Source organism: Gossypium hirsutum, chromosome D01, assembly GCF_007990345.1.
Source record: "Gossypium hirsutum isolate 1008001.06 chromosome D01, Gossypium_hirsutum_v2.1, whole genome shotgun sequence".
In the NCBI taxonomy this organism is placed as follows: Eukaryota; Viridiplantae; Streptophyta; class Magnoliopsida; order Malvales; family Malvaceae; genus Gossypium; species Gossypium hirsutum.
Window position 1 is genome coordinate 11,529,199 of NC_053437.1, and position 72,089 is coordinate 11,601,287.

The 72,089-nt window shown below is 31.6% G+C and overlaps 3 protein-coding genes and 3 long non-coding RNA genes across 16 annotated transcripts; 2 read left to right on the forward strand and 4 right to left on the reverse strand.

Annotated features, from left to right (window-relative positions):
• Positions 1 to 9,379: 9,379 nt before the first annotated feature.
• Positions 9,380 to 11,908, reverse strand: LOC107921913 (uncharacterized). Its single transcript, XR_001691140.2, has 3 exons — positions 11,812 to 11,908; positions 11,262 to 11,347; positions 9,380 to 9,618 (listed from the first exon to the last, which is right to left on the reverse strand). It is a non-coding gene; the product is annotated as an uncharacterized lncRNA (long non-coding RNA).
• Positions 11,909 to 14,488: 2,580 nt separating this feature from the next.
• Positions 14,489 to 15,761, forward strand: LOC107921264 (uncharacterized). The gene is made up of 2 exons (XR_001691000.2): positions 14,489 to 15,169; positions 15,460 to 15,761. It is a non-coding gene; the product is annotated as an uncharacterized lncRNA (long non-coding RNA).
• A 1,359-nt stretch (positions 15,762 to 17,120) lies between these two features.
• On the reverse strand, positions 17,121 to 19,300 carry LOC107920982 (desmethyl-deoxy-podophyllotoxin synthase). Its single transcript, XM_016850828.2, has 2 exons — positions 18,140 to 19,300; positions 17,121 to 18,015 (listed from the first exon to the last, which is right to left on the reverse strand). Exons 1-2 carry the CDS (start codon positions 19,025 to 19,027, stop codon positions 17,395 to 17,397), a joined length of 1,509 nt encoding a protein of 502 aa, XP_016706317.2. The 5' UTR covers positions 19,028 to 19,300; the 3' UTR covers positions 17,121 to 17,394.
• Positions 19,301 to 26,651: 7,351 nt separating this feature from the next.
• Positions 26,652 to 38,570, reverse strand: LOC107921933 (uncharacterized). 2 transcript variants are annotated; one of them, XR_005909293.1, is made up of 5 exons: positions 38,291 to 38,570; positions 30,488 to 30,587; positions 30,333 to 30,405; positions 30,208 to 30,248; positions 26,652 to 29,087 (listed from the first exon to the last, which is right to left on the reverse strand). It is a non-coding gene; the product is annotated as an uncharacterized lncRNA (long non-coding RNA). The 2 variants fall into 2 exon arrangements; XR_005909292.1 differs by having other exon boundaries at positions 28,011 to 29,087; positions 30,500 to 30,587.
• A 2,540-nt stretch (positions 38,571 to 41,110) lies between these two features.
• On the reverse strand, positions 41,111 to 43,097 carry LOC107921099 (desmethyl-deoxy-podophyllotoxin synthase). 2 transcript variants are annotated; one of them, XM_016850968.2, is made up of 3 exons: positions 42,847 to 43,097; positions 42,179 to 42,744; positions 41,111 to 41,957 (listed from the first exon to the last, which is right to left on the reverse strand). In XM_016850968.2, the coding sequence occupies exons 1-3, from the start codon at positions 43,067 to 43,069 to the stop codon at positions 41,319 to 41,321; spliced, it is 1,428 nt and encodes a 475-aa protein (XP_016706457.1). In that variant the 5' UTR covers positions 43,070 to 43,097; the 3' UTR covers positions 41,111 to 41,318. The 2 variants fall into 2 exon arrangements, with proteins under 2 accessions (XP_016706457.1, XP_016706456.1); XM_016850967.2 differs by having other exon boundaries at positions 42,179 to 43,097.
• A 16,903-nt stretch (positions 43,098 to 60,000) lies between these two features.
• On the forward strand, positions 60,001 to 64,048 carry LOC107920985 (uncharacterized). 9 transcript variants are annotated; one of them, XR_005909299.1, is made up of 7 exons: positions 60,001 to 60,311; positions 60,691 to 60,809; positions 61,134 to 61,269; positions 61,645 to 61,734; positions 61,806 to 61,963; positions 63,265 to 63,293; positions 63,857 to 64,048. XR_005909299.1 is itself a non-coding variant. In XM_016850833.2 (5 exons), the coding sequence occupies exons 1-4, from the start codon at positions 60,287 to 60,289 to the stop codon at positions 63,270 to 63,272; spliced, it is 288 nt and encodes a 95-aa protein (XP_016706322.1). In that variant the 5' UTR covers positions 60,029 to 60,286; the 3' UTR covers positions 63,273 to 63,293; positions 63,857 to 64,048. The 9 variants fall into 9 exon arrangements, 2 of the variants coding, with proteins under 2 accessions (XP_016706322.1, XP_040942975.1); XR_005909300.1 differs by having other exon boundaries at positions 60,004 to 60,311; positions 60,736 to 60,809; XR_005909297.1 differs by having other exon boundaries at positions 61,134 to 61,734.
• Positions 64,049 to 72,089: the final 8,041 nt, after the last annotated feature.

A 72,089-nucleotide genomic window follows, 5' to 3' on the forward strand; every position in this document is an offset into this window, starting at 1 on the left:
TCATTCTGACCTTGTCTCACAAAATCTATTATATCTCATGATTTACAATTCCATTGCTCACATCATTTCTTTTATAAGAAACTAGACTCAATAAGCTTTAGTTTCATATTTTATTCATCCTCTAATTCAATCTCTACAATTTTTGGTGATTTTTCAAAGTTACACTACCTACTGCTGCTGTCCAAAACTGCTTTAGTGCAAAATGTTGATTTCCATTTTGCCCCAAATTTCACAGTTTATACAATTCGGTCCTTTCTCAATTAACCCCTCAATTAATCTAATTTTCTCAATTAGTACTTTACTAGACATTATAAGTTGTTACACAACTATTGAAATTCAGAATTTCCACATATAACTCTATCTTCAAACTCTTTTACTATTAGGTCCCAAACATTCACTTTCTATTCAATTCTTTCAATAAAATCAGCATATGAACAATTTAAAGCTCTAATTTCATGCTAAATCATCATATACTTCCAGCACATATTCATATCAACTTTCAACTTCTTTCATAAAATCAAAAACTAATGGATTTAACAAATGGGCCTAGTTGTAAAAGTCATAAAAATACAAAAATTTCAAGAAATAGTCAAGAATTGAACTTACTTGTAATAAAAATATGAAGAACCAGCTTGAAGAAGCCCTTCCATGGTGTTTTAGCTGATGAGAATTCAGAAAAATGAAGAGAAATCTGGATAATTCCACTTGGGTCCTAACTTTATTAAGCAAAATTTGCAATTTTCCAATTTTGCCCTTAATTCTCCTTACTTTCTTACTGATTTCATGCCTCTGCCGTCCAGCCCAAATAGACCTTGGGTCTATTTGCCTTTTAAGCCCTCTTCCTTTTATCATTTAAGCTATTTAATCATTTCCCAAAATTTTGCATTTGTTACAATTTAGTCCTTTTTGTTCAATTAATTATCGGAACTTTAAAATTTCTTAACGAAACTTTAATACTAACTTTTTAACACTCCATAAATATTTATAAAAATATTTATGGCTCAGTTTAAAATCCCCGAGGTCTTGATACCTCATTTCGATTCTAATTATTTTAATATTTATTTCTAGTGCACTATTCACTATTTCAAAAATTTTCCTAACTTCATATTTAACTTATACTTACTAAATTAATAATATTTTCTACCCATTTGTCGAATTTAGTGATCTCGAATCACCGTTTCGACACCTCTGAAAATTCAAGCCATTACATTTTTTTTCGTCGGATTTGTGGTCCCGAAACCACTGTTCCGACTAAGCCTAAAATCGGGCTATTACAGCTACCACCTTCTTCTTCACCACCAACTACATCAATATCGGGTGTAATATTCAGATTGATACCGATCCCACCTATAGTCGATTCACTATCAACGTACGATATTGGAGCCACCATCCACAGTTCTTGAGCTCCGTGTTCTTCACCATATGCATTGACATCTTCATTTTGCTCTATACCGGCTAACTCAGCAAATAAGTGAATCGGTGCATTCTTGTCACTCCCATTCCCACAGTAAAGAGCGACTATTGTCTCCACGTCTTCGTCGTCTACAAGTTCCATTTTGGTGAATTTGATCGGATTTGTCGAAACTGGAAACTTGTAGAAAATTTTTGATATCTTTTTCCTACAACATCTAACAATTTTTGCATTAATCCTTTCCTTCATATCGTCCAATGAGACATTTCTATTAAATCTCATTGTTATTTGTTACCGACAATTCAAATATACATCCAACACTTGTTGTCAAGATGACTCCATCGAAATAAACGCATACAAAAAACTTATCATCCATATTCAATATTCAATCTGTCAAAAAATAAACAAAATCTCAAAAAACAATCTCGACGGTAAATAAATTACTTAAATAAAAAAATTAATGTTTTAATATGCAATTTTTTCATCCTTAAGCTCATACTTTTTCAGTTATCATTTTGTACATGAACAACGTTTAACCACTAATCCTAATAACTAACACAATAACAATAATAATAGTTTTATACTCAAAATTATACTAACTAACAATAATAATTAGGGTTTTACTAAAAATAATAACTAACAATAATATAATGTAAAAACTAACAATCATACTAGCTAAAATAATAATTAGGGTTTTTACTAATCCTAATAACTAACCATAATAATGATATTAGTTTTTTACTAACAATAATACTAAGTAACAATAATTATTAATAACTAAACCCTAAAAACTAACAATAATAATACTAACTAAAACCATCAATTTGAGTTTTTATTAATCTTAATAACTAACAATAATAACTAAACTAACAACAAAAAATAATAAAAATTATACAAAAAAAATAACAAGATAATCCATTATTTTAAAAAAACCTTATTTTTTTCTTCTCTTTCTCTCTTTTTCCGGCACCACCTCCTCCTCCTCCTCCTTCTTCTTCTTCTCCTTCAGCTGGACGGATGGTGGACTTATAATACAAGTGGTGCCACCCGTGGCAGTGGCACCTTTGGTGCTGCCTGTGGCATCCCATTTTCTACTGTTTTGTTTTGTTTTTTTGTAATATTTTGGTAAATAAAAAAAGTAATATTATTTTGTTTTTTTTTTGTAATATTTTTGTAAAAGACCCAAATACTTCATATGTATTACTCTTTGCTCAGCTGTGATCAGGGACGAATCTATGATTTTACTTTTAGGGGCCAAAAATTTTAAATCCGAACAACTTTTTTTAAAGTAAAAATGTATTAATTCTTCTCGAATACTTTTTTTTTCTTATCAAACAAATCAATTTAATGTTTTTTTGAAAAACAGAAACATAAACATAAACAATCAAGTTGAAAATGCTCCAATTGAATCTTCATGTGTAGCTTTTCTTGCTCTGTAAAATCGTCCGGATAAAAATCGTTCATAAGCTTGCAGATATCTTCCACTGAAAATGCTTGAAGACTGTAATAATATATTAAACAACAATATATTAGGGAAAAAATAATAAGTCAAATAAATAAAGAACATAATTTATGCAAAAATATTTACTGAGAGATTTTTCGCGTAAAGAGCCGAGAGGAAGACAATTTCTATCTTTTTACTCTGTGCCCTTAGTCTTGGCGTCAAACTTCTTTCTTTTTCTCTCAGCAGTATCGACACTTTACTAGAGAAAGATAATTCATTAGCAAGACATACAAATTAAAATACAATAAAGTCACTAACTTTTGGAATTTGTATGAGTGTGGGTCAAATCAATTAATTTTGAACTTTGTCTTTAAAGTTCATATTGGACCTCTAAATTTAGTCTTTCAAGACCCATCATACATTAATATTTGATTATTATTAAAGTTATATAATTAAAAACTTAAAAAAAATACTTTGTTGGTATAAAATATAACCTTATGACTTATGGGGGCGAATTATATGAAATTCACTTTGGCCAAAAGGGGCGATATTATACAATGTGAACACCCAATTTAAAATGCATGATAATTTATATATATAATTCAAAAATCTAAATTTTCCTAATGGGGCGATTGCCCTTAGATCTATCCCTACCTATGATATACGTAAATCATTTGATATATGGTTATTGTTAATAAAATATATTTTTATAAAAGACTAAATAATATTTATGAAAAGTAAACCATTTTTGTAACTCCCCAAATTTTGAGCTTTTACTTGTTAAATTCTATCAAGAATTAGGTATCTGCTTCAATGGGTTAGAGCCCTAATTGTGTTTGAGATCTGGGGTTTAAATTCCATTTCTAGAAAATTTTGTTAATTGTTTTGAATCAACTCTTACTCTGAATTCTTAAGTTAAATTCTATCTAATTTTATATCAAGAATAAGCTTGCTGGTTCAATGATAATGGTTAAACTTTTGTATATCTTTTGATTTTGTGTCTGAATCTCTACATAAGCAATGGTGACATATTTTTGCACTGTGTGATAATTAGTTACTTTTTATTAATTAAACATTTATTTTATTTATTTTAAAAAAACTTCATTCTCTTTTGTTATTGTTTTTTTTCTTCTTCTTTACATTATTGTCTTTTTGTCTATGATTCTCGTGGTCTTCTTTCTACTCTATTGTGTCGTTAATTGTTGGATTGTACCATACTGTGGTCGTTGTAGTCATCAAATGTGAGATTCAGTTGTTTTAATTCGTTCATTGTTGATTGATTCGTTGTGAATCGGGGTTTTTCTTCAAAATTCGAAATTGTGGTTTTAATCTATTTTGTTGTTGTTGTTACTTCGGTACGCTGTAGGGGAAGACCGAGAGACGTCTATCGTTCCTCCAATGATCTAAGTTCGAGTAATTGTGGTGGTTCGTTGGTAAGCGTTAGTTTCATTATTAGAGTAAGGATTATATGAAATAGAGATATTATCTCTTTATTATACTTTAATATCATATTAATATTTTTATCCTGAATTTTAAGATTTTTTTCAAAATGAAAATATGATTAAACTAATCCCTTCCAACTCATTCTTCTTCATGTTCTTTTCTTCTCTGAATACCCGTTCCTGCCTCCTTATTTTTTCCAGTGTGTGAAACTAATGCCTAATAATTTAGGCCAAACTTGGGGAAAAAAATATAGACCAAGTAATAACATCACTGCTAGATTACGTAAGTCCAACTATTTTTTTTTTCACATTGTTATGATCAAATTTTTTAAAAGTGACACATCTCTACCAAATTCATTGATTTTTGTTTTTTTTAGAAAAATCAATTCTTGTTTGCCATTGTCCAAAAAAAAAAATCATTTTTTAAATAATGAGTGGCGGTGATGTTACTTCATGCACTTTTTTCTAAACTAACTTAAACAACATGCAATAGAATAACAAGAAAAAAAAATTCCCAATATCTTCAACTTCACATTGGATTTATTATTTATTTTAATAAATTATAAAGTAAAAATTAAAATTTTAAAATATATTATATGTTCTTATACGCTTCATAAATTTAAAAATTTTTTACCACTTGTAAAATTTTTCTGTTAAATTAATAGGTGTGACATTTTAAATTTCTTTAAAAATTTACTTGGTACCACCATAACAAAAAAGTAATGTTGAAAATGGAAAATGTTGATATGATTTTTTTAAAAAGCACCATTCAAACTCACCATGATAATATTTTTTGTTGAAATAATATTCTTAAGAAAAAATGACATCAACATTGTAATTGAAATATTTAACAATATTAATTATATATTAATTATTTAGGCTAACTAAAGACAATATAAAAGTACAGGGACCATTATGTTAAAACTTAAACTATATGGATTCAATTCAACTTTCAACATAGTATAGTGTTCAAAATTAAAATTTAACCATTGTCTTATAATGTCAACAAAGGCAAACCCAAATATGACCTGCAGAGCATTCAAATTATATATAACCTTGTAATATTATAATAGACAAGTTAATAATATTAACTATTTGGTATAACTAATAACATTATAAAATATAAAACTAAATTACGTTAGAAATGAAATTATAAAAATTAAATCTCAATTTATGCATAAGAGACTGAAATTAAAATTCAACATTTCCTTGTAAAAGAAAAGTATCCTGCATCCAAAGGAGCTTTCTTTTATATATAGTTTTAAATTATTAAATTAATAACTTGTTTTTCAATTATTATCATTCTATATAATTAATAAATTGTATTCAAATATAACATTTTATTATAATGAGTAAATATAACTTATTTTAGTCTAAATTTCTCCCCATGGCAATACCCGTCGATAATAATCAATTTTATTGAGAGGTTTTTTTAGGAGAAATCTTCAAAATATTGTTTATTTGAAGTCGAGAAACTCTCAACATGTTTAAATTTTAGATTTAGGGTGTTTATGTTCGATTTCGTCCTCGGATTTTGTTTTTCCACTTTACCAAGAGCTCGAGTGGATTCACAAAGTAATTTTATCAAGAGTCTAAAGAGAAAATGAGTTCTTAAAGCGAGAGTGCCTCCATCCAACAAAGAGATCTCAATGTTTGCTTTTGGTCAAAGGAGAAACTAGAAAATTCTTTGTGAGGGCCGAAATTAAATTGTATATTAATTTTACAATAGTAAAAATACAATTTTACCATTTTAATTGCTTATATCTTTATAATTTTTAAATAATTAAATCAAATTTTTATCATTTTGAAGGGGTGAAAATGTAATTTTACCATTATTAATTTAAAATTTTATAAACTATAAAGAGACCTAAATAAAAAAAATCCATTTTAGAGGATTTGATCACACCCTTACACGACACAATGCACGATATTTTGGAGATCCTTTGAGTCTTGTCAAGATTCGATTCCAAATCCCTGTACATTTTTGTTAGTGCATTGTCGTGAAGGGACATTGAGTTAATGTTTTCGGATGCTTAAGTCAATAGGTGGCCAAAATAGATATGAAACTGTGATTCCGCGTCATTCTTATCCCTTTCTAATATGAGAATGACAAATTAATTTTTTCTCCTGACTTTTAGCATTTTTAGTTAGATTTGAATTTTTTCTAGAGGACAAGGTTGAAAATTAGGAGGAAAAATCTTGTAACGCCCCAATATTTGTAATGCGTGGTTTGTGCAAGTGTACATAATCGTTATCAAGTAATAAGTAAGCATAAGAGTTATTGCCTCCACAGGGACTGTATATGTTAATCAATATTTTGTAAAATTAATATTAACAATTTGGCAAGAAAAACACAATAATTTTGAGTGTTGGAAAAAATAAATGACTAGATGCAAAGTGATCCCTAATGCAAGTTAACCTAAATGCAAATGAAATGAATGGTTAAAATGGATGAGATGAATTTAGCACCAGAATTCACAAGATTATAACAATGATAACATGCATAGGCTAGAATAATTACATTATTTAACTTGGTTCATTTTCATCATGCTTACAATGTTCCAAAAAAATAATCTAAGACAACTTGATCTTTCATGAGTTTGAAACCAAAATTAAGTCCTTTCGGAATCTTTTACTTAGAAAAAACATTTATTTTACTCGTCATATTCAACTAAGGGTTTCTTAGAATTCATGTGAAGTAAGAGGGACGGGTTAGGTTTGAAACAATTTAATCACATCAACCAAAAAACTATGCAAGATAATAGAGCTCTTCCAAGTTATTATGGACCTTTAATTTAATCGGGTCTAAATTAAGCATGCACTTTTCAATTATTGTGTCCATTAGTCGTCATCTGGTTACGATCTCTCAACTAATTCTAATGCATTCAATCACGTATGAATGAAATACATACTTGAGTTTAATTGAAAACATGAATGATTGAGGCACAGGACATCATGAACATAACTCAATGAACTTTATTAAATAAATGTAATCATTCTAGCTAAACAAAATTAAGCTATTATCATCAATGAAAAAACAACAAAACAACTTGCAAACATAATGAATAATTAAGGAGGAGCAAAAAGGAAGAAAAAACTCTTTGATAGTGTGATCACTAATCATGGAGGCTTCCTCCAATTCTCACAGTTGCTCCTTAAGGTGGCTATCCAAGAGAAAGTTTTTTTTCTCTAGGAATTACTTAGCTAAATAGGGAAATGGGATGGGTGGAAAAGAATGAAAGTTAGAGAGAAATGATAGGATGAACGAATGTGAGTTAAAGGGTGAAATGAAGAATGATTAAGGGATGATTGTTGAGGGGTGTAGAAGGTAGTAATTATAGTGGATGGATGGCTATTATGTTTGCTAAAAATAGCTTAAAATCATTCATCTTTGCGCATTGTGATGGAGCAATTGGAACATATATGCATATACAAAAATGTAAAGATGAGAAATATTTAGCTCTTGATCAAAAACCAATTGTAATGAAGAGTATTTATAATTTATTAGCTTGATGTGTACAACACGCAAATCAATATAATCTCATGTTGAAATAGGAAATTTAGTTCTCATAAGTAATGGTTTAAATATTAATCAGAGGCATTCAATCAATAATTTCTCTAAACCTTTATGCACATAAATAAAAAAATTTTACAAAAATTTTTCAAACTCAATCAATAAAAGACCGAGATATAAACTCATCAGTATTAGCAAGATGAATTGTCTTAATTGCATGATCTAGAATTTATTATTTAAATAAGTATTCTTGCAAACGACAAGTTAAGTTGATAACACATATGTGATTATTTTGTAGATGCATCTACCAAAATCATATAATATCAAAACCATATACATGGTGGATGAATGGACCCATATTCATTTCATAAATGCAAGACATTAAATCTCAACTTTAGCTAGCGAGTTTCTAACAATCAATTTTCATTGAAAACAAACAACAAATGAGAAATTTTTAAATTAAATAATCTTCTGGTTCTTTAATGAATGTCCATATGAATTCTCAATTAATTTTCACATGATATATGATCTAGGATGGTCTAACTGATCATGTCATGTAATAAATGCATTTGTATCAGTAAACTTCTGGTTTACTTTAACATGAGTTTTGTACTAAATTGTAACAAATTGATAATTTTACTATTATTCCTTTTACTTTTTATACACATATAAGTACTATCGTGACATTTACTACTGGAAATGTCTAAATCAATGTGAAGTTTATAATGACACTGAGTCAATAAATATAATTTCTAAATAATTATATGCAATATTTGCTTTAGGGAATATGTGAAAATCTTCAAATGCGGGGCATTTGGTCTAGTGGTATGATTCTCGCTTCGGATACGAGAAGTTTTGAGTTTGATTCAAAATACTTTTAAAACCCTTTTAGCAAGAGTTTTGCATAATCAGTTAGCTACCAAGAATAACTTCCTATGCTATGTATAGAAACAAGCCTATACTAAATATATCAATAAACGTCACATCTCAAACATAAAAATATGACATAATGAAAAACTAGCAATTTTTTTCATAACCATCATCATAAACATGAATGAAATTTAATTCAAAATCTAACCATTCAAGCTCATAGAATTTTTCATTTAAAATTGCTTATGTCATTTCTCTAAATAATTAACAAATAGAATAATATAAAACATATGAACTACTACCTTTAACAATTCTTTAAACTAAATCAAATTTTAATAACCATAAAATTCATTTGCTTGTTAACATAAATTTGCATACTAGATATGTTTTAATCAAATATATAATTTAATTATAAAACATATTATAGCGACATAAATAAATCAGTTAATATTCATTTTCATGAACAAATGAGATGCTTAAAATAATATGTAATACATGTAATCAAAACTTAAAAAGAAGACCATCTCTGTAACACCCTTAACTCGTATCCGTTGTCGAATTAGGGTTAGGAGGCGTTCCTAAGCAAAACACAACTTAGAAAAGACATTCATTAAAGTTCAATAATTTTAACAGTTACATATGATAATTTGAACCTAATATTAAACATGCAAATTTTAATTTTTATATATTTAAATTTTTTTTCCTTATAACCATTTAATATAAACAAGGATATTACAAACTAATAAGTCCACAAGAAAATAAACCATTTTCATATATATATTATAATCACTTACTCTATTACAAAATACGACCCACAACTCATTTATCTAGTTTGTACATGCCATAGTTAGAATTTTAACATTTTAAATACCGAAACAACATATAGGGTGATGAACTTGCTGACGGTCCCCGAGCTTGAAGCTTGATTTTTTTTAAACTATAAAACAGAAAGACATAAACAAATAAAGTAAGTTTTTATAGCTTAGTAAGTCTATAGCATACCCAAAAATATAATAATTAAATATTACATAAATATTAAATAATTTCCTGATTCCATAAATATACATTTCAACCTTCACATATCTTATTATGTAATACTTAGAATCAAATATACATACACATCAATTGTGTATAACCGAATGCTTATTTATATACGTATATATATTCAATAACTATTAAAATCGAATATACATATGTATTTATACATATACATTTAAATATCAATCTAATATAACAGAATACATCTTTACTTGTCAAATTATAAATCACTGGACTCATAGAAACTAATAATTATATATATACAAAATGCATATATATATATTCATATGCTTAACAAATATAAAGATTGAATAGGTACAGGTATTTATCATAAACATATAACTAAAGGTATATGTGTACTTACCCTGTACATATACTCAAATATAAATATGAATATATTAATCACATTTCATAACCCATCACACATATTTGTATATTAATCATAGATTTTAACCTAACTCATACTTAAACATAAATAACCGAATGCTTTATTGATCAACAATTACTTGCAAATAAATAACCAAACATATTTATGTTCCCACATGCGCATAAGTATATTTCTTCAATTTTTTATGCCAAAAACACATATATTAACATGTGTATACCTTTCAATTGCATTTAACAATTGCATAGATATATACATAAAATTGTCAACTACTTAGGTTAAATAAAAGTGCAAACTCCTTCAAATACTTGAGTCTGTACAACTCACACATTTTAGACATATTCACCGGCAACTAGCCTGCTAGGTTTTTTTTTTTTATAAAAAAAATCTGATTCAATTCACCGGCAATTAGCCTGCTAGACTTAAAGTCCGAATTATTTCACCGGCACAAAGCCTGCTAGACATAAAGTCCGAATAACTTCACCGGCCTTAAGCCTACTAGGTTTTAAACCTGAAAATTTTAATTTCACATATACGAAATACTCCTCAAGTAATTCTTTAAAGTAATCACATAATTGTAAAAGATCATATTCAAACATAAGAGAGTTTATAAAATCCTATCTTCAATTCAATTCAAGCATTTGTAAATTATTATATATTAATATATATTAAACTTAACATTGAATTATATTAAATACCTATTCGAATGTAAACATATATGCATCAATTCATATAGAAACACCCATTCGAAATTTCTTATGCATATACAATATACATACCTTTAATCAAACTTAAAAATTATACATAATTGTACATATACTTATTTTCGAAACTTATTTTGCATTTATAATCCCCATATCACCAACTATTTTCAAATAAGTCATAAACATATAATATATATATATTGAAATATTTAAACAATGTATATACATATATCTATGTACTATTCTTAATTATATTTATTATTAAAACTTATATAAACATATATCCTTATAGCCGAATATAGCTTACACACAAATACTATCCATATTTCAAGTCTATTCAACCAAAGTATACTTGATTATAAATCAACAATAAATCAACATAGATTCATACACATATATATATATATATATATATATACTAATTTAGTTCCATTTAGTAGCTAGTAGACTTACCTTGGACGAAGAAAAATCGAAGTCGGACGATTATTCGACTACTTTGGCTTTTCCCCGATCTAACTCTGATTTCTTTGGTTCTCGATCTAAATATATTCAAAATGAGCTAATTTAATTATTAACACATTCAATTGAGTCCAAAAATACATAAATGGGCAAATTACCATTTTGTCCCTGATATTTACATTTTTTTTCAATTTAGTCTCTATTGCATAAAACACAAAATTTGCCCGTGCCACAAAAGAGCTGAATATTCATAGTTCTCATACAAGTCCACACATTTCATTTATTTCACATTTTAGTCCTCCATAAATTTAAATTTCACAATTTAACCCTAAATATTCGATTTCACCAAAAATTCAAATACAAATCATATTAATCTTTCACCTATCTTTCATATTTCATCAACAACTAACAAAAGCTCAAGCATTCATCAATGGTAAAACTCAAAATCACCAGCAAATTCTAAAATTAAAACATGGGCTAAATAATACACGAAACAACGATCACAAAAACATAAAAATCATCAAAAACCGGGACCAAAATATACCTCAATTAAACCAAGCAATTGCCGAAACCCTAAAGGCCATGGTTGAATTCTTCTTAGCTTAGTTTCGGCTTCGGAGAAGATGAATGACACAAATTTTAACTTTATTTTAATTATAAACCTTAATTTGTTAATTGACCAAATTAACCTTATTATTATTAATTTATAAAACATATACACTAAGGTTAGTAATGTAATATGCCACCCACTAACTAGTTTATGTACTAATTACTATTCAACTCCCTCCACTTTAAAAGACAACCTCATTTGAGTACTTTTAAAATTTTAACCTCTAAACTTTTATTTTACGCGATTAAGCCATTTTTATCAAATTGAGCCTTCAAACTATCAAATTTTCACACGAAATTTTCACACATATAACTTAAACTGCAATAGACATTAAAAACATTATAAAAATATTTTTTTGACTCGAATTCATGGTCCCGAAACCACTCTGTCCGATTAGGGTCAAAATTGGGTTGTTACAATCTCAAAATATTTAAATCATATATCAAGTTGATTTAAAAGATGTACCATTAATAACAAACTTTGAGAGTGGATCTTATTTTCCAAGTGTACAATAGGTATAAAACCGATGACTCTTTATAAATAAATTGTCTCTCTTCTTAAAAAATTCTTGGAAATTCTAGTTTTTCTTGCTTTCTTCATTTTTCCACTTCTGGTTGTGAGAAAATTTATTACGACCATTCCCCATGACTATTATTATAGTCCAATTTACTACATCCACATTAAAGATTATGTTTTTCAAATTTATTACATATTGTTACATTCTTTTTAGGGAATGGTTAAGATTTGTGGTTAAAAACTTTTGCTCAATCATAAGTAAAAAATTTTTCATGATATTGCTACCGTAGGAGAACATTTGAATCATTAAAAGTAGAATAAGTTCTCTCATGCAAGGTTTTTATCAGTAATATTTTTCCACGTAATTTTAATTAAGAACTTATTCTGAATACTGTAGAGTTATACTCAAGTTTTAAAAAAGAACTTGCAACTTCAGTGGCATCTAACCATAACGAGCTTTAGGTAAAATTACCATACTCTATTGCTCATAAGTAGATCTTTCACAGTCAAATTTTTTGCTTTCAACCCCTTAACTGGGATGATGACAAAAGAAGATCACAAAGATAGTCACGATCAATTCAATTTATAACAAAAGTAATAAATATAAATCAATAACCCAATCCTCTTTTGATTCATATGAAATATAATTCCTTATTTACGATATTAATATTGTCAAAACCATTTTTTGAAAAAAAGGGGTCAACTTGAATTTTGAAAGTGAAAACAAAATAATGGGAGTCGCCAACAATCCTTTTTTTTTATGAGGTGTGATCGGGTCACCTCGTAATTTAGTCATTTTAATGAAAGTTCAAGTTTACTAAAATGATCATTTTTTGGTCTACAAAATCTAGAAAAATAGGTTCAGGAGTCGGTTACGCACGAGGAAGGGTTAGCACCCCCCGATGCGCCCAAAAATTGTTACCGAGTTGATTACTTAATGTCTTAGTGTCGAAAGCTGGAAATTTGAAGGGAAATTTAAAATACGATCCCTTTTTATTGATGTTATTAAAACTTGAATAAATTGAAAAAAGAGTTAAAGACTCTCTCGTCTAGATTTAGAGAAATGTCATATCCCCTAAGTTAGGACACGACACTTTGAACCCTCGAGAATAAGCTTGTCTTTAAATTGTATATCAAAATTCCATGCATTTGAAATTTTAAAAGGATGTTCAGCTATTTAGGTTGGACGAGAAAATCGAAACTCCGTAAGTTAGGATACGTTTTCTCGCATTTTCTAAAACGCGAAACATTTCCCCCTTTTTTTTTAAAAATTCTTTTTAAAAAGTCGTGAGTACAACACTTAAAAGGCGTACATTTATTTTGGGAGCAAAATGAAGTGGATTATATCGAACAAAAACATTGAAACATCCACGATGCAATGACATGAAATAACATATAGTATACACGAATACAATATTATGCAAGTGAATGCCAATGATATGAGAGCGAATAAATGAATTAAATTACACGCAATGACAATAATCTCACAACATTCATCGTTCAAATACAAACATCGATAAATAAAGACCCATGAATTAAACAATAATTTAAAAAAAGTAAAAAGCAAATTACAATTAGATAAAATGTAAAAAAAAACAATTTTAAAATGATAAAACAATTTTAACTAAATAATACATAAAATGAGTTCAAAATCAAAATAAAAAAGGCAATTTAAAGGAAATAGAATAAAACAGTTTATAATAATTAACACATATGATACATCTTAACATAAAATAAAATAAAATAAATAATAATAAATAATTTATGAAAGCAAGTCAATATACCATATAAAAAGTTGGAATGTAATATAGAAAAGGGAATTTAAGATAATATATACAAACTAAAATGGTTTAATATAAATAATATTTAAAAAACTAATAATAATAAAACTGTTTACATGTAGTAATATATAAAAAGAAAAAAACTAAACAGTTTAAAAAGCAAATAAAAAACGAAATCAAAACAAACAAGAAAACTAATAATAAACAAAAGCAATTTAAAAGAAAAATAAAAAAAAAAAGAACTAAGGATGATACTGGATCGAACCAGAATCTGGGGGCTGAAACTGTAAATAAATAAGAATGATGATACCGGAATCGAACCAAAATTTAGGGGCTGAAACTATAAATAAATAAGAGTCATTAAGGGCCGATATAAAACGTGCTTTAACAGTGAGGGACTGACTGGGAAAATATTCCCAAGCCCTATACGCAGCATTCCATTGCGGACCAGATTTGAGCAAACAGAAAATTACACCGTGAAATTAAAAAAAGAGAAAAAATGACGAGCGAGGACTAAATTGCAAAGATTCACGAAAGCGGAAGCATCAAAGCGGTGAAAAGCCCCTTTTGTCTCAGAACGCGCAGACCCTTAGCGGGTCAAACTCGGGCGCGCGGGTCGGCCACCCCCGAAACGAAGCCGTTTTGGCATCTAGGGGGCCGAAATGAAACTGCGTCGTTTTAGTCCAGTCATTTAAACCCCAAAAATGAAAATCTGTCACTAGCAGCCCATTTTTTTTACCCTAAAAAGTAAACCCCCATTCTCTCTACTCCCTCTTCCCCTTCTGGCCATAGCCAACGCCGGTGAATGGCCACGTCGCCGCTACGGTCAACGGGCAGTGACGAAAGGTTAGGCTTTTCATCCCCTTTTTAAGCTCGGTGGTCAGTGACCGGTGATGAGAGGCCAAATGAGGAAAAGAAAAAATCTAGCCCCCTTTTAAGTCCGACTCCGATGACGGCGAAGGGACCTCCGTCGATGAGATCGCGAGGCGATTCCAGTAAGATTTTGCTTTCCTTTCCTTTTTATTCTTTCTTAGATAAAATAAATAAATAAATAAAAATACAGCAGAAAAAAAGATCGAATATCACATTCAAAAAATCAGTTCTTTTCTTTTTTTTTTTTGTATTAAATTTCGAAGAAGTTACAATGGTTTCGTTTTCAGCCTTTATAGGGTCGTTTGTCGTTATTCTTTTTTGTCTTTTTCATTTGTTTTTTTTGCTTTTGTTTGTTTATTTTTTTCTCTACCATTTTTTTCTTTTTTAGTTATCTTCTTCTTGGGTGTTGTAGATGGTAGCAGACACGTGGGTAGCAGCGATAGGCGAACGGCGGCGGTGGCTAGGCGACGTTCGAGGAGGCTGGCGGCTATGGGCAGACCTAGGTGCGGGGCACCTAGGGTTTCCTTCGGCTGAATTTTTTTTAGTTTTGGGCTAGGGTTTAGTTTGGGCTGAGGGTTAATTTGTATTTGGGCCTAGCATAATTGGGTTTGTTGTAATTTTGGGATTGTATTTGTCTGATTTGAGTGTGTTGGGCCCGGACTAAATTTGGGCTGTATAAATATGAGATCTATTAAAAATATCTTTTAAAATCAATTGATTAATCATCACAAGATATTAATATATTAACTCTTTTGGAGTTTTCAACTAATTTTGTACTACTAAATATTAAAATAATATTGATTTTATTTTATTTTATGTTTGCATTCAGTTCGGGGAATGCAATAGATTTGCTAGGACGAACTTATAAACATCCTAATAGTTTTTTTTATTTCATAATCACCATCACAAACATGCGTGGGTTTCAAATTAAAATTTATCTACTCATGTTGTTATAATTAGTCTCTAATTATAATAAGCATGATATAATAAATAAATCATAGTAAAATATACCTGAAGATCTTTAACATCATTGTCATCACCCCGAGTGGTTAAAGGTTGTAATGATTACCTATAGTGTGCAGGCCTCAATTGAAATAGTAGAGTTTTAGGAGGCAATTGACAACAGTAAATTTTGGGATATTTTTGTGACTTATGAAGAAAAACAATTAAAAGAGAATCGTGCTGATAACGTGTTATAAAATAAAAGGACAGAAAGTAAAGAACGAAGAGAATGGGGGAGCAAAGAGAGAACATATTTTATTGATCAATCGGGATATTTACAAAGCTTCTTCAAAGTCTCTATTTATAGGCATAATAAGTATAAATGAAGTAAAGATCTACTAATTACTATTAGAATTTAAAGTATATCAAAACTTACCTTGATCTTGATGGATATCCACTTAATAAGATATTCATAACAAGATGAAGTTTTTGGATAATTTATGAAATATAAGTTTAAAAATCGCGGTTACTTAAAGTTGAATTGAATTTTATTTTTTATTTTTTATTTTTATTTATATAATTAATTTTTAATTTTTATTATATAAAATTAAATATTGTATATTTAAACTAACCAAAATAATTTAGAAGTTATTAAAAAATTATTATTTTTTAGAAATATATATATGAAAAAACTTTAAAAATTCTCAAATGATATTTAAAAATCATAAAACAAAACTTATTTTATTATAATAAATCTAAAAATTCAAAATTAAAAATTAATGTGAAAAAAACCAAGAATTGAACATTATCAAATTATTATGAGCGATTCAAAACCTCTATAAAAACTTAACCAAACCGAACCGATATCTATATCCGTGCTTTACTGTTCATTTGACTGAGTTGGGAGACATTGGGTAGAAACTTCTTCCATTGTGAGAAAGAAGATTGAATGATGGCATGTGGTGTACTTATTCAAGCATTTCAGCTTGCCGGGCTAAAGATGGGTGGAAAGCATTGTGCTTTATCCAAACTTGTCCTCCCTTGCCTTTGACAGATTGAAAATGGAAAAGCAACGAATCCAGTTATTAAATTGAACATAACAATGCATAAAATAAATTAAAAATCAGAAGATGCCAAAACCCATTTCACGAGATATTTGCATGATGCTTTGATTTACACGGCTTATTTTATATGTCGTCTCTTTGCTAAAATACATCCAAAATTCACATGCTTCACTGGCCCAGAGATTTTGGAGCCAGCTCACCTTTATTCTATTAAACCATATAGATTATACAAGGTAACTAAAGGATGGCGATAGGGGATGAAATCAATTGGTGATAAAGCGGCAATCCAGGATCCAACCAATGTAGAAATTAACTCTCTCCAGCATTCCTTGACTCAGTTGTTAGGACTTAGGGGAAGAATAAGGTGTTGGAACCAAACACAGATCATTTTTTCTTCTAACAACAGCCCCAAAAACCTCATCCATGTCAAGATCTTCCATCTTTACCCCACCAGCAAGTTTCCAGTTAAAATGATACAGCAAGTGTGCAAGAGGTAACTCTACATTCGCCATTCCATACAACATACCAGGACACATCCTTCTTCCAGCACCAAATGGGATAAGTTCAAAATTAGCTCCTTTGTAGTCGATTGGACTGTTGACAAATCTCTCTGGATAAAATGTCTCAGCTTCACTCCAGTACTCCGTGTTCCTTGCAATAGCCCATGCATTAATGATGACTCTGGACTTCACTGGAATATCATATCCATTGATTTTGCATCCCCGTGAGCACTCTCTTGGAAGTAGCAATGGAAGCGGAGGGTGCAATCTCAAAGTTTCACTGATGACAAGTTTCAGATACTCTAATTCATGCAGCCCTTCACTATCAACATTCCCTTTCCTATTGAAAACTTGCCTTACCTCTGCTTGAGCCTTCTTCATAACTCTTGGGTTTTTCAGCATTTCTGACATTGCCCATTCTAGCGTGGTGAATGATGTATCACTCCCGGCAATGAAAAGATCCTGAAATGGATCAACCATCAATAATTAAATGGGATTTAACTTACGCATGTGAAGATCATTACTACATAGACCAATTTTTACAATTCAACATGTAAAAAGGCATATGACAAATGGACTTACTAACCAAGATTACTGCTTTGATGTTGTCAGTTGTTAAAGGAAATTCAAGGTCTCCATTCTCCTGAAGATTCAAAAGAACATCTACAAGATCATCCGCTTCGCCCTCAACGCCCTTGCTAGCCTTATGTTCATTGATGACACTTGCAAAAATCTTATCTAGTTTTTGGTGCAGTCTCTCAAGTTTAGGCCTTAATCCAGTGAGGTACTCAAAAAATTTGAGTGAAGGGAATAAATCTGCAACATTGAAACCTTCACCTAACCGTAAAACATCCCTGAAAAGTACCGTGAATTCATCTCTCTCTTTACATTTCCCACCAAAAGCTGTCTTTAAAACAATTTCGAATGTGAGGAAATATAGCATCTGACTAAGGTTGATTGGTGATCCTGCTTTTGAAGAGATTGCTCTAACCAGCTTTGATACCTCTTCTTCCCTGATTGGAGTGAACGATTGCACCCGTTTTAGACTTAACATCTCCAGCACACAAATTTTGCGAAGCTGTCTCCAATAGTCTCCGTAGGGTGCAAATGCAACATCTGTTGCATTGTACGTTAAAATGGTTGAAGTAAGTAGAGAAGGCCTACTCGCGAAAATGATGTCATGGGTTCTCATCACTTCTGCAGCAGTTTGTGGGCAAGAAACTACGATGGTTGGAAGTTCTCCAAGCTGAAGATACGTCAAGGAGCCATATCTCTTGGCCATGTCTCTTAATGTTTGATGAGGTAGAGGGCCAGCAGCAAGGTGGTGCAAGCTCCCTATGACAGGCAACTTCCATGGCCCTGGTGGTAGATTTAGAGTCTTATTGGATCTGAGTCTCTTCCCTAGTCTCACCAGCATCAACAAAAAGATACTGAAGGTGAAGAGTATTGGGAAGGAGAAGAATTGGTCCTCCATGAACGTAAATTTTATTGCAAGGCCAAAGGAATCTTTTTAGTTTAAGCCAATTTAGCTCCGAAAATGCCTTGACATAAAATTAGTTTCAATTTAGGCTGCTTCCAAAACCTTTGACCAAATCTTGTCAGTCAGTTCATGCATATAAGTGGTGGTGGTTATTATTTTGGTCAAACTAAACAGGCACCATATTTTAATCTGTTATTGAAACGTATGAGGTTTTTTTCCTTAGATTTTAAATGGTAGACGTATATGAGCGGCGCCACAAAGTTTTGAATTCGACCATACTATTTTTTTAATTAAATTTAAATCTCAAACATTTGTTAATATTGTTTTAAATTTAAATTTTCTTAGGACACTTTTGGTGCTTAATTTCTTTTGCACCCTCCAACAATCTCTTCTTTTTTTTTTGGTGCTTAATTACAAATATGTTAAAATCATTAATTAAAAAAAGTATTTTTTAAAATAATACAAATTTGTCAATATCTAATTACAAATATTTAATGTTTTTATTTAAATATTTAAAATATAGTTATATATTCTAATTAAATTTTATAAATAATTAATATTTATTGCTTTTAAAATTTATATTCATATATTAAAATATTTACAACAAGTTATAATAAATTATTTTTTATATTCTTACTAAAATATAATAATATTAACTAATTTGAACATTATTTAAATGCATATTTGTTACTTGAGAATACTATGTCTAAAATGAACATTTTATTTTTCAAAAATACTTTTTGACAGCAATGTTAAACGCTCAAATATTAAACCAAACTTCTCAAAAATACTTTTCTAGAGCATTTTTTAAAAGCACTTTTCAACAGCATTGCTAAACTAGCCAGAAAAGTTAGAGGAGTTTCTATGACATGGTAAACCTCTCCAATATCCCTTCATTTTCTTTTCTTCTATTTGTTAACATTTGTTTATCTTTCCCTCTGAAACGAACTGGATAAAGTATGTCAATGAGATTTATATATTTAACCATATCATTATTACATTAAAATACTTCATATTTAGGGTAAATTATCAAAATAATCACTTTTTTTGCCTCAAGTTACATTTTAGCCACTTATGTTTGAAAGGTTACATTTTACTCATGTCATCGTTTTGTTACAAAATGGTCACTTTGCCGTTAAGATCTGTTACCTCACAAACGACAAATGGCAGTCCGATGATAAGTGCTAAAAATAACATATTTTAACCTCATTCTTAATTTTTTTTGGGTGATTATTCGATGTTAATTGTGAATTTTATGCTCTTAATCCTTTAAATTCATGTTTTAATGCTTACTGCAACACTTGGGAGCAAAAGGAACGAAAAACAAACGAAAATAGGAGTAAGCTATAGGAGCCACATGGGCTAAACCTTTCCACACGGCCAGACTACACGAATTTGTGATCCACATAGGTTGGACCATTCCACACGGGCAGACCACACAATTGTGTGATCCATACGGGTGTGTGGTAGGCTATGTCGATTTCACGGGATTTCTCACTAAACTTCAGAAAATCGCGATTTTTAGGTTTTTTAGGCATTATAAGACATATATAAGACAAAAATAAGAAAATAGGAGTGAGTCGTCATAGAATATTCAAGAAAACAACTCGAAAAACACCATTGAAGCTGACTTTGAAACAGATTTCCGTCAAGATTAAATATTCCCATTTGATTTCTTAGGAAGTTATCATGAGTTTCTTTATTTTCTTTCAATTATATTGTCTCTGGGATATTTTTATTTTCAAGCATGAACTAATTTTCTAAATACCTAGGGAGATGAACCTTATGATGGATTTTGTCGTTTGAGTTTTATTTTACGCAATAACTACTTAGTTTCTTGTTCTCAATTATGCATACTTAGTTCGTGGTTTAATATTTCTAGATTATTCATCCATATTTGATATGCTTAAGTCGGAGGTTGAATAGACCTTGTTTAAGAGTAGATCTTTCGTAATTGAGTGGATTTGCATGTAATCCTAGAAATAGGACGACATAAATCTACCGGATTAGAGTCAAATTTAATAGGAGAATCCATAGCATGAGTTAATGCGATAATAGGGGTTTTAATTTGAAAGAAATTTCAATCAATAAACCTAGAGTTGGTTGCTCTTATACTCAAAAGAGATATTAGCATAATTTAGGGATTTCTGCAGATGAATGTACTAAGTAAAGAAACTGCATAATTTAGATTGATAATGATAGATAATTTCTACTTCCCCATATTTTTGACAATGACCGCCAAACATAAGAAGCACAACAACGATGAATAGATATAGGACATATTTCACTAACCTTGTACTTACTTCTCAGTATAAGTACCCAAAGTGCATCCACATTAGTTGTTATTTGAAAGGCCCACTTCGTAAGGAAAGAATGATTTTGCGGAACTAATCTCCTGAGAACAAGGCCCCATTCTTTCATAGGTAGACACCAGGTATCCCAATTCACTAAGTGTATTTTCCTAGTATTGCTAGTTGAGCCCAAAAGAAATTCCGCACCATCTGCTCGATCTTCTCACAAATTCCCACGGGAATCATGGCAGATTGCATAAAGTAACCCAGTATAACAAATAAGACTGATTTAGCTAATGTCACCCTTCCGGCCATGAACAATAATCTAGCATCAAATCCATTTAACTTCTTTTGAATCTTATCAATAACAAACTCGAATGTTCTCTTCTTGACTCTATGATGGAATCATTTACGTCTTAGAACCCTAATTGCTCTATGATGTACATAAAGCATTTGATATATGATTATTGTTAATATAATACGTTTTTATTAAAAACTAAATAATATTAATAATATTTATGAAAAGTAAGCTATTTTGTTCAATTTATAACAAGATAAATTATCTTTAATAAACTATTTTGTTCAATTTTACTTTGATAAGGATCCGAAGTTAATGGTAATAAAAATAAATAAAATAATCAATAATTAATTTAAATAAACTCAAATTTTCATTCTAATCTCACCTGGCTTAGAGAAGAAACCTTTGAACTTTTCTTTTCTCTTTTTCTTTTGATTATTTTATTCTGATTTAATTGTCATCAGCCTTTAGCTTAAAGTTTGAAATATCAATTACTTGTGGAAGTAAGAAGAAACATAGCAATTAAAACAATGAATCTGGCAATGGCAACAATAACGGATTTTTTACTTGTATGATACAAAATAAAAATTTAAATATTGAAATGGTATGCTAATACCATTATTTACCAAAATGAGGTATTTTAAACAATTTCAAGAGTGGAGGGAGAGAGATAGACGACACTTATGTTTTTCTGACACAATAATTGAAACATCATTACAAAATAATGTATTTTTTTTAAAAAGTATATTTTTATGGGTGGAAGGAGAGAGAGATGGGCGCTACCAATATAAAAAATATATTTTTTTGATGGAGGGAGAGAGATGGGTGGCCCTAGTATTTTCTGGTGCAAAAATATGGTCTAAATGGTGGAGGGTGAATTTTGTACTGTTGTGATATTTTTTGAAGAATTACTAATATTTTTACACATATCTTTTCAAAACAATCTCATTTTTTTTCTTCAGTTTTTATCCCAATAATTTTTTTTTACTACATAACATATCTTCAATATTTGTAAAATGTAGTTCTTTTACCATAAAAAAATTTAAAAACCAAAATGGATCACCGTAAAAATTTCAAGCAAATAACTCATTTCGATATTTATTTTTGTAAACCCACTTCGGTATTTATTTTTGTGTTTTTAAAAAAACTATTTTATGGTGATCCATTTTGGTATTTTTTTTTAAATTACGGTGATCACTGTAATATATATATATTTTTAAAACACAAATATAAATACCGAAATGAGTTATTTACTTGAAATTTTTACGGTGATTCATTTTGGTATTTAATTTTTTTTTTGGATTATTGTGGTAAAAGAATTACATTTTACAAATGTTGAAGATATGTTAGGTAATAAAAAAAATTGTTATTGGGATAATAAATAAATGAGATTGTTTTGAAGAAATATGTCTAAAAATATTAGTAATTCTTCAAATAACGTTGTTATTGATTTCTTTATATGTGTAAAAATATTAATAATTCTTCAAAAAAAATAGCAAAACTGTACAAAATTCACACTCTGCCATTTAGATCGTATTTTTGCACCAAAAAATATTAGTGCCGCCCATCTCTCCCTCCACCCATAAAAAAATATTTTTTATACTAGTGCCACCCATCTCTCCTCCTCCACCCTTTTTTAAAAAACACATCATTTTGTAATGATGTTTCAATTATTGTATCAGAAAAAACATGGGTGCCGCTCATTTCTCTCCCTCCACCCATTAAAACTATTTCAAACACCCCATTTTAGTAAATAATAGTATTGGCATACCATTTCATTGTTTAATTTTTTAATTTGTATTATACAGGTAAAAAAGCCGACAATAATAACATATTAGGATTTTCTATGGTCCTTGAGGTACCACGAAATAATTAATTTTAAAAATATATAAATTTAATTTGGTTTTTTTTCTAAGGCACATATTAATTAATTTTCAAAACAATCTACTTTTCTTTTTAAAAAGATTTTTCACAAGTTGTTATACCTTAAATAATTTTCAAAAAGTAGGATTGAATTGATGATAAATGTATAGTAAAATAAATTTTTAAAAAAAGAATATATAAAAAATGGGATACATAACACATTTATAACTCTATTTGTGAAGTTATAAAAGTGTATCAAATACTTATCCAAATTTTAAAGCTATTATAATTTTTGATTTCTATCGACACTTATTTATCATTAAAAATAATAATTTTCAAGAATAAAATGAATTTTTTAAAAGAAATTTACTTATTAGTTTCCAACAATTTTTGTTTAGAAACTAAATTCATTTTATTGAAAAATTACAATAAAATGAAACTAAATATGATTTCATTATTTCAAAATTAACGATAACACATTATTACTTAGTATATTTTAACTTTATGCATATGTAATCGTACATTGAAATTCGATTTTCGCTTAACAATCCAAAAAAATTTTTTTAAATAAATTTGGATTTAATTTTAAAATTTTATCAAGGGATATTTTTTTAGGTCACCTAAACAACTTTGAATTTTTCGAAATTCCACGGCCAAAATGCTTAATGATTTATATCATAGTATGTTAAACCAACGTGGGTCATTCTTATTTTTGTCATTCCAAATTTTTTCTATCAATTGTTTTTTAATTTTCTTGTTCCCCTTTCTTTATCCTTTCTTTCTTTCCATTCTCTTTCCTCACTTTTTCATGTTCTTCCTGCTTAACATAACCTAAAGCCTGGCATTTTTGACCCAAAACTTGAGATGTGGGAGAAAGTAGTGGTCGAGAAGAAAAAAAATGGAAAACCTCAACATGGTTGGAGAAGAGAATGGATGTATGTTACTCTCATGATTGGTGGCTGCAATGATTCGAAGGGATTGGAAGGGATCTCAGTGAGGAAGAGGTGATTGACAATGTAGTTTTGTTGGTGTCTGCAGATCATGATACAACTTCATTCGCCGTTGCCATGACATTCAAAATGTTAGCTCAGCATCTAGACTGCTGCTTTAAAATCCTTCAAACACTTCGGCCGAAAACATCCTTTATGCAAATCAGTCTCATCAAACAAAGAAGCCAATTCACCGTGTTGTTCTTCAACTAGCAGCCATCGACAATCTGATGATGAAAAAACTCAATGTCGACACAAACAAAAGCAAATAACCTGAGTCTCGATACAAGAAAAAGCAAATGACTAGTTTACGTCAGTAGTATGAATCCATCAATAATGGAGATGGAGATTAACAGTTGAGCTAAGCCTTACTTTGTAGCATGAAATAAATGTAAGTAGGTATGAATATTATGCGTGTCATTATAGCTCAAAGCTAATGCAGATCATGCTATTTTACAGCATCAATTTGTTCTCCTGGCACCCTCCTAATCATATTCCAATGACAAGAAAGTGCGGTTTTAAGATTAAAAGAATAACATTATTGCCCTTATTGTCTCTTACTATCAACAGCACTACAAAACTTTGGACTTGTATTTCAAGGTGGTATGTTATATTGAAATAAAAATCACCTACAAAGGAGAGTATGACGAGAGAAGTAATTCATCTAAGTTGAGTCGAACAACAAAAATATTTAGCGTCATGATTCAAGACCAAATAAATAAGGGAAAATATACTCAACCATATTAATTAAAGACAAACTGACCTTGATGGAACATAGTTAGGGTTGAAGATGAACATTACTGCTATTTGTGATGATCACCGGAAATGGTCAAAATCAAGTGGCCTTTGCAAGGAAGATGATGATAATGACCCAAAGATTGTGGTAGGCTTTGAGGGGAGCTTCTACCGTCGGTTAAAAAAATTAGTAAAAGCTTTTACCAAATTTAATATGAAAAATCATCTCTGAGCTAAATGCATGCCGCAACTTGATGGGTGTCAATTATGAGGAGGATTCATCATTGTTGGGCTTTCAGCTCATTATCATCTTCATTGTCTCCATCTTCGTCATCATCACCATTATCATCATCTTCATCTCTATCTCTATCTCCAATGTTATCTTTATCTTCATCTTCATCTTCATCTTGTTTTTCCGTGCTAGACTTTTGCATCTTAGGTTGTCATCGTATATCATCAGTTGCACTAGTAGGTGGTTACGAAGATGATTCGCCTCTGAAGAATAGTGATTACGGTGGTTTTTGTGATACTATCGATAGAGAAATATATGGTATCAAACTACCCAATTGTGCATAGAATGCTAAAATTATAGGCGATCCTAGATACAATGGTGTTGTTGACGACATTGGCCTATAATATGCTCTTGCAGATGGAGGTGGTGTAAAAATTATTCTTGGGGAAGGTGTTGATGCATGGTATGATGGTGAAATGGATGACAGGGTATATATCGATGATGGTGCATAATTCAGTGCTTGTGTGAAAAACATGGGATTGTTAGTAAATGAATAAGAAGAATATGAACATACTGACCCAGAGGTGCATCCATCAATATAAGATTTGGGGCTAGAGTTGATAATGGTGAACTTGATGCATGTACCCTTGATAGCGCCTCATATAGGGTCGTGTTAGCCTTCTACAATGTATTTGTCTACTCATTTCCTCTTCCGACAATAGATATGACTTACCATTAAGTCTAAATCATGTTATGTAATCCGAAGACGTCACCAAACCCAGTCTGACAATTTGTTCGTGTATAGGTAGAAATACCTATGTGCCCAGAAGTCTAGATCAATCTTCATCGGTTCTCCCCCAAAAGTCAATCTTATGAAGTTCATCGAGGTTTTGAGGTGAGGGCTAAATATTTTGCACAAGGTCAAACTAGCATATCACTTGATCAGATTCATACATCTCAACTATTGCAAAAACTATCAATGGCACTTTGACATGTCAGATATTACGATTCTTCAAAAATTCAGCTGAGATGCATTCTTCAATTCTTGAACCAGAGTATGACATCTTTTCAAACTGCAGTATGAAATTATAAATTTCATTATGTCTCTAATAATAAATTTCAAATCTTTGAAAAACTCAAAAACTAAATCAGCTTCTGACGGTTGAACTAACAATAATCAGATATCTTGAAGCTCATTTGGCATACCCACATGGTTTGTGTCATTGTTCCACCTGTTCAAATAATATGTTATTTCGAAAATATAATAATGAAAACAATAATATGATAACTATATTATTAAATGAATCTTACCTTATTATAAGTGGAAACTGGTGAAGAAAGTTTACTCGGGGATATAAAAATGGTAAACGGTACTATGCCTATGACTGAAGGAGTATACATCCACCAATATTAATTTTCGATGTTATAGTGGCCTGACACATCTTTCGGTACAATGTAGCCAAGACACCTGATCCCCAACTGAGCCGATCGGCTTCTTTTAGGTCAATTAGTTGTAGAAGCCAAATGTACCTTATTTTGAGATTTATCTGGGCATTAGAAACCCCCGATCAACCTCAATATAAATACTCGAGCAAATTGCTATTTTTCAACCTCACTAAAAGAGTTGTTGAGATGTGATAAATTATCTTCTAGCCATTTTATATATATCCGACTACCACTAAACTTGTTTGGCACCTTGCCCAATAGCTGGTGGCAAATTGGCCTCCAATCCGCAACATGCACTAATCCTATAACGACTACCCCATGAACTAGCAGACTGAGTTGTAATGTCACATCTTTGAGTGTAATCATACAGTCATCGCACGAAAGATAAAATATGTGTATTTGGAGTTTTCATCTCTCCAACAAAGCTCTGATAAGTGTGAGATGTGTGTAAGAATCTTGCATGTAACACCCCTAACCCATATCTGTCGTTGGAACAGGGTTACGGAGTATTACCGAAAATTACAGATCATATAACAGATATTTCACATTATATATAATTCATATCAGATGTCAATCATAATGTCCCTTATATGAGCCCTCGAGGCCCAAAATATACATTTGAATCAAGTCGGGACTAAATCGGGTACACAAAATTTTTTTAAAAACATCAAAATTTTACCTAGGTGTAAGGGACACACGCCCATGTGGTCAGCCCGTATGACTCACATGGTCAAGAGACATGCCCATGTCTCATGTCGTGTGGGCATTCAAAATAGGCCACACGACCGTGTCCCAGACTGTGTCCAAAATTGGGAGCATTCTGACTTGGGTCACATTGTCAAGCCACACGCCCGTGTGCTAGGCCATGTGAGCATACTGACTTGCATTAAATAGGTGCAGGGGTCACACGGCCAAGCCATATGCCCGTGTGTTAGGCCGTGTGATCAATTTTGAGCATTTTGTTTTGAAAATTTTAAGATGTAGGGGACACACGGCCAAAACACACGCTCATGTGCTAGGCTGTGTGTCACACACGGCTGAGACACTGGCCCATGTCTCTGCCTGTGTGGACAAAAATAGGCCATTTCCAAGCCACATTTCTCACCCAAAATTTGCCTTCTGCCTACATTAACACTTTAACACATTCACAAGCCAATACAAGACATTTAAATCAAGCCAAGACTAAGTCTTGTGCATGACATATCATCATATATAATCAAATATCTAGCTTACCAAATTGATCAAAATCACATGTATGCTTATTTATATCAAACATACTAGCTCAATTCAATCATCAGCATATCAATAGATTATCCATCACTCAACCATATCAACCACACAACAAGCATGATAAGATCACACATATATACACATCAAAATATGTCCAACTCAAGCCATTCCAATGGCTCATTACAACCCAAACATTTACATGCCAACATTGGCTAATTAACCTATACACGCCATTATAACCAAAATAAAATTTCTATTTATACTGAAATGAATCAATGGATAGTGTGAGATATCTCCTCCAAGCTTCCAATCCAATGAGCTTTTGAATTACTATAAAATAGGGACAGTGAAACAAAGCAAGCTTTAAAGCTTAGTAAGTTTGTATAACATGAAATTTAACTTACCATTTATCATTTAAGGTAAGCAAACTAAATATACTCAAACCAATTTGTGCAATTGCCTAACACACATCCTCATCCATCATGTTAGTCATGTATTGTAACACCCCAAACTTGGCCTAGACGTTACGGCCGAATCTGACATGTCACATAGAAGTGTTCTTCTAAAATCGAAGTCTAATGAAGAAAATCGTTTGGTAAAAATCCAATTTATTCTTACCTCTTAAAATCATTTGGTACGTTATAAAACCACCATGCGGTAAAACGGTTTGTTATTGGAGGTTTAAAATTAGCAGAAGCTACTTCATTTAAGGTTATTTTGAAGTTGAAAATATGTGTTTGTCTTGAAAAAAAAATAGTGTTTATTATGAAAACTTATTTGTACCCGTTAAGCAGTTCAAAATAAATAAATAAACCCATTTTAAAGAAAATTAAAATACTAGAGGCCTTATTACATAAAAAACAACCCAAAGTAAACTTTAAAAGAAATCAGTCTAGAATAAAAATACTAGCGAATGTGTGGCCACCTCCGAGTCCCTCGCAGCTCCAAATCAACTAAGGTTGGGGATTACCTGCACAGTTAGAAGAAAAGGGTGAGTTACGAGAACTCAGTGTGTAATCCCCTATCATGCAGTAACAAACTAGGCCTAAGCCATTTCCAGTATCAGTGTGGGCTTTAGCCCAATACAATATCAGAACAGTGTGGGCCTTAGCCCAACATAATAACAGTGTGGGCCTAAGCCTGTTATAGTATCAGTATGGTGCAAATATGCAAAACCCACCCCAATTCAGACCAACACACCACCCGTACCAACCCTACACACCATATGGGGACAAAGTCGACCCACTCAGCCCATACACCAATATTGCAGCATAGTTGCCAGCAATAAAAACGCAGCCGAGCTGCCAGTACAGTATATGTGGCATAGCCACCAGTAACAGTGATTGTGGCAGAGCCACAAGAAACAGTACTTCCTCCATAACAGAAACCCAACCCATGCAGTGTTAAATAAATATGTCATACTCACGAATTATACGTATATGCAATATGCCATACTCAGTATCAGTTAAATAAATATCATAAAGCCATACAAATAATTTCATTTACTAGGGTATACCGGTCAATCTACCCTTCTGGAGGTATTTCAATAATTTTACCCTACAGGGGTATTTCGATAATTTACCCATCGGGGGTATTTTAGTAATTTACCTATTGAGAGTATTTTGGTAATTTACCCATCGAGGGTATTTTGGTAATTTACCCATCGAGGGTATTTTGGCAATTTACCCATCGAGGGTTTTCGATAATTTACCCATTGAGGGTATTTCTGTGATTTACCCATCGAGGGTATTTCGATAATTTACCCATCGATGGTATTTCAGTAATTTACCTATTGAGGGTATTTCTGTAATTTACCCATTGAGGGTATTTTGGTAATTTACACATCGAGGGTATTTTGGTAATTTACCCATCGAGGGTATTTTGGTAATTTTTATTCGTGTGGGCCCAAGAGCCCATTAGGGCCCATAACGGCCCAAGTGCACGAAAACACTTGTGGTGGCCTCATCAGTCTACCGCTTTCGGTTGTGGGCTCGATTTTTTTTTCACACGAGCGATTGCACACTCAGATGCCAAAGTTTCAGTTTTCCAGCTTTTGCCGATTCTTAACAGAAAATAATGTGATTACACACCTGTTTGTGAAAGCTTTGCGAAACACCCTCTTGCCACCAACCTACATAGATTTACACACTCAATCAATCCTTCAATCAACGGTATTTCCCAATACTTAACCCACGCTTAAACCAATACCACTTACCACGATTATAAGAACTATGACCTAATCTTTTACGATTCTTGATCGAGGCACGGTTCCCCCTTTTGATGATTATCTGATCAAACAACGATAGTTATTGAACGATAAGGTTACTTAAGAATTATTCCACATGAAAGTTCACGGCATAAAAGGCTTACCTATCAACTTACCCTTAATGATCCAACCGGTTGATGAAAGAGATTTGAAATGCCTCCACGCCCTAGAGAAATTTCCTTTCTCTTCTGGCAACTTAGCACCCTAAATTGTGGATGACGAATTTGGTTAGAGAGGCTTAGGCACAATCGGACAAGCATAGAAGAAGACCTACCTTGAAGAATTCGGTTGAGGTGGAGGTGCATTCAGTTTTGATAGAGAAGATAAATGGAGAAGGTTTCAGTTTTTAGCAAAAAATGAAGACCCCAAAAGATGTTATCTTTTTCGCAATTGAAAGAAAAGAAGAGATGATAGCTACTTGGTTATCTCAGAAACTAAACGCAAAAAAAAAAATCGAACAAAAAGAAATAAAACCTGAATGGTAAGATTGGAGAGCAAAGAAAACTCAGTCACCCAAGGCTTCTCAAATGCCGAAATACTCCCCAAACCCCCTCTAGCCGAATTTTGCACAAACAAGAGTCCCATTCGGCACAACCTCCCCACTCACCTCAACTCATTGATTATCTCCACCATTTCCTCTATAACCGCCTCTTAAATTTTCTCCCACAACTCTCCATGACTAAATTCAAACTCCACCATGTAGAGTCTCAATCCAACTCTACTTTTCATGTTGCCAATGAGTAAAATAAATACTGCTTTGCTATTCAAGGGATTCAAACTCAAGCTCCCTTGCCACATTAATCACGCCACTGCCACTGGGCCACAAGCTCATCTTATGCTCCATTTTTCTCCAAGAACTATTCTTAGGGCCTTCAGGCCAGCTTTAAGGTTCCCTTAAGAAGAAAAAAAAACAAAATTTCGCTAGAGTCTAGGTTTGATCCTAGGACTTTTCACACACTCCCAAACACACTCAATTCACTTAGCCATTAAAGCAAACAAGCTACTTGCATCAAATATAAAAAATTTAAAGACCCCATATTTTTGGGGCGTTACATGTATTTCATAGAAATATCAAGAAGTATAAATGAGCTCAATAATAATCAAATTGTCATATACATAAATTTTCCATATCATGTGTCCATATAACATGTACAAATCATTTCCTTATATTTCAGATATATTTGGGTAATAAATTCATTTTGAATCCATATTATCTCGTTTTAGAACTTTATCCATTGAACTCTTTAAATTATCGATGGATACATGGGTAGTACACACGAAGTGTATAAAACTGTAATCCGTCAATTCATATATTACCCATCAATTCATATTCAGGAATGCTCATAAGAGCATATAAACGAGAAGCTCTTCCGAGCCATATAACGGGAAGCTCATGTGAGCCAATTAACTAATCAAGAAGCTCGTGCGAGCCGTATATAGGTAAGCTCCAGAGAGCCATTAATTGGAAGGTTTATGAAAGAGCCTTTAATCGGGAAGCTCCGGAGAGCTATTAATCAGGAAGCTCATAAGAGCTAATTATCGGGAAGCTCCGAAGAGCCAATTAACAGGACACTCATAAGAGCTACGGTGTGTCCGCAACATATGCAAGATCACAACCAAATTGGGATGCTCATAAGAGCTATTAACGGGATGCTCTTGCGAGCTGTGGTGTGTCTACAACGTATGCAAGACCACAACCAATTCAGGAACCCTGTATCCATCGAATTTCGTTTGTTCAAACGAGACTTAACTCTTGTCAAACATTATCGGATATGTGATTCATTCTTATACATGAAAATTTTATACATTTTACATACATAACATTCAATTCAAACATATAAATATACAATTTATTACACGAACTTATCTCAACAATGTTCGTGTACACAAAAGCTACTAATCCGTACTTTCTCTTTTCCACGATCTAACCTTGTATTCGATCTATCCGAATGAATTTAACATCAATTTATATTCAATTCAATTCACATCTTTGGAAAAATTACATTTTGCCCCTATACTTTTAGTTAATTATGATTTCATCCCTAGGCTCGGAAAATAAAATTCATGCAATTTAATCCTTATTCCAAGCCTAGCCGATTTTTACATGTAACAATAGAAGCTCATGTATTTCATATAATTTAGAAATTTTCTATAAATTTTACATCTTTTCAATTTAGTCCTTAAATCAAATTTTAATCAAAATTATATTTACAAAAGTTGTTTATCTATCAACAACATTTCATTTTCTACCATAAAACTTCTAATTCTTACATACTCATCCATGTAAAAACCCTAGTACTTTGATAAATTAATCCTCGAGATACCTAGATTAAGCTATTACGATCTTGGAAACATAAAAATCATTAAAAATGGGACAAGAATGCTTACCCAATTAAGCCAAGTAAGCTTTCTCAAAACTCCATAACCATGGCTAGGGTTTCCATGTCTTATTTTTAGGAAAGATGATAAAATGATGATATTTTGTTTTATTTTATTATTTATCATCTTTTTATCTTTTACTTTCCAATTTCATCCTTTTCTTTATTGAATTTTCCAATGATGAATAATCATGTTTATCTACTAACTCTTCTAATATTTTTCATAAAAGGACCTCAAATTTTGAATTTCATAGCTATTTGATTCCTTTAGTTACTATACTTCAACTTTTGCACTTTATGCAATTTGGTCCTTTATATCAAATTAAATATGAAATCGGTAAAATTTCTTTACAAAATTTTCATATAACATTTCTATCATAATGTAGACCAAAAAATAATATTAAAATAATTTTCCTATATTGGTAGATGCAAACAACTTAATTCTATTATTAAAAATGTTAAACACTTTAAAAATGTAAGTTACCTTATGTTAATTACTTGGAGATATTTGAGATGATGAAAATCAAGGCACGAAATAGATTTTGAGATAGAATAATATTTTGTAATCCATTTAGGAATTGAGATAGAAAATTGAGAGGAAATGAATTTTGAGAATGAAAATTAAATTTGGTATTGATTGAATGGAGTGAGAAAACATTAAATTTGGTTTGGGTATATATAGTGGATTTTAGGGACTTTGGGGAAATTTTTCTTTTTTTCTTTCATCGTTGAAATTAAATATTTTCATTTAAAATTTATTTAACCATTGGGCCATCAGTTAAAAATCAAGAGCCCTGGTTTTTTAATTGTTGACATCCAACGATTTGATTTTTTTTTACATATGTTGGGTAAAAACACACTTTATTGGATTGGCTTTTAGTGAAAATGTGTCTAGTGCGTTTTCACCCATGTGGCATTGTGTTCTTGCGAACCAAATACTCAAATTTCTAGAGAAAGAAAAACACAATTTTCTATCCAGATGCTCAATTCATAAAACAATGTAAAAATTGTAAAAGAAAAATCATTAATGAAAATTTGTAAAAATCATAAAATTTTAAGGTTTTTATTTTTTTGCATTCTAAATTTTAAAATTTTTAATTAACACCCTAAATTACAATATATCTCATATATAACAACATTCTCTAACAACTACCAAAATCAGACTATTTACTCAAATTCCTAATTAAAAATCACAATTTTCTAACGAAATACTCAAAATCCTATTGGAAACCCCACTTTGTAAAAATTCTTTAAAAAATGTAAAAAAATTGTTAAATAAAAATTGTAATATTTATAATGCCAAAAAAATAATTTTACAATTTTTATGATTTATAATTAAGAATTTTTACAATTTTTTTAAGAATTTTTACAAAGTTAGGTTTCCAATAGGACTTTGAGTATTTGATTAGAAAATTATGATTTTATTAGGAATTTGAGTAAATAGTTGATGGATTTTGTACTTGCTAGAAGCTTATAGGAATAATTGATTAAAAGTTTTGTGTTTTATGAAAGCTCATGAAAAGTTCATACTAAGAAGCTCACCCAAGGATAAAAAGTCTGCTCTTGGTAGCACGTTTGGTTTTATTTTATCTTTTGGTATTCTTGTGTTTTTTTTTTTAAAGTTTTGTTTCGTCTTTTTTAAGTTTTCTTTACATTAGTTCTGGCGAGAAGACAAGATGGAGAAGGAAATGGAAGGCTTTAAATCTTAAAGATGAAGAAGATGTTGGAATTTCGTTGCCAATAGATTGGGAGGCACAAAAATCGACTTACAAGTTATGTTTGGTTGGTTATTTCTTAACAGCGTGTATTGTTCATTTTCCGGCTATGAAAAATACTATGGCAAATCTTTGGCATCCCTTAAGGGGAGTACTAATATCAAATTTGGGAGAAAAAAAGTTTCTTTTCAAGTTTTTCCATGAGATGGATATCAAGTGTGTAATGGAAGAGGCCCTATAGACTGTCAATAACCACTTGTTGATTCATCATTGTTTAGAGAATAATGAAGACCTGATGCAAGTTTCTCTGGTATTTTCACCTTTCTGGATTCAGGTTCATGATCTTCCCCCTGGTTTCTTTTCGAAAAGTGTGGTAAAAAAATTGGGAAAATTTGTTGGATGTTTTGCTAAGTATGATGTGAAACCTCTGAGTAGAGGATTCATGAGTTTCTTGCATTTTGAAGTAGAGGTGGATACCAAGAAGCCATTGAAAAGAAGAAAGAAGATCATGTTATCCTAATCAAATTTAACTTATGTCTCCCTTCGATATGAGAGGTTGACTTTACTTTATTTTCTTTGAGGGTGGTTGGGACATAATGATAAATTTTGCCTTGTCCAATTAACAAAAGGGGATGAGGTTTTGGAGTTGGGATGGAACTCAAATTTGAAAACATAATCTAGAAGAGTTGTGGTTGAGAATAGTATCTGGCTTCGGAAGGTAAGGGATGACGAATTTTGGGGAAGAAATTTGACAAGCTATGATTTGGGGAGAAATCAAAGGGAGGATGTTAGGAGAGATTTAAGGAAGAAAATAAATCCAATCTTGGGATTTAATTTGGAGTGATTTCCTAAAAAAATGGAAATAAATTTCATGGGATCTTTTAATGATGTAAGCCAATTTGAAATGGACCATGATCTTGAGGAAAGCCCTGTTGCACAGTTGGACAAAAAAAAGGCCCACGATAGTCTTTTTGGACTCTAGCATTTCGGGAATGGAAGATTCGCTAAAGACCACGAATGAACAACATAATATTTGCTCCCTTCTTATATTGGCGGAGACCAGGAGGCCTGCTGACCTTGAACCATGAAAATGATAAGTTGGAATGTCCACGGATTAGGGAGTACGCAGACGATTCGAAGACTTCGGCACATGCTAAAGATCTGCAATCTCCAAATTATCTTCTTAATGGAGATTAAGTTGAATAGTGTTCGAATGGAGTGGGTCTGAAAGCAATGTATATTTTCTAATGGAACTGATGTTTCAACAAATAGAACGAGAGGTGGGCTTAGTTTAGCTTGGAACGAAATTGAATTGGTTCAACTGCGAAGTTATTCTCAGAATCACATTGATGCTGAAATTTTGATAGATGACAATGGTAGAAAATGGAGATTAACCGGTTCTATGGAATCCTAGATGTGCACTTTAGAGAGGAAGGGTGGAATTTATTACAAAGTTTAAGTCATAATTAAGACTTGCCATGGCTTGTATGTGGACATTTCAATGAAATTTTATATTCTTTCGAGAAATTTGGTAGGGTGCCAAGAGATGAAAGATGGATGGAATGTTTTTGTAGAATGCTTGATGATTGTTGATTAATGGATGTAGGGTATGCTGGACCTCAATTCACTTGAGAAAGGGGTAACCTTCTTGAAGCTAATATTCGAGAATGACTTAATAGGGGTGGCTAATGTTGAGTGGTTTGATTTGTTCCCAGATTTTTCAATAAACCACTTACTTCATTCTTTTTCCGAGCACGACCCCCTTCTAATCAAAACTTATCAAGAGAATCAGCAGAGAAGTCGAAAGAATTTTAATTATGAATTGTGGTAGGTCTTGGAGGAATCCTATGAAGAGAAAGTAAGGTGTATTTGGGAGTTGAATTCTGGTTCTGTTCTGGAGAAACTTGAAGTGCTTTCAGCTAGGCTAAAATGATGGGCAAAGGGTATAAAAAGCAAGCGAACCAAAGTTTATAAAGGCTTGCAAGGCAAGCTGGGTCAGTTGCTGGAACTTGACAGGGATGATGATACATTGGCTGAGATAATCGATATAGAAATCCATCTTAATATGGAGATTGAGAAGGAATAAGTTTATTGGGAGCAAAGAGCTAGGACAAATTGAAAATGGAAGATATTCACAATTTCTTTCATAATTCTTTCACAATTTCGATATAAAACATCAAATTCTTTCACAATTTTTCATCCCAAATAAGATATTCAAATCGTATCTCGAATCTAATGGATGAAGTAGGTAATGTAGCCATGTCAAAAACTGAAGTGCAAGAATTTACACGCAAATACTTTACTAATATTTTTGCATCAATAGGAGTGGGTAATATGGAACACATTCTGCCAGGAGCGGATTCTTGTATAACAACAGAAATGAATCAGATACTATTGGCCAATTATATAGATTATGAGGTGGTTTCAGCATTCAAATCAATGGGTCTAACAAAAGCTGCTGGTTCTAACGGATTCCCAGCGCTATTTTTCCAAAAAAATTGGAATATTGTCGGAAGAGATGTAAGCGAATTCTACCTTGGAGTTCTAAATGAAGGTATGAATATGGAACAGTTTAATGCTAATAATATTTTTCTTATTCCTAAAATTGCTTAGTCATTGAATGTGAATAATTTTAGGCCTATAAGTCTTTGCACGGTTATATATAAATTCATTTCTAAAACTATTGCGAATCGATTCCAACAAGTTGTAGATTATTGCATTGACGAGGTCCAAAGTGCGTTTGTCCAAGGGCATATGATAATTGATAATGTCCTTCTTGCTTTTGAAGTCACACTCTTTCAAGCAAAAAAAAAAAAAGGGAAAAGGCTCTTTCACCTTGAAATTAGATATGAGCAAAGCTTATGATCGAGTTGATTGGGGGATTTTTTACAACATATGATACTGAAGATGGGCTTTGATAGAGTTTGAGTGAATTTTATTATAAAGTGTATTAGCTCGATTTCGTACTCCAGTATGATTAACAAAAAAAAAAGACAAATTCTTCCCCACAAGAGGGTTAAGACAAGGGGGCCCATTAAGCCCTTATCTATTTCTGATTTACAGTGAAAGTTTGTCTTCCTTGATGAAATTGGCAAAAAGGGAAGGAGAGTTGGGAGGGGTCAAAGTGAGCAGACGAGGACAAAATTTCATATCTCTTGTTTGTTAATGATTGTATTATTTTCGTAGGGGGTGAATGTTCTTAAATGACTACTCCAAGAGTATGAGGAAGTTTTGGGTCAATGTATAAATTATGAAAAATCAACTATTTTCTATAGTTTGAATACTTCTGAGCAGACTAAACAGGCAATAGCGTAAATCTTACATGTCCGCGTTTCTACAAACCCGAAAAGTATTTGGGGCTTCCTAATTTGGTTGGTAAGGGGAAGAAAGAGGCCTTTCAACTGCTCAAGGATCGGATGAGATGTAAAATTGATAGCTGGAGCACCAGGTTTCTTTCTTAAGGAGTTAAAGAAATTTTTATAAAATCAAATTAACAGGCTATTCTGACTTATACGATGACTTGTTTCTTTACTTCCAATCTCTCTTTGTAATGAAATAGAAGGCATAACTGCAAAGTTCTGGTGGCAAAAAGGGCATGGGAAGAGAGGTATTCATTGGTGTGAATGGAGAAAACTGTGCGATTTAAAGGAAAATGGTGGTCTTAGGTTTCGATGTTTAGCAAAATTCAATATTTTGTTACTTGCAAAATAAGGACGACGATTAATTAATTATTCGAATTCTTTGTTAGCTCGTTCATTAAAAGCTAAATACTATCCTGAAACTGACTTTCTAAATGCAAAATTAGAGAGAATACCTTCATATACTTGGTGAAGTATTTGGGCTTCAAAAGGAATCCTCCAAGATGGAATGTGCTGGCGAGTGGGAACATGTAATAAAATCTCAGTGACACCTTTATTTTGGATCTCATCCATAGTTTAAACACCATGAAAATGAACACAAGGAAGGTGAAGGACAAGGGGAGCAACTTATCCACGGTAAACCTATGCAAAACTTGAGGGTAAACTGTTCTTAACTTATACAGGTTTCTGTTATTGAAATTTGTGCCTGTCAAAACTGATGGCTTGAAAATCTCGTCTTTTGTCACTAGAACATAACAAACTTGAAGAGTATTGCAATTTGATATTTGATAAATAGCAAGGCCGGGGCTAGGCCGGGGGCCTAAAATGGAAAATTTTGATTTTTGGCTCTTTACAATTTATAAAATCTTTAAGTTAGTATAGTTAAAATTGTGACAAAATTTTGATTTGGAATATGGTATTTTGATGATGTTTGGAATATAAATTAAAAAAATTACGATTATCCGAACCAAACTAAATTCTTTTATTAAAATCCCATTAATCATTCATAACAAAAAGTCTCAAACATATAAAAGCCAATTTGCTTTAATCTTTTGTTTGAAACCCCATTGATAGCAAAATTTGTCTTTTTAATATATTTATTTTTGGCTAATTATCGAATAAAATGTTATTAAATTTGAGTTTTTCTTATCAGGAATGAAGTTGGTATGTTAAATTCAAATTCTTATAAAAATAGGGCTAAATTAGAACAAAAAGTAAAGAGGAAGGATAGATTGAAAGATTGAAGGTTTGATTTTAGCTAAATTTTAGCACTAGAATTGTGTATAAATATTTGGGCTGACTTGGCTTTGGAATGAATCAATTCTTTACTCTTTTTAGTACATACTATTTATAACCTAAACCAAAATGATCAAATTTTCTACTGAGTCGTTGAACGAATAGTGTGAGCTCCGACTTGAACTTCCAACTGACCAAACTACTGATAATTTATAAGAAATCAAACACAACGGACGTGAGAAAATCATTGCTTAGTAAGTTCATATTAAAAATAAACTTTAACTTACTGTAAGGAACTTAACTTAAACATTTCACAATTTAATTCACAATCAAGGTCATGATCAGTTCATTTATTTCTTATACACATCACAAGTCTCACAAAGTTAGTGAGTTCATATAATATGAAACATGTAACCTTATCATGACACGAAGCATATACAAGTAAACACATTTAAAACTCAATTCGGCCATCACATATTCATTTCACATTTCACATTTCGTTTCAAATATTCATATCAAAAGTCTCCTTTCATATATCTATTTTCATGTAACAATTTCATATAATCACTTGATGAACCAAATGAAGTAACATCGGATATGCAGGACCTTAGGCATCAGTAGGACATCCAAGACCAACACTCGAAACAATAATAACTCTAATGACATGTCTTTTGTATTCTAAGCATTCACAAGGTTCATACAGGCCACATTTCATATCCATACACACTATTTCATCACAAGAACTCATCCATATAGTTTCTCATTTTCAAACATAACCATCAACTTAGCTAACATTGCAATTTAGTTCAATTCACCATTTACCATATATCAAGCAATTAAAATCATTCACAACATACATAATAGTTAATAAATTAGAAAAATAACAACTAACTAGTTCAACCAATGTACGAACTTACCTAATAAAAAACGGCTACGAACGCGATGTCGATGTTTACTCTGCTAATTTTTCCTTTCCACAATTATTGCCCAATTGATTCGTTTCTTGATCTAAATAATAATTTTAATTCAATTAACCATTTAAAACAACTTAAACAATTAAAATTATGCATATAAGCCCTTTTATTACCATTTTACAAAACTACTCCAAATTTTATCCTTTATGCAATTTAATTCTCAAACCCAAAACTTTCAAATCGAATAGAATTTATCCCAAACCATGCTAGCTGGATTTCCTATAGTCCCTATACAGCCCACATTTATCATTTTTCACAAGAATTTCATGTAACTTTACTATTTTAACAACTTAGTCTTTAAACTTTAAAATCAATGAAAATCACCTTACAAAATAGTCTTATTTAACTATTAAGCTTATAAATCTATCATCAAACTTCAAAAAAACCTAAAACTCTTTAATAGCAAATTTCAAAATCTTTATCCGTTTCACGAAATAGTCCCCGGACTAGCTAAATCAAGTTCTTGATATTCCAAAAACATAAAAATTACAAGAAACGAGTTAGAAATCACTTACCAATTAAAGCTTAAAGGTTGAAAAATGAAAACCCTATTTTTTTCTCTCAACATTCGGCCATGGAAGATAAAGATGATGAAGACGATGGAAAATATCATCTTTTGTTTTATTATTTTAACTTACATAGTTTGGTTTTCTTGTAAATATTAAGACATTTTTAGTTAAACCATAATTAACTTATCATTAAGCTTAACTAAACCGTATCAACATGAATGATGACATATAAATCCACTAGCATAAACACATTTTGGTCTAATTATTCAATTGAACCTTGCTCTATTTAATACTTCATGATAGTAGAACTTTTACCTTCAACCAATCACATCCCAAAATTTAGAATTTCGAGGCGGCTAAACGTAAATGCAAAGTTTCTGGATTCCCCCAACTACCATTATTTACCCAAATCTATATTGCTCAGTTGCCAACCTAATCTAAGAGAAACAACATAACATTTCAAATTAAACAGCGGAATACATTGTGAGCACACTTGTCTTTTCAATATGCTCCTATCTCAGGGTAAAAATTAAAGGGAACATCATTCAAACACGAATTAAAAAAAAGGAAGCAACAACTCCCATTTTGGAATGTGATTTCACAATCTTTTCACTGCCATGTGGAATACATACATTCTAATTATTTAACACATGGTGGTAGGTGATTATAGGGATAACAAAATCCGAACCATTCGATAAATTTTATATTGATCCGTTTCGAATGGAGTAGATTTATTTTTGAAAAAGTGAATGGGTTTAGTAATATTAACTCCCGTCCCGCTCCACTGTCATTCTTAAGTGATGCGGAGTGGGAATAAGGTAGAGCTCGCTTCTTCTTCCAACAGAAGCACCAAAAGCCTCAGTCATGTCTAGATCCTCATTTTTCATTCCATTAGGGAGTTTCCAATCAAAATGGGATAGTAATTTTGCAAGGGAAAGCTCGACAACAGCCATGCCATATGACATGCCAGGACATATCCTCCTTCCAGCACCAAAGGGAATAAATTCGAAGTTAGCCCCTTTATAGTCAACTGAACCATCGATGAATCTCTCTGGATAGAACCTCTCGGCTTCATTCCAGCAGTTGGAATCTCTTCCAATTGCCCATGCATTAACGATCACTCTGGTTTTGGCTGGTATCTCATATCCATTAATCTCACATCTCTCACTATTTTCTCTTGGAATTAGCAAAGGTAGAGGAGGGTGTAATCTTAGAGTTTCCTTTATAACCAGCTTCAAGTACTTCAGTTCATGAAGGTTTGACTCGTTAACATCCCCTGTTTTGTCATAGAGTTCCCTCACCTCGGCTTGTGCTTTTCCAAGGATCCTAGGATTTTTCATCATTTCCGACATTGCCCATTCTGCTAGAGTTGCAGATGTCTCAGTTCCACCCAAGAGAATATCCTGAAATGATGTTCTACTTAGTTACGGTGCAAAACATCTTTTTACAGTTTTCAAGCAACTAAAAGAAGCAAGGAGTCATATATTTGGACACTGAATAAATCTTGCTTCCCAAAGATATCAACCTGAAGTTTGAAGTAATTTGATGTTTGAGCATGTTAAATTTATAGGACTATATAAACCCATATATAAACACGCAAGATATGATATATGAAACCACTAACCAGGATAACAGCTTTGATGTTGTTAATTGTTAAGGGAAACTCAAGTCCTCCATGATCCTGAAGATTCAGAAGAACATCAACTAGATCCTCTGTTACATCAACACTGTCCTCCGGATTTGCACTGCTATCTCTATGTTCTTGAATGATGCTCTCAAGCATTGTGTCTATATCATGGTGAAACCTCTCAAGTTCGGCTCTCATCCCACTGAGATCCGGAAGAAATTTGATGGATGGAAACAGATCAGCAATATTAAAACCAGCCATAGCTTCCACGAATTTCTTTAGAAATGAAATGAATGCTTCGTGTTTCTTGCACCTTCCTGCGAAAGCAGTCCTTAAAATGATGTTATATGATAAATTGCATAACATTTCTCCAAGGTTGATTTCCTTTCCTGTCTTAGAAAAGATGGATCTAATTAAACTTGACACCTGCTCTTCTCTGACTGAACGGAATGATTGTACACGTTTCACACTGAGCAGCTCCAATGTGCAAACTTTTCGAAGTTGCCTCCAACAGCTTCCATATGGTGCAAAAGCAATATCTGAAAGATTGTATAATACGATTTCTGCACCAAGGAGAAAGGGCCTGTTAGCAAAATTGATATCATGTGTTTTCATCACTTCTTTAGCAGCCTCTGAAGAAGAAACAATAACGTGTGATAATTCACCAAGTTGTAGTTGCATCACGGAACCATGTCTTTTGGCTAATTCCGCCAAGCGCTGATGGGGAAGTGCAAATATTAAAAGATGCAAGTGCCCTATAATAGGTAGTTTCCATGGTGCAGGAGGTAGATTTTTGGGTGTCTCCTTTATTTTGGATCTCATCCATAGTTTCAACACCATGAAAATGAACACAAGGAAGGTGAAGGACAAGGGGAGCAACTTATCCATGGTAAACCTAGGCAAAACTTAAGGGTAAACTGTTCTTAACTTATACAGGTTTCTGTTATTGAAATTTGTGCCTGTCAAAACTGATGGCTTGAAAATCTCGTCTTTTGTCACTAGAACATAACAAACTTGAAGAGTATTGCAATTTAATATTTGATAAATAGCAATGCCGGGTCTAGGCCGGGGGCCTAAAATGGGAAATTTTGATTTTTGGCTCTTTACAATTTATAAAATCTTTAAGTTAGTATAGTTAAAACTGTACTTTGATCTTTAAAATGACAAAATTTTGATTTGGAATATGGTATTTTGATGATGATTTTTGGAATCTAAATTAAAAAAATTACGATTATCCGAACCAAACTGAATTCTTTTATTAAAATCCCATTAATCATTCATAACAAAAAGTCTCAAACATATAAAAGCTAATTTGCTTTAATCTTTTGTTTGAAACCCCATTGATAGCAAAATTTGTCTTTTTAATATATTTATTTTTGGCTAATTATCGAATAAAATGTTATTAAATTTGAGCTTTTCTTATCAGGAATGAAATTGGTATGTTAAATTCAAATTCTTACAAAAATAGGGCTAAATCAGAACAAAAAGTAAAGAGGAAGGATAGATTGAAAGATTGAACGTTTGATTTTAGCTAGATTTTAGCACTAGAATTGTGTATAAATATTTGGGCTGACTTGGCTTTGGAATGAATCAATTCTTTACTCTTTTACATGCTATTTATAACCTAAACCAAAATGATCAAATTTGCTACTGAGTCGTTGAACGAATAATGTGAGCTCCCACCTGAACTTCCAACTGACCAAACCTGATAATCTACAAGAAATCAAACACAACGGACGTGAGAAAATCATTGCTTAGTAAGTTCATATTAAAAATAAACTTTAACTTATTATAAGGAACTTAACTTAAACATTTCACAATTTAATTCACAATCAAGGTCATGATCAGTTCATTTATTTCTTATACACATCACAAGTCTCACAAAGTTAGTGAGTTCATATATATGAAACATGTAACCTTATCATGACATGAAGCATATACAAGTAAACACATTTAAAACTCAATTCAACCATCACATATTCATTTCACATTTCACATTTCGTTTCAAATATTCATATCAAAAGTCTCCTTTCATATATCTATTTTCATGTAACAATTTCATATAATCACTTGATGAACCAAATGAAGTAACATCGGATATGCAGGAACGATGCTCACACGACTTGTGAAGAATTTACAACAAATGCAGGACCTTAACCATTTTCATTTCCATTTATTTTATTTCGCTTAATTTATTTTGCAATCACGGTTTTTTTTTGCTTTATTTTATATGCATATATATATATCTTTTAATCTTATTATCTTTATCAACTAAAACCCCTTTTTATTTTCCAGCATTGCAACGCATAGGTCATGGGCAGGACTATTACGACGATAGTAATTTTGGTCATGAGAAAAGGCAATATTAGATAACTAGTCTTTGTGGATTTGACCCTACTACTCTATATTTCAATATACTATTATTTTTTTCGTAGGAATTTATATTTGGTGATTTCGACGCCCATCAAATTTTGGCACCGTTGCCGGGGACTAAAATTTTTTTTCTAATTTTTGTTTGTTTTCTTTATGACTAGGTCGAAACCGGGGACTGTAGAATTTGAACCAGAAATAGAGAAGTTGGCTCGAACATTACAAAGAGAAGCTATTCAACGTGGTAAACGACCACATCTTGACTTCGAAGTAGGATCTTATACCGAAGATATTTTCTCATTTGACAAATTAGATGAAATGACAGATCAAACTATACGCCAACTCGCAGTAGCACCAGATGAACAACAACCGTTATGCATAAATTATCCGGCGGGAGAAACACCAAATATATTTTTTGACAGGTTTTTCCCAGTAGCTCGAGCAACTGAATTAAAGAGGAGTATAGTCAAAATACAACAAAAGGAAGCAGGAGCGATACAACAAGTTGTGTGCAAGTTGCCCACAACATGGCCTGTCTGAACAATCGCTCTTACAATAGTTTTATGAGGGGTTACTCCCAATGGAAATGAAAATGATTAATACCGCTAGCAGAGGGGCGCTTGTGAACATGACTCCTCAAAGAGCTAGAGAAATAATTTTGACTATGGCTGCAAATTCTCAATAGTACTGACCATCTATGGAACCTACGAGAAGGGATCATAAGCTCAGTACTCCTTCCTTAGTAGATAAGATTGATGAACTTACTAATGTGGTTAAAAATATGCTTGCAGGAGAAACGAACCCAGCTCGGTTGTGTGGGATTTGCACTAAGCCTAATCTTCCTACTGACTTGTGCCTGATTTTACTTGAGGACAGAACTACGCAAGTAAACACTGTTGGAAACTTCCCAGAGCCACCTAAAGGTGTTATGATCCATATTCAAGCACGTACAATGCAGGGTAGAGGGATTACCCAGGCCTGAGCTATGGATCAAACCCTCAATACAATCAATTGTATCAAACAAGGCCACCTCCACGTCAGCAATATCAACCTCCAAAGTCATCTCTTGAAACCATAGTAGAGAGGTTAGCCGTTAGCACCGAAAAGTTTGAACAAAAGACTGAAGCACATTTCTAAGAACTAGATCAGCAAATAAGTAAGCTTACACTTACGGTTAGTCGTTTGGAGACCCAAGAGAGATTGTCGTCTCAAATTGAGTTGAATCCTCAACATAATGTAAATACTATAACATTGAAAAGTGGAACAATTTTGAAAAGTGCTATGACAGTAATGATCACGACACTGAACAAAAAGAATATAAACCCGAACAAACAGCTCCCACAGAGTCAGCACCATAAAAACCATTCGTTGTACCACCCCCATCCCTTAAAAGGCTGGTCCAAATTAAAAAAGAGCGGGAAGAGAGAGAAATCCTTGAGACAGTTTGGAAGGTAGAAATCAATATTCCTTTACTTGATGCAATTAAACAAGTTCCACACTATGCAAAATTCTTGAAAGAGTTGTGCACCAGTTAAAAGAAACTCCAAGGAAACAAATGGGTGAATGTGGGAGAAAATGTTTCTGTAGTGTTACAAAGGAAAATCTCGCATAAGTGTAAGTATGGGTGAGCGTTCGATCGAATCAAATAAAAAATTTTGAGTTAATCGAGTCGACGAATCATATTTTATCTTCCTAACTCAGTTTGAATTTTTCTGGAATTAAGTCGAGTGAGATGGAATTCAAATCGAATCGAATATATTTGTTCAAGTTAAATTTTAAAAGATAATTTTGGGTCCTTATAACCACTATCACCCACCGTAATCAAATTTGTCTACCGTAATTAAATTTGTTATTAACTTTCACCGCCTCATAATTTATTTATTAATCTTTTATATACGGGTTAGCTTATTGCTTACTTAGTTGCTTCAATTATCTTCTAATTATGTATTTTGAAATTAAAAATATATTAAATTTAAAAATGTGATTTTTTAATAAAAGTTATTTTAAAGATAAAATGTGAAATTGATACTAACATAAAATTTTAACACATATTTTATGACATTATTAATAATTCAATTTTAATATAAATACTTAATATGACTAACAATTCAATAATTTAAATAGTACAAAATGTGAATTTTAATTTAATAATATAAATAGTAGATATAAATAAAATTATTATTTAGGTTTAGAGATTTTTTTGGATGATTTTGATTTTTTTTATTTGGGGGTAAAGTTGAGAAGTAAAAAAATAGGGGGATGGGTTTGGGGTAGATGGGGGTGGTATGACAGGGGAGGGGGGTAAAAAAGTAGGAGGGAGTAAAAATTTTGGGAGAAAATAAAAAGTTTTGACGGTTTTTAGAAGTAAAATTTTGAGGGAAAATAAATGAGGGAGTAAAATTTTGGAGGGAAAATATTAAAAAAATTGGTGGGAAATGGATTTGGGGTAGATGGGGAGTTTGGGATGGGAGGGGAGTAAAAATTTTGGGGGGAAAATGAGGAACAAAAGTTATGGGAAAAAAGTAAAAAGGTTTGAGGGTTTGGGATAAAAATGTAAAATATTATAGTTTGATATTCGGTTTATTCGAATTATTCAAGTTATTCAAATTTAAAAATTTAACTTGATTTGAACTCAAAATTCGAAGAAAAAAAAATTGGAATTGACTCAAATAACTCGATTTTTTTAACTCGAAATTCAATTTTTTTTTTGGTTTTTTCGAGTTGAATCGAATTTTGCTCACCCTTAAGTGTAGAACCAATGTATGTTTTCTATATATTGCAAAATAGGTAATACTGGCATAAAGAAAGCCATGTGTGATTTAGAAGCATCTATTAATGTAATGTCTTTATCTATTTTTAAATTGCTAAACATGGGTCCTTTGAAAGAAACAGGGGTGATTATTCAATTGGTAGACAAATCATTCGTATATCCAGAAGGGGTGTTGGAGGATGTCCTCGTTAAGCTAAATGAACTAATTTTTCCTATAGACTTTTAAATCATCGATATGGAGGACAACCACTTAAGAAATGCTTCCAATATTCTACTCGGGAGACCATTCCTAAGTACCGCACGTACAAAAATTGATATTTGAAGAGGAACCCTTACTATGGAATTTTAAGGTGAGGTGGTAAAATTTAATGTTTATGAGGCGATGGACCAACCCAACACAATGTCAAATATTTCTAGTGTTGATATTATTGAAGCACTAATGAAATTTCATTTAGAGTATCATGAAGAGGATGAGTTACAAATTGTACTTTGCAAGAGTTTAGACCTCAATATGATGGATAAATTGGAGGAGATAATGACGTTCAGAGAACCGATTCGTGAAACTGGTATTCTATTGGAAACTCCACAAGTTCCTAGAAGTCAAGGTAAATATTTTGAACTGTCACATTCTAAAACTACACTCTTACCTTCTATTTTGCAGGCTCCGGAATTGGAACACAAACCGTTATCGGTATATTCAAGGATTCCGATAGAGAAAAAGGAATAAAGGAAAAGGAAAACCTGAACGGAAAAGCTCAAAAAACACTTCAATCCACCAATAATGGAGGAATCCAGGAAATACTTCAAGAAAAATGAGAAAAGGTTGAGATCTTTCTACGAGAACTTTCAAGTGCTTGTAGTAGAATAACTAATTCTCGAGGAACCAAACAAATAACACTCAGGTCATAAAGCTAATGACGTTAAACAAAAGTGCTTTTTGAGAGGCAACCCATATTTATTTCAATTTATTTAATTTTGAATTCTGTTTAATTTATGTTGAAAATAAAACAAAAAAGATTATTATTTAATATATTTTATTATGTTGTTTTCTAGGAACGATGGCAGAGGTTGTCCTCTTTCATCCAAAAATAAATCAGATTTGGACTTCTATGGTCTGGGCATGTCTTGTCAGATTTTGGTGCTATTATTTGTTGAAACATACATCCAGGACCAAATCGACCAGAACCAACTCGAATTGCCCAAACCACCCTTCTCCAAATTAACACAGGGAGTACACTTGACCCTTCTATTTATTATTATTTTAATTTGCACATTGAGGGGAATGTAGGCTAAGTAGGGGGTTCGTAGGATCATGCCATACTTTCTTCTTTGCATGTGATTTTTTAAGAATAATTTCTTAGTTCGGTTCAGGAATAAACCTCTAATTCTTATGTTTATTTTATTTAAATAAGTGGGTGAATCATGGATAACTATTACCTGCTTGATCAATGAATATTTTGTAGAATTAAAAATGTTATGCCTTAGTTAATATTTCATTAAAATTGTTGGTTCTTTTGGACTTGCCTAGTGAAATTAGTCATTTAAATAAATAACAAATTTGCTAATAGCTTGGTTAAGAGTGAAGATTCAGAAATGTGACCAAGTTGAGTAACTGGGATGAGATGTTTAGGTTGTCATCTTATTTCGCATCAAAAGGTTTGGTGATGAGTTGAAACTTGTAACACTTTGCTAGCCGAGCTGCCTTGAGAAAGGAGAAATAAATCAATTAGGGACATGTGAAATTGAGTAACCGGGATGAGGTGTTTGGGTTGTCATCTTGTTTTGTGTCAAAAGGTTTGATTATGCCTCGAATTCGTTAAAAATAAATAATTAAATAAAGAGAACATGTCAGGTTAAGTAACCAGGGTGAGGTGCTTGGATTGTCATCTCACTTTGCATCAAAAGACTTGACTACGTTTGAAAAAATAATAATAATAAAATAAAAAAATATAGAAAAAAATATATGTTGGGTATGATTGTTTTGCATGTTTGATTAAACCTAAATTTAGTGAAATAGTAGAATTTGACATATTGTTCAAGATTTTATAAAATGCTTATTGATTGAGTTTAGCAATTGTTTATTTTTTATTCAGCTAATTTTTGAAGTATGCTTGACTAGGAAAGAGGGTTTTGATTTTGAAAAGGATTGACGAGTTATTTTTAGTGGATATCATGCTTGAGGACAAGCATCGACTAAGTAGGGGGAATTTGATAGCAAGATAAATTCATATTTTTAATACATTTATTTTTGGCTAATTATCGAATAAAATGCTGTTAAATTTGGGTCTTTCTTATCAGGAAGTTGATGTGCTGAATTTAAACTCTTACAAAAAGGGTCTAAATTGGAACAAAAAGCAAAGATGAAGGATAGATTGAAAGATTGAAGGTTTGAAGTTGGCTGGATAAAAATTTAAAACTTGAAATTGGCTGGATAAAGATCAAATTATTTTGATATTGTTAATTTTTTTAATTATTTTAAATTTGATCTTTAGTTTAAAATTTGGTTTTTAAATTTTGATTTATCTAGTGATAATTTTTAAGGAAAATCTAGCTAGACTTTAGCACTAGAATTGTGTATAAATACCTGGGCTGACTTGGCTTTGGAATGAATCAATTCTTTACTTTTTTATTCCTTTCTGTGACAATGCTCTCTATTCTGCTATTTCAAATTTCTTTTACTTTCAACATTTTTTTTATTTTAATTACTTTCCAAGGCCTTTCCCCTTTCCAAATGCCACCACTTCCATACTCCATCTAGCATAATTTATTTCATGTTTAACTAAACCCTTTTTTAGCCTTAGTCCGATTATTGCTCTGACAAATAATCGTGAGAGATTAACCCACACTAAATACTTTGTGACTTGGTATTCGCTATCTCTCCGGTAGACGGGATAGTACAAATTCGTCCCTTAAAGTTGATTTGATTTCAATTCAAAAAGTGTGTGTTGGGTTGGAATCGTTTGGCGTACAGTTGAGAACTTGAGTTAGCCATGCTGTATTCAAAATCTCGCGAACAAATTGGCATGTTCAATTGGAAAAATCTAGTATGATTCCGTCAAGGGAGACAGTGATCGAATTTAAACAACTCATACGGTTGAGGCCATTAATTCGAGTTGAGCTTTTCAGATCGCAAGGCTGTCAAAGTCTTAAATTACGAGAGGAAGAGTTGGCGGTTTGAAGCGTCCTCAATTACTATAACCAACTTATCAGTTGAAGGGAAAAACCATTTTTCAAGGATCGGTTTGTGTTTGGAGTATACTAAAGCTAAGGCTAAGCTTTAAAAATATTTTATTTACCAGTTTATTTTATTTTGCTTAATTTACTTTGCGATCACATTTTTTTGCTTTATTTTATATACATATATTTTTCGTTTCTTTTAATATTATTATATTTATCAACTAAAACCCCTTTTTATTTTCCAACATTGCAACGCACAGGTTGTGGGCACAACTGTTACGACGACAGTAATTCTGGTCACAAGAAAAGGCAAAATTAGATAAACAGTCCCTGTGGATTCGACCCTACTACTCTATATTTCAATTTACTAATATTTTATCATAAGAATTTATATTTGGTGATTTTGACGCCCATCACCCATAGTAATTTCATCATTCAACAAAACAGAAATAAAAAGGGGAATGAAAATGTAACAACACGATTTTCAGTGGTGACGAAACAGTGGTTTTGAGACCACAATTTTTTGTCATTTTGAATCGTAAATATTACTTTTATAATATTTATAGATGCATTAGGGTCTTATTAAAATTTGGTTAAGAAATTTTAACGGTTAGATAGTTAATTAAGGAAAAAGGACTAAACTAAAAAATATGCAAAATTTAGTCAAAATTGAACTCTATTGATTTGATAGACTAATTATTAAATGAAAAGTGACTTAGGCAATAATTGGTCTATAAGGTTATTGATGGACAATAATAGGTTTTTAAATTGTTGGTTTATAAGGTTATAATTAAGGGTAAATTTGTAATTTAGTAAATTAATTAAAGATTAATAAAACAAAAAGAAAAATTGCTATCATCTTTTTCATGTTTCCATCAAAATTCAAAGAGAAATTAACCATTTTTGGAGCTTCAAATTTAAAAAAAAAACCATAAAGCCTTGCATGTGAGTGATTTCTCTACCCGTTTCTTATAATTTTTATGTTTTTGAGATCGTTGCAGCTAAGTCCAGCTAGCACGTACCTTCGTTTTGAATCTGTTAAAAATTTTAGAAGTTTTCATTGATGAATCTTGAATGTTTTTAATGGTAACTATGCATTTGAAGCTTTGATTGTGTTATTTGGTGAATTTGTGAAGTGATTTTTGTTTGATTTTGATTTTAGGATTAAATTGTGAAAATTTCAAAATTTTAGGGTTTGATAGTGAATTTTATGTTTATTAAGGAGTTTTTAAGGGCCTAGTAAATTTGGCTTAAATTTTGAGTTGAGAAAAATGGTTAATTTGATGATTTTTGGGTTAATGGACTAAATTGCAAAAGTTGTAAAAGTTAAGGGTAATTGTGTAATTTCAAAAATAAAAGGGTATAAAATGTAAATTGAATTGGAATGTTACATGTAAGCTAATAATTGAGGAATTTTACATTTTAGATCAAGACTTAGTTGATACTTGTGGAAAAGAAAAAATTATGGAATAGTCTCTAAACTTCTACAACTACTACAATTCAATCCAGGTAAGTTCGTACAATTTATAATTTAACATCTATATGAAATTTTTGACGATATAATGCGATATGATAGATATATATTTGATTATAAATGATGTAAAGTTAATTGAGGAAAAATTGTTGAAATTTTATACTTGGATCGGATTGAACACGTAATAGAGTACAATCGAGATATGGTATTATGGGGGGTTGGAATGGAGACTGTTGTGGAGTGATATATATGTTTCCCAAGTAGGTCGAGGTTCAGCATTTGTTGCGAACTCTCCTGTTATACTCTATGTTTTGGTGTGTTTCGGTTGGACTAGCTCTTTCGAGCCATTAGTGTGTTATCAGGTAGATTGCTCTTATGAGCATCTGGTGTGTTTCAGATGGATTAGCTCTTATGATCATCTGGTGTGTTCCAGTTGGAATATCGATGTACTCTTATCCGTAAGTCATTCATCAGATTGTAAATCTCGGTAAGTTAACTTGTTTACTGATTTTTGATGGTTTTGTCATGTATTTGAGTTCTGAATTGAATTTTACAATTCTCCGTTGAGATTGTGGGTGATAAGGAACACATATGGTTGTATTATTATTTGATTTGTTATACTCACTTCGGTAAGATTTGTCATTTTAGTACGTCGAACTTGCTAAGCTTCAATGAGCTTATTTGTGTTATTTTCTGTTCTTGTATATACTTTGAAGGTTAGATGATCAGATCGATATTCAAGTCACTATTCACTCATTTTCGGTAGTTTTTGGAATGTTCATTTTGGATTATATGGCATGTAATAGGCTTGTATGCCATTACTATTGTTTTAATATGTAAAATGTTAAAATATGATCTTAAGTGCAAATAGTCAACTTATATGATATATGTGAATGAGGTGTGATGTTTATGTGCAAGTTTATGGTAAGTGTGATTGGAATGTTGTGATTGAGGTGCCTATGTTTGGCATATTAGTTGCATGTTAGATGGTGTATTTAAAATACTTTTAATGATAGTTCTTTTTGTTGTAAAATTTTATATACTTGTGGTATCAATGAGGATACATTGGTTAGGCCCTTAGGATGATTGGTTTAGCATGTTTTTAGCTTGTTTAAGGTCACTTTGAATAAGTCTTTTGGTTGGTAAATAGATTACTTAGAGTCCAAGTAAACTTGTATTGGTAAACTTGTTGTTTAAGGTTCATTTTGGGTCCACACGACTTGAGACACAAGCGTATGACTCAGCCGTGTGAGACACATGGCTTGACAACATGACCGTGTGTCGTCTGATGAGTTGTAACACCCTTAACTCGAACCTATTGTTAGAATAGGGTTACAGAGCATTACCGGAGTTTACAGAACAATTAGATAGAAATTTCATATCGTTTAGTATTCATATCAGAAATCATTCAAAATCAATCATGTTGTCCCTTATGTGAGCCTTTAAGGCCCAAAATACACATTAGAAATAAATCGAGACTAAACTAGGCACTTAGAAAATTTTTCAAAGTTGTAGGGGACGCACGCCCGTATGGCCAGGCCATGTGTCTCACACAGTCAAGAGACACGCTTGTGTCTCAGGCCGTATGGCATACGAAATAGGGACATACGGCGGTGTCCAAATTTGGGAGCTTATTGACTTGGGTCACACGGCCAAGCCACACGCCCGTGTGCTAGACCATGTGAGCATACTAACTTGTATAAATATGGTGCAGAGGTCACACGGCCAAGCCACATGCTCGTGTGCCAAGCCCTCTGAGAAATTTTGAGCATTCTGTTTTGAAATTTTAAAGTTACAGCGGACACACGACCAAAACACACGCCTATGTGCTAGGCCATGAGTCACACATGGCTGAGACACATGCCCGTGTCTCTACCCATATGGACGAAAATAGGCCATTTTCAAGCCACATTTCACCTAAGCTTGTCTTCTACCTATATTAACACTTTAACTCGTTCACACGCCAATACAAGACATTTAAATCAAGTAAAAACCAAGTCTTATACATGACATATTACCATATGTTTTTCATCTATCAACCATACCAAACACTCACCTCAAACATGATATAGCCTTTTATAGACACATCAAAACATGTTCATCGCAAGTAATTCCAATGACTAGTTACAACCAACACATTTACATGCCAACATTGGCTAATTAACCTATACATGCTATTATAACTAAAGTTGATTTACTAAATATACTGATAAAGGCCAATGGATAGTGTGATGTGGCTCCGACTAGCTTCCAACCTTAACGAGCTTCCGAGTTACTATAAAATAGAGAAAATAAAATAGAGTAAGCATTTAATACTTAGTAAGTTCGTATAACATGCAATTTAACTTACCATTATTTCACATATAAGGTAAACATACAAAACATATTCCAACAACTTAGCCAAAAGCCTAAGCATGTATCCTCAACATGTTAGCCAAGTAATCACATATAATAATCCATAATCATGGATAAATAAGTTCACCAAACAAGTCTCATGCATCTATCACTTGTCTCATAATTTCCATATATCATGTACTATCATTTCCATGTAATTTCATGTACATTCAGGTAACAATTCGTATCAGATTCACAATTTCTTATATCAGAACATTGCCCGTTGAATCATTTAAAATATTTAATGGATATACGAGAAGTACATACTAAGTTTACAAAACTATAATTCGTCAAATCATATAATATCTGTCAATTCATATTCAAGAATGCTCATGTGAGCATATAAACGGGTATCTCTTTCGAGCCATATAACGGGAAGCTCATGTGAGCCATGTAAAGAGAAGCTCAAAAGAGCCATATTCGGGAAGCTCATGAAAGAGCCTTTAATTGGGAAGCTCCGGAGAGCCAATTATTGGGACACTCATAAGAGTTGTGGTGTGTCTGCAACACATGCAGAATCACAACCAAATCAGGAACTCATAAGAGCTATTAACGGGAAGCTCATAAGAGCTATGGTGTGTCCGCAACACATGCAGGACCACAACCAATTCAGGAACCCTGTATTCACTACACCAAAATAGGTTTTTAGCGGCGTTTTTTTAGGCTTTTAGTGGCGCCTTTTAGCGCCACTAAAAGTGAAAGCACCACAAAAAACGCCGCTATTGACAATGTCGCTAAGGTCTATAAATGCCGCTAAAGGTCTTGTTCTTTAGCGGCGCTTTCCCCACAAACGCTGCTAAAGGTCATGACTTTTAGCGGCTCTTTTCCCGCAAATGCCGCTATAGGTCATGACCTTTAGCGACGCTTTTCCCACAAATGCCGCTATAGATCATGACTTTTAACGGTGCTTTCCCACAAACGCTGCTATTGTTTGGTGACTTTTAGCAGCGTTTTTTTTTAAAAAACACCACTAATTTTAGGATTTTTGTAAAATAAAATTTTTCATATTTTCAGCCCTCTTTTAGCAACAAATCAAAAGCAACCAAATCTAAACCAGCCAAAATTAATAAATCTATATAATATTTCAAATTAAACGAATAAAATAATATAAATATCAATAAATAAAATATAATTCATATTATTTTTACAAAAATGTTAAAAGTTAAAATGACAAAAATTTTTATACAATACACTATGACGGTGCATGTTGCGACTACTGAAACATCTTCATCATATTCTAAAGCTGCTGTTGGAGTTCGTCGTACTTTTTGCTCTGCTCTGCTCTGCTTCCTTCGCTGCAGCCTCAGCTTCTCTCTCTACAGCCTTTGCTTCCCTTGTTGCCGCCTCTGCTTTAAGTTGTAGCTGGAGTTCTTCATATTTCCTTTGAACCTCAACTATGGTTGCTTGCATCTGAGCCATCTGGTCTTTTAACCTCTGAACTTCAGCTTGAGCCTGACTCCCCGAATGCATGTATTGCTGCTAGCTGGATCCAAAATATTGGGTTGGGTTAACAAAAGATCCTTGAAATCGAACCCGACCATACCTTTCAGGACCCAAAACTTCAGTAATAATCCGGTTGAAATATGTAGGCTATGTATTATCTAAGTTGTTTTGTTATTATGTAAGTTATGCAAGTTTATATATAAGTTTATATATAAGTTATGTAAGTTATTATGTAAGTTATGTATTATGTAAGAATAAATAAAAATTTTATTTAAGTTATGTATTATGTAAGTTTCTATATAAGTTATGATATGATTGATAAATTCGAGTTATGTCAGTTATGATATGATTGATAAGTTTTGAAAAAATATATAAATTTTAAATAAATATATATATTAAAAATGTATATAAATATTAATAAGTAATGTAAGTTTGTTTATGTAATTTATGTATTATGTAAGTATATCACTTTTATGTATCTTATTTATAATTTTTTATACAACTAAAAAATTTATTACTAATAAATTTGAAATATAGGTTACATATCCATACCATATATGGGGTGATATATTAAAAAAATAGGATTTTGTGAGCAATAAGACATTATGTTTCAAAAATATTAACTTAATTTTATATATATCTTCCAATATGTTATAATTAAATTTTAAAAAAACTATTATTAAATAATAAAATTTGCATTGGCTAAAACAACAATTTGCATTAGATACAACTTGCAAAAATTCAGAAATGTGAGATACCAACTTGTACAATAAATAAAACAGAAAAGTATTATGTACATAAAAAAAAAAACAAAGTCCACTTGCTTAAAACCATTTGGGGATTTGCATAATACATGTCAAAAGCACCTAAATGCAATAGGTATATCAGTACATCGAAGAGCAAGATGATTAACTAAAGATGGTCAACTAAAAAACCTTTTATTTGCAACAGAAAATTTTCCTTCAGAAAATTCATTCACAAAATTCCGTTCATTCAATCAAACTAAGGCTGCTACTTTACAACAAAAGAACAAAAATTTCACGCCAAAGAATAGCCAAGTTCTGCAGCGATGAAACTAGCTCCAACCCAGCAAGCTAAGCACAGCAACGCGGCGAAAGACCCAGCTTTCTTATCCAAAAGTACATAAAACAAGCATAGGAAAATAGAAAAAGCAGTTCCATAATTCAGAACCTAAGCATAATTCAGAACGTAACTGTTAATCAATAACAAATTATTTGATCTCCGTTTCTATTCCATATATATATTGAAAAGCTATGTAAGTGAACTCATAATCTAATTTTATTGAAAAGCTATGTAAGTGAACTCATAATCTAATTTTCATGCGTACGTTAAATGCAGTCCCATAGTTCCAATCTACAGTTACAAAAGTTGAGTGGAAACCACAAAAAAAAAAAAAGGAACAAGCGAAACCAATCCATCACTTGTCAGTATCTATTATAGTGACTGATAAAATGGAATATATGAATCTTACTTTCTATAAACTATGGATTTATTAACATACGACTGTAAATCATTGAACTAAATCTCTTCACGATATATAAAAACTAATAGTGGGGGATTGCTATTTTTTGGCGTAAACTAACAGTGAGGGATTACTATTTTTATAAACTATTGATTTATTAACATACGATTGTAAATCATTGAACTAAATCTCTTCACGATATCTAAAAACTATCACTCAATTCCGTTATATATACATATTTTTTGGCGTGGCAGCAACGCAAATTATTTCAAAATAGTGCAACGGGTATAGATAAAATTCTAAAAAGAATATGTGCGGTAGTAAAACACACAGAAGCAGGTGCAAAACAATTTATGTGCAGGAGAATATAAACAAATTAGATGTACATTACTGAAGCCTGAAACCCTGGATGATTTTTGAGAAAAAGAGAAAAACCTTACCGATTTCTCCGACGACAGAGGAGTGCGACGGTAGAGGACAGCGACGGTTGACGAGTGTGACGGTAGATGAGCAACGACAGAAGGGACGGTTATTTTCAATGCAGCAGATTTTGGGGGAGGTTCAGGGTTGTGTAGCGCAGCAGATTTGGGGAAGGTTTAGGGTTCTTGATTTGGGGGAATTTTGGGGAAAATTTGGAAGGGAATAAAATGAGTTTTTCGGGTATGGGAAAAATTGGAGGGGAATAAAATCGGAGGGAAATATAACGACAGCGTCTTATTTGAACTAGAATGAAATGTTGCGGCGTTTTCACCCTAGCGCCACTAACACTACACCAAAACAGGTTTTTAGCGGCGTTTTGACAACAAACGCCGCTAAAAATTGAGCATTAGCGGCGCACTACATAAAACGCCGCTAAAGATCAAGCATTAGCGGCATTTTCCTGAAAGCGCTGCTAAAAATGAGCATTGCAAAAACGCCGCAAAAAAAACCTAAGCCAAACGGCGTCGTTTTTTACCTTTCGGGGATTTAGCGGCATTTTTAAGGAAAGCGCTGCCAATGCTCAGATCTTTAGCGGCATTTTTGGAAAAGCGCCGCTAATGCCCATATCTTTAGCGGCGTTTTTGGAAAAGCGCCGCTAATGATTAGATCTTTAGCGGCGTTTTTGAAAAAAGTGCCGCAAAAACATTTTATCTGTCTATTTACTATTTAATTTGTTTATTTATATTAATTAAAATTCAATTTATTTTTAATTGAATATTTGTTAAAAATGGATAAATTTGAAATAATGACACGTAGAAATAATTTGAAATAAAAAAACATAGAAAATTATTTGTTAAAAATGGAGAAATTAAAATACTATTATTTAAAATTATTTTAAAATTTTTTGGGTACATAATTGATTGATTTTTAATTTATATATTAAATAATTTCAAATATAATTGTAAAAGATACGATAGTATTAATTTTAAAATATTTATTTAATTATCCTTATAGTTTAGAGTTTAATATATATGGTTTAGAGTATATATATGGTTAATTTAGGATTTAGGGCTGGTTTATGCGTTACAATTTTAAGGTTTATAGATTATGGAATTAGGGATTATGGATTAGGGATTCTGATTTAAGAGTTGTGATTTAAGGTTTATGAGTTAGGGGTTAGGGATTAGGGGTTAAGAGTTAGGAATTCAGGGTTTATTGATTTGGTGTCGAGTTAGGGGTTAGGGGTTAGAGGTCAAGAGTTAAGAGTTAGGGTTTAGGGTTTAAATTAATTAGTTTGTTTTAATTTATATATTAAATAATGTTTAGGGGTTAGGGATTTGGGGTCGAGTTAGGGTTAGGGTTTAGGATTTAGATTAATTAGTGTTTTTAATTTATATATTAAATAAGGTTTAGGGATAAGTTGCTAGGGGTTTGGGGTTAAGAGTTAGTGATTTAAGGTTTAGAGATTCGGGGTTGGGTTAGGGTTTAAGGTTTAGATTAATTAGTATTTTTTAATTTATATATTAAATAAGTTCTTATATAATTGTAAAAGAGATAATAATAAATTGTAAAGATTATTAATTTAAAATTAATATGCAATATACAAGAATAAAATTGATATGCAATATACAAGAATTTAATTTATTAGTGGAGTTTCTTCTGTAAACGCCGGAAAAGGTAACATTAACGGTGTTTATGACTAAAAAATATTTAATTTAAACCATTTGATATATTTAAATATTAGATTTAAAAAAATTAAAAAAAATGTAACAAAATGATACGGATAGGTAACTATCTATTTTGAATATATAGGACCAAATTATAACAAATAAAAATAAAATACAAAAACTAAAATTATTCCACATCGAGCATCTAGTAAAATAATTATATTTTAGTTAGGAAGAAATATTTAATTGACAAAAATATTTAACGATATTTATTTTGAGAGTACTTATTTTTTTTTATAAAAATTCAATTTATAAAAAATAATAATAAATGTTTTATAAAATCACTTAACTAATAATTTTTAACAGACAAAATAAAAGATTTTTAGCATAGCAAAACAACGTCGTTTTATTCCAAATGAAATAATTTAAAAAAATAACATCATTTTAGAATAGCAAAACAGTATCATTTTATTCCAAATGAAATAAATTTTTGCGACGTTTTTATAAAAAAACGCCACAAAAAATTTTACTTTAAAAAAATAACACCATTCTATCGTAGCAAAACAGTGTGGTTTTATTCCAATAGCGGGTTTTAATAAAAAACGTCACAAAACAAAATTTACTTTTAAAAAAATTGCCCCCCCCCCCACCGCCGAAATCCCCAACTTTCCCCCCTAAAATCCTCCCTTGTATGAAAACCCTTACAGGTTTTTTTCTTCAGTGGTTGGTGGCAAATATCCTTGCCAACTCCTCAGAAAATCCACATTTGTTTTTTTTTTCACTGACATTAAGCATGGCTTGCAGAGAATGAAAGAATTGTAAGCAAGTGAGCAATCATTTGATCAGATGCTTCGATTGAGTGTAGAAACCGGAGGATGTTCGGGGTTTCAATACGTGTTTGATTTGGATGACAAAACAAACCCAGATGACAGGTTTCTTTGTTCTCTTTTGTTTTTCATTTTGGTTTTGCAAAAAGTATGCTTAATTTCTCTCTCTCTCTTCCTACTTCTTTAACCATTTTCATTTTCTTGTTGTATAATATTTCCTATGATTTTGTAAAAGGATTGAACTGACTGACACTCTCACTAGTCACTGCAATCTATCGAAAATTCCAATTTTGTATTGCTCAATCTGTTTTCTTTCACCTTCTAATACTATAATTTCAGCTTATTTTCACAAATTTTAAAACATAAAATATCGTTACTTTCCCCTTTCCCATCATTAACCCTAATTTGTTTCTGAAAATGCCTGCATAAGAACCTGCTTTCATTTGAGAATTAAGATCCTAAAGCTATAACTTTTTTGTCTCAGTCTTTATTATTGCCGTCATGTTTCTTTGTCGATTTGCTGTGATAGTTCCTCGCTCTACAAGGTTCTTCAGAAGTAAAGATAGCCTTGACCTTGCAAGCACCATAGCTGAACTCAATAAGGTATTGCTATTATGTGTTTATAAGAACTAAGAGATATCCATTGTTTTCTTATTCTTTGTTTGTTCGTTAATTAACACTTGCGGCAATATGACAATTATTGAACCGAAACAATAAGGATTTGTTTGTTTTTTCTTTGATTTGATGTATCTAATTGAAGCCGCGGTTCAATGCCTCTTATTTTGTCTCACCATGACAAGTGTTATGCCTATTATCAAAATCTACTACAAATACTTTACTCTCAACAGAAACTAGAATGCATGGAATCTGTTATAAATTAGAATGCCTATTATAAACTAGAATGCCTATTATAAATTTTGGTTTCAGGAAATGGAATCTGTCTTTGGTGAACCTCCTCCAGACGGACTAGCCAATTCTGGAAATAGAAGCTGCATGGCTCAAGATGCCCACCATAACTCTCATGTTATTTTGGTACTTTGCTTAAAGAATTTATTGTTTGAAGGTAGAATTGGAAGTTTCTTCTTATGAATCTCTGTTTTTAGGTACTTCAAATTGTGTAGATGTTTACATTTTTTTTTCAATGTGCTATTTTCTTCATGTTGATTCCTACAATACTTGTATATTAGGCTCTCGCCCCTTATTTTTTGTGTATAATTTAATCGGTGTGGAAAGGTTTGCCTTTGCTGAATGATGATGAATCTCTTGTTTATAGAGTGTGCTCTTTTATCATTTATGTTAATATGGCTTCGTGTGCTTTCCTCAGTATATCCCCTTGGTTAAATGGTTAAATGGTTAAATTTTTTTCCCTCTGTAAGGTTAAATGGTGGCATGCTTATTTTTGTTTAAATATTAAATGTAACGTTCTCTTACTACACAGAAACTTAGTTTGGAACAATCTAATTCTAGCCAGCAAGGAATGAAAGCCTCCATTAAGAGTTTGCTTGCAGAAAAAGAAGAATTGGCAATGGTAGTCTAATATATCATTGGTTATGAAGAAAGCTTTGTGTCTTTGGTAGTCTAATTGTGTTTGTTGGACAGTGCCTTTGATATTGCAGCAACTTACTAATTCACTATTGGAAATGGAGGAAGAAAAGGCAATACAGTGTGCTAGAGAGAAGGCTTCAATTGAAGCTATTGAAGAGAAAAGAAAGTTATACAATTCTTAGATAACATCTTTATCAGAAAAATTGTCTGAGGTAAGAGTCTTATGTTTATCATTGGAGATTTTAGAACTTTAATTGAATTATTGAAAGTGGCTTAATTTTTAATCTTGCAAGTTTTTGTTGATCAGCAATTTATTTATTTTCTGTGTGTAGTATTTTTCTATATTTTTTTTATCTTTCATCATGCTATCCCTTGCACTGCAGTTAACAAATTGCTTGTGGAATTTGTGATTTGCCATATCTTTTTCGATCTCATTTTGTGTCTTTCATAACTGGAATTGTTATAATACTTCTTATCTTGTGTGGAAGACTGCAAAGGTCTCAGTCTCTTTAATTCGTTATCTTATTTGATCAGGTGCTCTCACTTTGCCGATCCAATTTCTTTTTATGGTAATGTTTAATTGTAATTTGTTTTGCTGCTGGAGATACATCTCAGTGGAAGTTGAGCTCCAGCATTTAAACCTGCATGACATGCATATACTAACTCTACTAGTTTGACTATTTATCTGTCTATTTAGTTTCGAATTTCCGGTAAGTCGGTTCTTGCTTTTTCTGTAAAAATTAAATCTTTGTCCATTTTCCTTTTACCTTTGTGGAAGCTAAGGGTAGAATTTTTTTTTGGGGGGGGGGGGTCTAAAAGCAGTTCTCATTGCTATTATTTTCGAATAAATTATTTTTTTTCTAAACATTTTTATATATTTCCTGTTCTGTGTATTCTTTATTTTGCCTATTTTAGTCGTTTCATTTATTCCGATTGGTCCTTCAGACTTCTAACTTAGACAGTTCTGTTTCTTGCTTTGTTTGTTTGAACTTTTATTTATTTTCTATGCCTTTATGTTGTTATTTTTGTCTTTAGTAACATATTTGTGCCTACCTCAAGGTTAGCTGACACTTAAATTATAATTTGTCTTAGGCTTATGTTGTAATGTTGTTGAAGTTCTTTTGGTATGTTATGTTGTATGCAATGGTTTGAAATTGTGATCAAATTGTGTAACACTTCCTAGGTAATGCTATTCTTTAATCTTAACTCAAAACTAAGCTATGGTTTCTCATGTTCTTTTTCCTTAGGTGCCCCAATGAAAATGATCTCGGGATGAGGTGTCCATTGATATCTGTTTTATTTCTTGCCTGTTTAGTTTTATTCTGTTCTAATTTCCATTGTCCCTTCAAGTATAAAGAGCTTCTTTTTTTTAAAAAATTCTCATGCTAACAAGCACATTAAGCTGTATAAGGATATGCAATTTTCAGTTATAACATTGGACTAATATTTTCTGTTTTTCTTCATCTTGAGTTGATGTATACATGATTTATTGAAAAAAAGCTTTTTGTTTCAGGTAAATAATTCAAGAGGTGCCGAACATAGGTAACCTGCTTCTTAAGTTTAAGCCTCTTCATTTAACCTTCAGCCTGGATGTTTCTTAACATGTAGAAATTGTATTATTAATTTTGTTGATGTCAAAGAATCATTGAACCTAAAAGTTTAAGTTATTATATTAGTGCCTTTATTTTGTTGTTTTTGGTTCTAATGTCCACTTTTGCCCTTAGCTGTCTTTATAGTTTTATGATCTATTAGTTCCTCTATTTTTTATATGATAAGAGTTGCCACATGATTTGCTATATTGCTTCTATGGGATTTCAAGAAAAATATGTTGTTGAATGTACTTGCTCTTTTAGGTTCGTACTTTATTATTATGGTTATGCTTTTTATTCCGACTCTTTATGATTTAAGTAACAATGTCCGGAACCCATGGATGTAGGAAAACTTGGAAAAAAAATTGAACATACTCATCTCAGACATGCCTTCATACCCATATCTGACATGTCTTTATACTGACACCTAACACTCATACCTAAGTCCGAGTAACATGTTTCTTTTTTTTTTTTAAGTTCTAAATTGTTTAACAATAGGTTCTTTGTTTTCTTAAGCATGGTTGATGAAGATGAGTTGCCAAGATGAAGGCAGCTGAGGAAGCCTTGGAAGCAAAACAAAAAGTAACAAATAGCTTGTCTGCTACCTGTTCCTTTTTTTATTTATCATGTTTTATAATTTTGTGACAAATTGTTCTTGGTACTCTGAAGATATTTATGCAAAATTACCCTATGATTCTATTGTATTTATACTGCATGGCTGCATCATGTATTTCTTAACTAGTTTGATAAATTTTATGTGGTGTTTAATTTTTCGTTACTGTCTGTGTAACTTGCAGCAAAAATTTACATTTGAGCTATCTTTCTATTATTTATTTTAGTTTTGATTCTAAATTTTTATTTTTACTTTAATATTTACAACTTGAGTTCTAACTTTTGGATTTTAATTGTGTTATTAATTTATTATTTTAAAATTTAAAACTAGATTTATTAATTTTTATATTTAGTTTTAAAGTTAAAATTTTCATAGAAAATTTAATTTAAATAATATTTTTTATTTATCCTTAAAAAGTATATTTAAAGTTCAAATTTAAAAAATAAAACATAATATAATATTTATCATAAAAATAAATATTATTTGATTAAAATAATTTATTTTAAAGATTATGTTTTTAGCGGCGTTTTTGCGAGAAGCGCCACAAAAGGTTTGTTCTTTAGCGGCGTCTGTGAAAAAAGCGCCGCTAAAGATCATGGTCTATAGCAGCGTTTGTGGGAAAAGCGCCGCTAAAGGACATGGTCTTTAGCGGCGTTTGTGGGAAAAGCGCCGCTAAAGGTCATGGTCTTTTGCGGCGTTTGTGATAAAAGCGCCGCTAAAGGTCATGGTCTTTAGCGGCGTTTATTTCTAAAAGCGCCACTAAAGTTAGCGACGCTGTCATTAGCGGCGTTTTCGGTGGCGCTTCTCAAAGCGCCGCAAATACTTTTAGCGGCGCTTGCCTAAAAAAGCACCGCTAAAAGCCTGTTTTGGTGAAGTGTAATGACGTTAATGTGCAAGACAAAACGACACCGTTTTGTTTAAACAACCACGAAACTTTGCCGCGTTTTTAACATAGCGCCGCTAAATCCATTAAATTAGCAGCCAAAAACTATACCGTTTTGTCTATATTATTAAGAATTTTTTGCGGCGTTTTTGTCCAAAACGCTGCTAATGTCTAGTTTATAGCAACTTTTTTCCTGAAAACGCCACTAATAAATGAAATTCTTTATTGAAACGGCGCCGTTTTGGGAAATTTTAATACATAGTTTTTTAAAGTTATATTTATAAAAATTAGATAAAATTAAAAATTTTAGTGTTTTTATTTCATTTTTATTTTTGTATTTTTATTTTATTTCTTATAATTTGGTCCTCTCCAAAATTAATAATTATACCTAAATTATCCATAGCAATCTATTACTTTTTTTAACTTATTTATTAATTCTATTTAAGGTAATATTTAAATATATCAAATGGTTTAGATTCAAAATTTTTTAAATATAAAAGCATTAATTAATTGTATAAAATTCCAAATCTCAAGTAAACCTTAACCTTATTAAACCCTAAATTAACCATTGAAATGATGTAAATATTTAAGTCTATCTATTATATATATCTCTCTCAAGGCATAATTTAAACCCTAAATTATACATCTTTTACAATTACATAAGAACATATTTAAAATATAAATAAAAATAATAATCTAAACCTAAAACCCTTACCCAACCCTTGAAACCCTAAACTCTAAATCCCTAACTCTTAACCACTAACGTCTAACCCCAAACCCTAACCCCTAAACCTTAAATCCCAACCAACCCTTAATTAAACCATAATCCCTAATCCATAATCCCTAAATCCATATATATATATAGCACTCCTTAAACATTTAAATATGAACTCCTAAACAGGCTTTAAATCTTAAATTTATCATATACCTTAAATTAATTAAAAACCCTAAACAATTTTATTATTATCTTTTACAACTACATAATAACATATTTAAAATATAAATAAATAATAATCTAAACCCAAAACCCTAACTCGACCCCTGAAACCTTAAACCCTAAATCCTTAACTCTTAACCCCTAATGTATAACCCTTAAACCCCTAACCCCTAAACCTTAAATCCCAACCCTTAATTAAATCATAATCCTTAATCCATAATCCCTAAATCCATATATACTCCCTAGCTAAAACCTTAAAATATGAACTCTTAAACCGACCTTAAATCTTAAATAAAATCATATACCCTAAACTGAAAACCTTAAACTATAGTGATAATTAATTCAATATTTTAAAATTAATAATATCTCTTTCACGATTATATAAGAAAATTTTTATTATATAAATTAAAAAATAATCAGTAATAATGTACCCAAAAAAATTTAAAATTATTTTAAATAATAGTCTTTTAATTTTTCTATGTGTTTTATTTCAAATTATTTCTACGTTTTATTTTTTTTTCTGAAGATTTTAAATATTCAATTAGAAATAAGTTCAATTTTAAATAATTAATATAAATAATAAACCAATTAAGGTAAAATATTTTTTGCGGCGCTTTAAAAAGAACGACTCTAAAAACCCGAGCATAGTGGCGCTTTCTCAAAAATGCTATTAAAACCCCGACCATTAGCGGCGCTTTTTAGAAAACGCCGCTAAAACCTCGAGCATTAGTGGCGCTTCTTAAAAAATGCTGCTAAAACCTAGAGCATTAGCAGCGCTTTAACAAAAACGCCGCTAAAACCCAGAGCATTAGCGATGCTTCCACAAAAACGCCGCTTAAACCTTGAGCATTAGCGGCGCTTTCACAAAAACGCCGCTAAAACCCAGAGCATTAGCTGTGCTTCCACAAAAACGCCGTTAAAACCCAGAGCATTAGCGGCGCTTTATCAAAAACACCGCTAAAACTCTGATCATTAGCGACACTAATCCAAAAACGCCACTAAAGCCACCAAAGGGTCACCAAACGACGCTGTTGGGTTTTGTTTTTTGCGGTGTTTTCCGGGAAAATGCTGCTAATACTTTTTTTGCGGCATTTTTAGGAAAACGCCGCTAATGCTTGATTTTTACTGGCGTTTTTTGTCCAAACGCTGCTAAGTGCCACTAAAAGCCTGTTTTGGTGTAGTGATTCCATCGAATTTTATTTGTTCAAACGAGACTTAATACTTGCCAGACATTGGCAGATATGTGATTGATTTTCATACATAACAATTACACAATTCACATACACAACATTCAATTCAAACATATAAATATACAATTTAGTTATGCGAACTTACTTCGACAATGTTCATGTACACAAAAACTACTAATCTATTACTTTCTCTTTTCCACAATCTAACTCCGTATTTGGTCTATCCGGATCCAATTAAGCCAAATAAGCTTGCTTAAAACTCCATAACCATGGCTAGGGTTTTCATGTCTTATTTTTAGGAAAGATGATATAAAATGATAATATTTTCTTATTTAATTAATTTATCATCTTTTATTTATTTACTTTCTAATTGAGTCCTTTTCTTTAATGAATTTTCCAATGATGACTAATCATACTTATCTACTAACTCCACTAATTGGTCTAGTTACCATATAAGAACCTCCAATGTTGAATTCCATAGCTATTTGATCCCTTTAGCTACTAGAATTCAACTTTTGCACTTTATGCAATTTGGTCTTTTTTATCAGATTAAACATGAAATCAGTAAAATTTCTTAACAAAATTTTCTTATGAAATTCCTATCATTATACAGACCATAAAATAATAATAAAATAATTTTTCTTTCGGACTTGGATTTTTGGTGCTGAAATTGCTGTTCCGATTTCACTAAAAATGGGCTGTTACATGAGTTCTTTAGGGTGCAAGTTAGTGAGTTACATGGCCTAACACACGGCCTGACACACGGACATGTGACATGATCGTGTGACCTTACTTAATGAGTTACACGGGTGAGGACATGGGTTGGGACGCGACTGTATGTCCCTAGTTTGATTGTTACACAGCCTGAGACACGGGCATGTGTCTCAGCTATGTAAGGCATACGACCGTGTGACCCCATGTTTTGCAAACTTTGCATCTTTTTCCTAAACTTTCTAAGCTATTTAAAATTGGTCCCAAATTGTTTCTAGGTTATTTTTAGAGTCTCGAGGGCTTGACTTAGGGACGTTTTGCATGAGTATGAAAGGTTTATGATATGATTACTATACTAATTGATAAAATGTTCATATGTTTTTTATTGTTCTGTAATACTCTGTAACCATAATTCGGTGACAGAGACGGGTTACGAGTGTTATAACAAAAGTTCATTTGATTCCAAAAATTTGAGAGTATATGCTTTGAAGGATGATGATAAAAGAAGGATGGGGCCTTGATTATGACCTTTGTTGGCATTTGCCTTTTCTTTTGGGGATGACAACCATAAATCTACCATAGAGGACATTGTGTTGTTATCTAATTGAACCACATTCCCAATTGAATCATTCTTATATGCCCTCATGATATTTTCTTTAATGAGATATTCTTTCTGCATCTTATAATCATATTGAGTTTTGATTCAAATCAAGTTAATCTCTTAAACAAAAGATAAGTTGGTAAAAGTATCATGAATGCTTTTTTATTAAGACTTAGATTGCGATTTTCCCCTTTATTAAAAAGATAGGTAAATTAATTCGTAGATATTAGATCAAAGATTAATCTGGCAATTCTATTAAAAATTTCATCTAATTCTATTGTTAAAATTTGGTTCATGTACATTAGTATGAGGTACAAGTAGCATGCCACATGCCACTTTCTGATTATTTCATTAACCACGCCAGTTTTTAACAATAAATATAAATGGAATTTTTAGCAAAAATGATCAATTTACACTTTGATCTAATATATTAAAACTAATTTATCCATTTTTAAGTTAAGAAAACAAAATCGCCCTCCAAATAAGTTCTATCATAAACATTTTTCATCCACAAGATCCAAATTTAAGACTTAAAAATATTTAACTTTTTAACCCTTAACCTAGAAGTAGAAGTATTCTTGGGTTAGATCGGATCAGATTTAAGATGGACCTAAACTTGATATTAATATATTTTATGTTTGTCTAAGCCTAATTCAACTCGAAATATGAGTTGGACGAATAACCCAACCCATAACCAGAACTACCTAAAAGTATTGCACATGTGCTACTATTTGGTATCTATATGGTTTTATCAAATGAAAAATATCTTCCACAGTTGTTGAGCAACGGTTGCACTTATGCTATATGCCAAGCATTGTGGAAGCCACTGGGATACATAAAAATCAAATATCATTCATCATAGAAAATCACCCAAAATTTTTATGTAAAATTCTAACAACGCATACAAAATTTTATAATACTAATAAAACACTACTAAGTTAACAATTTATTTAACATAAAAATAATATATTTCAACCCTATATTGATAGATGCAAACAACTTAATTCTTTAAAATGATGTTACTTGAAATATTTGAGATGATGAAAATCCAATGAAGACACGAAATGAATTTAGAGATAGAAAAATATTTTGTAATCAATTTAGGATTTGAGAGGAAATTAATTTTGAGAATGAAAATTAAATTTAGTATTGATGGAATAGAATGAGAAAACATTGAATTTGGTTTGGACATACATAGGGGATTTTAGGGACTTTGGGAAAATTTTTCTTTCACTGTTGAAATTCATTAGGCCAACCGTTAAAAGTATTCAAAGAGCCCTGATGTAGATCTTTTATATTTTCTTTTTGCATTTTCGGCTATAAAGGCCAATTTAGGAAATTGTAAACCGGATACGGTATCATACATACGGAGATTGAATAAAAAAGAAAAAAATATTCAGAGAAAAAAAACAGATTTGAGTAGGTAGTTGGCCATTTTTTCATTTTTTTCTGCATTTCTCACTGTTTCCTTTTGTTCTTTTCATACAAAAAAGAGAAAAAAATAAAAAGGGAGAAGAGCGAGATACCTGGTAGCACGATCTTAGCCCTCTTCCCCGTCATCGGAGAATGGGCTAGGTTCGAAAGCCGTCCGAACGCCCTCAATGCGCAAAGCGGCGCAGGGCTTTGCTTTAGTTTAGGTTTTGTTTTAGTATAGGTAATAGTTTTTTAGGGTTTTTTTAGTTTTTAATGTAGGATTTAAAACATCGCTGTTCAGAGCCCATACAATGGCACAATGGCACTGAAAAGGCGTCGTTTGATGGCTCGATCCGTGCGGTGACCCGACCCGGGGAAGGATCCGCGCGTTTTTACTTCAGTGGGATATTTTCGCAAAAGGTCCTCCTGCTTCTATAACGTATTCAGATCAATCCTTTTTATTTCTTTTAAATTTGACCAGTCATTTTATTTTTGCTGCATTTTGGTCCATGTCGCTACGCTGCATTTTGGGTACGGGAAATATTTCCCATTTGGTCCCCATGTTATCCTCACGTCACGTTTTGACCCGCTATTTTATTCTATTTTCGATATTTTCTCTTTAATTCTGTTTAAAATCTAATTTAATCCTTATTAATTCTGTTTAATGCTTTTTATTTTTATTTTTTTAAAATGTATATTATTTTATTTTTATACATTTTACCTTAAATTTAATTTAATGATTGAGTTTCTTTTATTATTATTTTAAGTTTTATATGTATTATTATTTGAAATTTACTATGTATTATTATTTAAATTTGACATAGTTTTATATATTTTTATGTAAATCGGAAATGTTTATATATATATTTATCTTTTTATCTTTTCTCTTTAATTCTTTTTTTTATATAACATTAGTGTCATTAAATTATATTTAATCTATATATATATTATGGATTTATTAATTATTAATGTTAAGTTTTCTTTTAAAAGTGTTCATATATTATTTATATTAACCACTCCATATCTATTACTCTTTTAAAATAATATGTATATTACGTTATAAATTTTGATTTTCTTCTTATAATATTTACTTAAAAATGCATCTAAGTACTATTATTTTATGTAGTGTTTGTTCTTTTTCTCCATTTTGAATAATATTTCATACTTATATACCTATATTGTTCATTCTTACAAATTTTTGTGCATATGATTTATTTGTTATAATTTTCTTTTTTAGTGTATCTTAAGAAAAATTTGATTAGTAATTCATTTATTTTTTGAATGTTGTATGATCGAGATTATGGTTGCTATTCTTGTTTGAATTTATCCATTTCTTGTTTATATTATTTGATGATCTATCGTCTACTAGTGTATCGTAATTTACAAATTATTATTTTGAATTATGTACTACCATTCAATCGGATTACATTTTATTTAAATATCAAAAACACTTTTATTCAAAAAGGTTTCAAAATAAAGCGACACTCGATATTTGTGATCCTCGAAAAGATTGTGTCCTAACTCACTGGATTCCAATCTTCCTCGGGATCTAAGAGACCGAATATTCCTTTTAATTAACATACAAATAAAAAGCCTATTCTCGGGAATTCGACACGTTGTGTCCTAACGCATTGGATGTGGCTTGTCGTTTTCTCAAGATGACAATTTTTCTAACAAATAAGAATAAAGGCAATATTCTATATTTAGGAATTTTATGAAATTGAACCCTAACTTACTGGGTTTTGATTTTCTCATTTGACCCGAATAATCAAATATCCTTCTCAAATGCATGGGTTTTTAAACTTAAAAGATAAACTTAATTTTGAAGATTAAAAATGTTGCGCCCTAACTCACTGGGTGTGACATTTTATTTCTTTGAAATAAGAGTGTTTTATTATTCAATTTATTCAAGTTAAAAGGGTCGTATTTTAAAATATTTTCAAATTTTTGACATTAAGACATTAAACAATCAATTCGGTACCAATTTTAGGCGTCACGAGGGTGCTAACCCTTCCTCGTGCGTAACCGACTCCCGAACCTATTTTCTCAAAATTCGCAGACCTAAAATTATTTTCAAGGTGATCCAATCACACCTCAATAAAAGATTGGTGGCGACCTCCCCATTTTATTTTCAAAAGTCGATCTCCATTTTTCAAAATTTCAAAAAAAGTGGTTTCGACAGCTTGGTGACTCCACTGCGGACACTCAAGAGAGTCAAACCGTAAAATTGATTGTTTTCTATCTTAATGTTGAAAACAAAAAATTTGATTTGAAAAATTACGATCTTTTCTTTGCGCTTGTTTGCATGATTATTGTAAATTGAGTTGTATATTTTGGCATCATATTGCATAAGACTGTTTAGTCTTGTCCTTTTAAGTGAGAGTGAGAAACTACTCCTTCG

Bases quoted from the DNA above. Each gene is read 5' to 3' on its own strand.
- LOC107921099 (XM_016850967.2), bottom strand. From the start codon at position 43,069: ATGGATAAGTTGCTCCCCTTGTCCTTCACCTTCCTTGTGTTCATTTTC. The intron at 41,958-42,178 runs GTTAGTGGTTTC...ACATCATTTCAG, and splicing joins ACATCAAAGCTGTTATCCTG to GATATTCTCTTGGGTGGAAC.
- LOC107920985 (XM_041087041.1), top strand. From the start codon at position 60,287: ATGACAAAACAAACCCAGATGACAG. The intron at 60,312-60,690 runs GTTTCTTTGTTC...TTTTTGTCTCAG, and splicing joins AAAACAAACCCAGATGACAG to TCTTTATTATTGCCGTCATG. The intron at 60,810-61,133 runs GTATTGCTATTA...TTTTGGTTTCAG, and splicing joins CCATAGCTGAACTCAATAAG to GAAATGGAATCTGTCTTTGG.
- LOC107920982 (XM_016850828.2), bottom strand. From the start codon at position 19,027: ATGGAGGACCAATTCTTCTCCTTCCCAATACTCTTCACCTTCAGTATC. The intron at 18,016-18,139 runs GTTAGTAAGTCC...GATCCATTTCAG, and splicing joins ACATCAAAGCAGTAATCTTG to GATCTTTTCATTGCCGGGAG.